Source organism: Triticum aestivum, chromosome 5A, assembly GCF_018294505.1.
Source record: "Triticum aestivum cultivar Chinese Spring chromosome 5A, IWGSC CS RefSeq v2.1, whole genome shotgun sequence".
Lineage (NCBI taxonomy): Eukaryota > Viridiplantae > Streptophyta > Magnoliopsida > Poales > Poaceae > Triticum > Triticum aestivum.
The window spans coordinates 555021755-555093843 of NC_057806.1; the positions used below are offsets into that span (position 1 = coordinate 555021755).

The window sequence follows — 72089 nt, forward strand, 5'->3', positions numbered from 1 at the left end:
ATTGTTGGTGATTGGTTGGGCACACACAACGACAGCACAAGTAGGAGGATGAATAACAGGGTGACAGTGACAAAGATGTCATGACAACTTCATGGGGCCATTTTAGACATGGTCAGGGTTAACATTATACCCGAGGGTTTCCCACATCATTTGTACGATAATATTGTTATTGGTGATACACACATGAATTGTGGTTGATAAATTATTGTTAGGGAAGTAGGGTGGTGTTGAAGAGCATATAGAAAGATATAATGTTAGAAATGTATGACACAACTTGTGGAAGAACATGAGTGTTCGAGAGAACATGGGGAAAAAATTGCATCCATCTACAACATAATTCGTGTAAGTCATGCGTATTGGAATGTCTTGTTCTAGTCCATGTAATATTTATAAATATCTTGACTGAGTGTTCTACCTTGCACAACTGACCAAATATCATAATAGAAGTATGACATCGATCATTGAACCAATCAATCATCAGGGCATCCTAGAAGTTACTTGCCCTAAGAAGTCTACATAACCACTTTGTACCATTATGGTTGGGTACAAGCCCAATCTTTGAAGGAGATCACCAACTAATCACGAGAGCATTGCCTAAAACTGGCCTTAAACGCGAGAATGTATTGATCCACATGATGTGATGGTTCCAAAGGGCAATTGTGTTCCATCCAAGACAACAGTTGTGCGGTTGGTACCCAAAGACAACTAACTGCCACGTCTCAGCGTAATATATAAACTTGGCCTACATGTTCCTTTTAAAGAAGAAGGGAACCACCAAACGAGGAAGGCATCGCCACACGTGACAACACTGATCCTGACCTTTATGATCGGGATGACTGTGTCGATCAGGTGATTTAAGTTTTTCCACGACGAGGTGTCATTTGGCAACCAGGCAATAAGGTTCTCAGTATTTCTGAGGACAATCGCCGCACCAATCAGTCCAAGGAGTGAACAACGTTTCGGTGAAATGCCATGACAACTTCAGCAGACTATTCCAGACATTCGGGCAGACGAGTTGGATGGAAGTCTGGTCCAATTACCCATTTACCATGTGTTTGTGGATGTCATCTTATGCCTGGGTAAATGGGCAAGGGTGACCAGTGAGCCCTAAATTAGCACGGCCATTTAGCCCCAGGAACACTTTCCATATTTGTTGTGGTGCACGATATAATTATACTTCTATGTCAGTTTATCTTTTTAAAAATTGACTATGTGACTATTCTCGATTAATCTCGGGGATTTTCCAAATTTTGCTTGATTGGAATGGAAACTACAGTTGTTCCGTTGTTGCTAAGTTATCGTGCAAAGTGTTACGATGCTGGTGATGTGGGCATGCCCACTAGCAACGGGTATGGGTGACATTTTTGTGCCTGTCATGGGCCAGGGCCAGGGCCATGGACTTGTCTTATCTGTGCGGGCACAAGCATAAGACCCGGTGCATTATTGCTGATCCACGCGTAAACTGTAGCTGATAAATTGTTTTTAGGGAGTCGAAAGAGAATGAAAGGGTTAAAATGCTAGAAATATAGCTTGTTCCAATTCCAACTGCATATCAAGAGTGTTAGCAAAGTAGATGAAAAATTATGACAAGATGGAGATTGTGGGGTGAATGAAAAAAAAATCTGAAACAAAGGGAAAATTCATCGAAACTCCTAAAAATACTGGTGTTTGTGTAAAAAAAAGTCAGAAACTGCATGTGGCACTAAAATAGCTTCAAGTAAAATTTACCCTGTGATTTACATTCTTTACCCAGAAACTGTTTAAGAAATAATGTTAATTCTAGCTCTAGCTGTTCTAATTTGTAGCTGTGAGACAAGAAACAATTCTGGAGTACACAAACTTGAGAACCCCTGCATAGTATTCAAATTTCCCCATACTAGAAAACCATAACTGATTAATCAGAACAAGAATAATAAGAAATACCATGTTGACAAGAAAAATCAAGTGACTGCACAGATGCATGTACAAGTATATATTATTATGCAACTAAGTATAAGCTTCTCATGTTCAACCGATCATGCTATAAGAGAAAATGCAGGAGTGAGAAAACAAATTATGGAACTAAACAAGCAAGAATGAAATTACTGTACAACACATGAAAAGGAAACAAATATAATTCATCAAACGTTGCCATGAAAATAGAAGTAAGAAACTAGTGTTCTCAAATGATTTGTAGTGTGGTGCAGGAGTATTACAGTAGGATGAGCATGGCCGTGTCATCGTGTACCAGGCACAAGGGACAAAACAGTGTTTGTCCAGCCCCTTTCCTCCAAATTACTGAGGCATTTATCTTGCATTCTCTGGCACTAGAACATATAGAGTATGCCGACTTCACTGAATCAAAATTATATGGATAGGGGCGGAAGAGGTGGGATTCACCGTGTTTCTAGGGTTGTCACTGAACATTATAGGGATAAGATGTCATATAGAGAATCTGCTAGAATGAGTTTTCCTCCCATTTTGACGGTTTTTAGGCATAGGGATCCATATAGGGATTATGCTAGAGATGTTCTGATCCTCGTAGTTAATTTACAAGTATAGTCAGTACTCCCATCGAGTGACCGTTTGTTTGCCGGGTAGGTACATGAATAATCCCTCCCTCCACACAATTACACATGTTGGAAACATTACCAGTTTTTGAGAACTCACCTAGCATCTAAAGCTTAGTTTGTACCACGAATCTGAGGAAAAATAGACCATTTATCTAGCTTCAGACGTAAGTAAGATGACCCTTCCTCTGGAACTGTAAAATGCAAGAAAAAGAGTGTGAGATTGGTGAGGGTAATAATGGCATAGCTTCACGTAAGAAAAGGCAGGGGGTGATCCTCCTTTTCTATAAAAAAATATGCAAGAAAGGATTGTAAATGTACTTGTATGGACAGCTTACATGGATTGAACATGAATGGCTCCACTGAAAATCATGATAGAAAATTCGAATCTGGGTAAAGCAAAGCCTTTCTCGGTCATTACAAGGCAGAGCAGCCCCAGTGGGTGGATGACCCGGAAGGACGAGCGGGACTACAAAGCCTGCATTCCTTATAAGGCGGGAAGTTTGCCAAACAGCGGGAGATCCATTGGCATAAGCATAGGGATATATTCTCGGTCAGATCACGTTATCGTTGTGCACACCACCAAACCGCAGAACCGTCGGTGTTGTAGTAGCTCTGCCACTAGGCCTCGGCATTTCGTCGAACAGCTTCTGGGCAATACCACCAGCCCGCCGCCGCTGCTGGTCAGAACTGATACGAGGCTGCTGCTCACCCGAGGATAGTGACATATTCTCAGTTGGATCAAGTCATCCTTCCGCAGAGTACCAAACCGCAGAACACTAGCCTGTTTGGTTGGGGGGAAGTAAAACTGGGGAATGGGAATTGAGACGGCATGAGACTGAAAATCCCTTGTATGGTTCAGGGGCAGAGGAGTTTAGGAGGGAAGGGGATGGGGAATTGAGGGGGCCAACTCCCCCGTATCTCTTCCCTGGGGGAGGCCTGGTAATTCATCTGGGGAAAGGGAATTGACGAATGAGAAAAACTGTTGCGTTCGTTTTGCACGTCCCACACGAAAAAATCCATGAAAATCATCGTCAATCCTTGTTAAATAAGCCTTCAACAGCTTATAGACCTGCCGGTATAAGAGGAGACGCCAACAAGTTCTGGTTCCTTGCAGCTTTTCCCATCATTGATCCAGATGTATTCCACTGTCTATTTTCATTTTTCTCCCTTCACCTGACACATATCAATTTGTTTCATTTTGCTCACTCCCTTTGCTTGCAGATCGTGAACAAGAGACATCAAAAGGCCATGGGTGGCTAGCGATCCTTTGGTTTGTTCCCTTTTATCCTGTTTGTTGACATGAGGGAGCATATGATTTATTTATTTAAATATTAATTTCTTATCAAATTCCCACAAGCAATTCCCAACCAGCACCAAACGTGGGATTGGGACTAATAGTCCACTTCCCAAGTCCAATCCCTCTGCAAACTCCTTTTTATAAACTCCCATTCCCTTTTCCTCAAATTACCAAACTCTGCCACGAGGCATGGGCATTTCGTCGAACAGCTGCCGGGCAATACCACCTACCAGCCGCTGCTGGGTAGAGCTGACACGAGGCTGCTCCTCCCCCAGTCTCCGACCCGCGAGGACTGCCGCGTCATCTGCTGATGCCCGGAGGGAGTGGAGTGGAGGAGGTAGGGGGCCGGGCGACGGAGCGAGGCGAGGAACGGCTGCGAAGCCGTCGGAGGAGGGCGTGGGCGAGGAGCGAGCCTTTATTTTTCATGAGCCACGGGCCGGCATGAAATGTTACGTGGCCAGATTCTTTCCGGCCATTTATGGGCCGCTTCGTCTCTCGTCCTCGAACCGCTTCGTTCCCAGCCCATCACAAAAGTAAAGCAAGTGACCAGGCCAGCGGTGATTCCCACTGCCGGCAGGGGTGATAAAAAACCTCCTAAAAAAAAGCCTCCTCTAAAAAAACTGGAAAAGCTGATCTAGGATTAAGCTTTTAAATAGCGGCCGCTCTCCATACTGCGGCCACCATGTCAGTTATCATGATGCGGGCATAATAATATCAGTTGCCAGACCGCTATATCATCCTATATCTGCAATATTGCCTGCTATATAAATGCTATTATTGTATTGTGTAATCTATATTTGTGTAAATGTGCCTTGCTTATATGTTTCGAGGACCAAATATTGTTTCAGTTATAGTTTATATTCCTATATAAATGATGATTGCTCAAAGGAAATCTCATATTTTTGTCAACTGTCTAGAAATGTACACAATAATCTCTAATTTATGAGTGTTCATATGTGCAGACATAGCGCTTCACATGTGTACTCTAAAAAGAATAATCATCGAACTCCAGGGTACATCAAGTGTTCCAGTCCGATCATAATATCAGTTACCTTCTATTGTAATTCTAGCACATAGATTGCTTGTTCTGTAGGCGGTTCACCCTTGAGTGGTCGAACTCCTCCATGTCAAAATTGTTCTCCCCTGTCGTCCTGCATCAAAGTTGCCATAGCATGGTTGCAATTGAGGTCATAAGACCAGACCAACGCATTAAGTGTTGTAGATTTCAGTTATGGTCATATTGTCTTCGCTCCACGTAGATGTCAACATCTGTCATCTGGAGGTCATGGATTCACACTAAACAGTATGTGTTACCTGTGTAGGTCTTCAGATCATATTGTTTGGGCCCTTAAATTGGACAACACATATTACACTCATCATACATAAACAACTTACTGATCAATCATGAAAATATCATGACAAATGATGATAAATAGAATAGGAACAAACTGAATCTCACCAATCCCCTACATCTCCCATGCCTATGGGGGATTACTCGCACATGAGCGAAAGTTACCAAATAACTCAAAGATCAAACAAGGGAAAATCATCTCAATAATATCACAAAGATCCGCAATAAGATGAGTGATTAAACAAGTTTCGATCACAGAGTGAATACAAATAGAGTTACAAACCCTAATTTCACAACTTGGTGATGTTTGCGATGAATGAACTAAGGTTGGAGCGGAAGAGAAGGAATGGATCTTTGGGAGTCATTCTTTTGTGGACCTCTTCTCTCTCTATTCTGGTGGTTGTGGCGGCGACTTCCCTCTATATTGCTATGCCTCCCCTTCACGAAAATTGTTTGTGGACCTCTTCGCTCTCTGTTCTGGTGCCTATGGTGAATGTTCTCCAAAAAGGAAAGTTGCTCTATTTGACTTCATTTGCTACTATCTTGATTGGTTTCCCTTAAAATGAAGTTTTCTTCTTTCTTAAAGGAATAGTGTTAAAACAATTACAAGAATTAACGAAATCCTTTTGAAAACCCAATGAAAATACCCTTACAAAAGTGACAAAATATTGAGCCATCAACTCCTCCAAATTTAAATCTTGCTTGTCCTCGAGCAATTAAAAAAATATAAAGAAAGTATTCGCAAAAAAAACAATGAAGAATGAAAAGGAGATTGATAAATGAGTAAAGGGTTTACCTGCTCGCAAATGTGTAATATATATGTTTGTGATGTTTTCCATCATCGTAATTCATTTATGTCAATCGTGTGCAATGTAATGTAGACGATTCATAGTAGGTAAACGTGTGTGTTTTGCGTGTTCTCGCACATTGGTTGTACAATCAAATTGTGTGATTGGTATCGCACTCGTCTCTCTTCTGTAAATCGTTCCCGATGGATCAGTCGCCGCACATAGTTTAACAGTAGGATGTGCAATAACCGGGGCTTAATAGCATCATTTTGCACTACTGTCTTACACCAATTTAACAACATGGTGTAGGCTGAGAAGCCGCGGGGGGAGGGGGGGGTCACTGAGGCCGCCGTCGAGGCAACGGAGTTCAAGGCATTCAGGTTTCACCGATAGTTCAAACTTTATATAAGCTAAAATTATACACAGCAGTGCGGAAACAAAAGGGACTTCCTACAAGGCCTAGATGTGCCACGTGAAGTCAGTTCATGTTTATGACCGTTATGGAAATGAAAGGGCCATTGAGTTTAAAAGATGCTTCCTTGAGATATAAATTGGTTGTTGTCAAATTCGTCATCCTAATTTAGTATAAAAGCATGGATTCTGGACCTGCACCTTTTTTACATGTAAACACAAAAACATTGCAAGAAGCATAGACAAGAACACCACTACCTAATCACTTGTATCCAATGTCACCTTCATCGAAGTTTTTTTTTCTTCAGAGTCCTTTTTGTCAAGTAGTGTCTTAATTTCCACACACACACACACACACAAAGTAGTGTCTTAATATTTTTGTTTTCTATTTTGTAACTGAGGTGGTGTTTGGTTCTCTAGTCCTAGGACTTTTTCTAGTCCCAACTAAAAAGTTTCTAGTCCCTAAAAAGTCCCTCCCTGTTTGTTTCCAAAGATTAAAAAGTCCCTAGTCCTTTCCTAGAGGCTATTAAATGACCATGTTGCCCCTAGTATATAAAAAAATAACAATCAAAAACATCATGGGGTGGCGGACCAATGGGTGCATGGAGGGGCATTGTTGGAAAAGTCTCAAAAAGATTCTTCTTGAGAGTCTTCTTCATTTAGTCCCAAATGCCTAGTTTAGTCCCTAAAAAGTCCCTCCCGTTTGGTAAAAAAGTCTCTAAGAGGGATTTTTTCTAGTCCCTACACAAAAAAGTTCCTGGAAACAAACACCCCCTGAGACTGCTATCTGGAGTTCTAGAACCAGAATACAAAACACATTCCAACATAATGATTCCTGGGCAACAGGTGATACATTGCTTATTTCTGGAATATTACATCGCTATTTTGCTGAGCCATACATTTTACCAAAGTGTTCGATTGATCAACTTTTTTTCCTTCAAGACCATTTTATACATCTAAACCTGAAAATTATTACTTCATCGGCCCTCTATCTCAGTAAGAGTAAAACTGTTCGCGGAAGTCCGGATGTCATTTTTTATATTACTAACTTCAGCACTTTGTCGTGCAAAGTAGGCGGGGCGACTGGGGGCTGTAAGTGTGGTGATTCTATTCTCTAGGATGAACACAACAGATGACATAAGCGGCCTATCATCTGGGTTCTCCTGGACACACAAGAGTGCTACATGGACGCAAAGCAAAACTTCGACCGGTGAAGTATTTACGATACATGAGTCTAGCAGTTCATCGGTCTTCGCTTCCTTCCACATATTCCTTGACTGAAAAACCAAGAACATCATATTAGTATTCCTATTCATACTATGTTTAAAACTAAAAACGCTTTGGAAATTTAATCCATGTTTAGAAGTAAAACTTGACTTTAAGTCTTGTATGTACTCACATAAACTGTGAGGCTAGGGAATCCCATGGTTTGACTAATGGAGTTTCTCCTTATGCCAGTTACAACCTCCAGCAGTAACACACCAAAACTATAGACATCAGACTTGGTAGAGAAGACGCCTTCCATTGCATACTCAGGAGCCATGTAGCCACTATTTGAGCAATTCAATTGTAAGCGGTATCTAATAAAAGTTCAATCTAAAAGATCAATATGATTTTTCTTCCAATGGATACTCACTATGTTCCAACAACACGTTGGGTATTTGCATTTTGCTGGTTATCACCAAAGATTCTAGCCATACCAAAATCTGCTATCTTGGGTTTAAAATTGGCATCTAGCAAAATATTTCCAACTTTGAGATCTCTATGAATTATGGTGAACCTTGAATCTTCATGAAGATACATTAGTCCCCTTGCAACCCCTTTGATTATACTAAATCGTGTCTCCCAGTCCAAAAACAATTTTCTTGAGTCATCTAAAAAAACAAATGTAAGCAAATAAATGTTTTGACTTGTCTTAGGAAATCGGTTTGTTATTAGAATACGTACCAAAAAGGGTAGCATCTAAGCTCTTATTAGGAAGATACTCATATATTAGGAGCTTTTCATCTCCTCACCGCAACATCCAAGAAGTCGAACCAAGTTTCTGTGTTGCAATTTGGCAATCAGAATCACTTCGTTTCTAAATTCATTTGTTCCTTGTTGAGAATCTCTACTTAGCCTCTTGATTGCAACTTCTTGACCACCTACCATTCCTTAGAGAATATAATGTGAATATTAGATTTGACTGGCGATATGAAATAGGTAGCTCTTCTTATTAGAACGAATATTAGGAAACTATCTATTCAATGAGTCACCTTGTATACTTTACCAAAGCCTCCTTGTCCAAACATGCATGTTTCAGAGAAATTGTCGGTTGCCAGCACAATTTCTTCTAACCTTACAAATGGAAATTCCTGATCATGGGGAGGGTTTTCTTCTCCCAATTCATTAGAGGTATTCACACCATCCAAACTTATCTTATTTCGATTTCTCCATTTTTTGTTCTTGCCTGCTCCCACAATGTGTTAATAGTCACTTCCCTTCTAATAAGCACATCACATACATAACAAAGAAAAAAGTTATATTTGAAACCTGACTATTAATGTCGGTATACCATTCCCCAATTTATGAACTCATGGAAGCAAATGAAATAACCCCCGATGTGTCCCTACCACCATGTGGCAGAGTGTACATTCAGCTAAGCTAACCCCTTCAACACCAAGTATCTCCGAGCAGCGATTGCAATGATATGGAAAGAAACAAGACAGCAACCCCTATGATCGACGTGACCCATTCTGTGTGTATGCGCGCGCGCACACACACACACACAAAGTGCAAGGGCTCTGGCGGACATGGTGTACGAACGATCGATTGCAATAGGGCGAGAGAAGTATGTGGTTTCTCTAACATGAGGACTCCATCTTATTTGGTACTAGATCGTACGTTATCATTGCATCACTCCTCAGAGTAGTTAAACTATGCTATAAGCCATCTAAGAAGTTATTTGTTCTCGTTTTATATACTCAGGGGATTTATAAGATTCTGTAGTCTAAGGGTATATTATTATTATTATTATTTTTGCGGGGAAGGGTATATTATTATTATGGTAGTACATGATGCAGTCCAAGTTTTGGTGGTGAGACTTACACTCCCATAAGGTGGTCAAATATAACGTTTTACTTTCCCCGCAAAAAATATATAACGGTTTACTTAGCAGGGTCAAGGAAACGTACCTTTGAATTTTAACCATGCAAGGAAGACGCAGATGAGTACCAGAACACTAGAGCTTAAAATTGGCAATACAATCCTCACTGTTTTTCTCTTTGTTCTTCTACCTATGCAAGAAATACATACACAGTAAAAAAAACATTTTCGTTGCTTTATGTATAAAGCAGGGCAAAAGCCTATTTTGAGAGCAATAAGTATTTCTAAGTCATGTAACAACCATCTTAACTTAAAGATCAGATTGTGGAACTACAAAAGGGACGAGAAGATCATGATCATACAACTACTAATATATTAACTGACTGTCACAAAAATGGATGATGGAACTAGAAGCATGTTATTGAAAAGAAAGAAAGTTGTAGAATGATAGACAAATAACAAAGCTAGATCTGATACCAGTTGCTGCATCCATGCGTGCATGCCGGAGATAAAGTGTCTCACCGCCAAGCTCCCCTATCTTTCCTATGTCAACCAACTCCCCATTCCACACCAAGCATCTGGTCACGTCTCCTCCAGACCTGCCAGTGCTCAGGTTGCTGAACGTGTATGCCACGCACGAGCAATTGCGGCTGCACTCTGCACTCTGCTGTGCACTCCTCGAACGTACTCATGTCCCCGCCCACGGAAGAAAACATGTCAGGTGACTTCATCCCCGGCAAGGCTAAGAATCCGTCACTGCATCGCGGCGCCTTCTTCCTTTGGCACCCTGCCGGGAATCTGCCTGCAGTCCACTCCTCCGTGTTAGTCGGCTCAAAGCCGTCGAGACACTTGCATGCTGGCACGGCAGGCGTGGTGGATGTCTCATCGCAGTATCCATTTGGGCCACAATAATTGTAGCGGTTGCATTCAGCAGACGGCCACTTCCAAAGGACAGCCCACGCTGATGACTTGTTGCTCCAACTCTGGAGCTGATACTCGCCATAGTAGGTGAGCACTAACCTGGTGCGTGGGGCGCCGTCGGAGAGGCTATAGGTGATGTACATCTCATCGTCCTTGTCGACGAAGGCCACATAGATGATAAAATCGCTGACGTTAGTTGCCCTTGCGCCCCCAAGTTGTTGGCTTTGGCTCATCACTAGGTACCCTGTCCATGGGGCGCTGCGAGACACCGAGTGCTCCCCGTCCCATAGGAATACTTGTAGGGATCTGTTCGGGTCACTGCCATAGGAGAAGCGCCCCAACGAAGGGTCGTTAGGGCCTTTCCAGGATACCAGATGCTCAGCGGTGCCATGTGTGCTATTTTTTATCCGTAGCTTCATGCCAGGGAGGAATGTGTCAGTGTGGTGGCCGAAGCTCTGCCACAACATGGTGCCATTTGACAACCGAATAACGAGGTTGCCAGTGTTCAGAAGCACTGCCGTTGAGGTAGATGAGCCCACGGCGGTGGCCACGTTGGTCGTTGTCCAAAGGACACAGCGGCCACCATTACCATCGAAGAGAACCAGATTAGAGTTGTTGGTGAGGGAGAACGTTGGTGGAGAGGAAGTGGTGTTGGTGGCTGGGGTTTCTCGATTGGCGACCCACACGACTGTGAGCTCGGGGATGCCGGTGTACCATATGCATAGGTACAGGCTGGTCGGAGTGGAGTTGGAGGGGCTGAAGAAGCCCAAGGCGAATCCACCATCATCGGAGAGGATGAAGTTACCTGGGGACAGCGCCCTGCCAGGGACAAGCCGATCGTCGGAAGCACTCAACGGTAGGAAGATAAGGATTGTGACCGCCGTGAAGCTGGTGAGAGTGAGAGCCGGCCAATCCATTGATCGATCAGGCCAAGATCTTAGTACTAATGAAGGTGGCTAACTGGGAGTAAGTAGATAGTTGTACCAGTCCTTGGTCTACAAGCAAGCGATGCTTTGACGAACCGAGCATCGACGAATGTTTGATCGCGGAATCAGATGATTTTCTAACGCAGTGTTCTTGGAATTCTGGTAGATTGACTTCCAATTTTCCAAGTGGTCAAGAGTTGACATGTCAGCTGTCCACCTCTGAGTTGGGATGCGACCTTCACTGCTGACTGGTCAGAAACTCAGAATAGTGACTGAAACATTAAGCTATAAACGGACGGATAGCTATTGCGTATCGACACTTCAACAGTCACCTTCACTCCTGACTGTTCTTTGCAATTGTAGCAGGTAACGTGTCAGCCTGTACTGCGTCATGCCACCAATTGTATAACAATCTCTTTTGAAAAATCCTCGCAGATGTTATCACAGTGAGATCAGTCGTGAAACATTACAAAAACGAATGAACGTTGTGGAATGTCTGATTTACAAACAAATCCCAGAGAAATCCTTCTCCCTCATCCGCATTCATTCCTCTTCCACATCGTCTCCCGTCAATGTGCTTTCAGCTTGGGGGATTCAAATCTGGGTAAGGCAAAGCCTTCCCGGTCATCACAAGGCAGAGCAGCCCAGAAGTCCTGGTTGCTGATGGTTCCGGCAAACAGACAGCACACATTTCTCCTCTTGTTGATTGATAACTGAAACTGATTGATAACTTTTTTTTTTCGAAAAGGGGGGCTTCCCCGGCCTCTGCATCAGCATGATGCATACGGCCATCTTATTAAGCATAAAATAGTCCACAAAGTCTCCAAGTCTCAAGGTTGTCAACAAGAAAAGTAAGAAAAGGCTCACACAGAGCCCGAAGGCTAGATACACAAGCTAGCCAAAGCACTTATACATCACAGCCGTTTGGCTCCAAAATAGACAGGTAAACTAATTGCCTATCCTGTTACACGACCGCCATCCAAACCGGCTGAATATATCCCGAGCTACCATCTCCCATCGGATAGCAGCAGTAACCAAAAGCTCCCTGGCCTCCGTCGGAGTGAGTAGCGACCAGGAACGGATAAGAGCCGTTGCTCGGAAGATAACCTGCAAAACATGGATATTTGTTGATCTGTTAAAGACGAAGTCATTTCTGCAATTCCAAAGCGCCCACAAAAAAGCGCAAACCCCCAAGCGAATATGTTTTGCTAACCCGGGCTCTACCCTAGTTAGCCATGTCCCAAACAACATGTTAACCGACCTTGGTGGGGTAATATTGAAAGCGACTTGAATAGTCGTCCAAAGAATTCTAGCTAGTGGGCAGTCAAAGAAAAGATGTTTAATGGTTTCACCCTGATCACAGAAACTACACCTAGTAGGTCCTGTCCAATTACGCTTAATAAGATTATCCTTTGTTAAGATCACCTGTTTATGTAGAAACCACATAAACACCTTGATCTTTAAAGGAACTCTGACGTCCCACAACTGATTGATAACTACAGGCACTACCATTTCTGAATGTCCGTTCTGCAGATTCCTTCTTTTCTCTTCGCCACTGAATCGTCCCTTGCTGTGTGGTACTACTCTGCTTGACCGTTAATCTGCGGATACTGATAAGTACACATTCACCGTGATGCAACCGAAGGGGAGGAATTCCCAACCTCTCACGTCAAGTGATGCACCATATATATATTATCTCGCTTCCTCGCCAACCTTGCAGGGAAGATAACAGCAACAAAAAGATCTGCTCCAGATGCAGCCAGCTGCCTTTTGATCGTCCTAGCAATCACGACCGTATCCAAGGTTACCTCACCTTCCTATGCCGGAAAAATATCCAACAGGAGCTGTGCCGCGCCTGAGAGGGTGGCGCGCCTCTCCTTCAAACTGGCATGACAAGAAGATCTGCCCCGGATAACAGAGTGGCCACAACAAGAAGATCTGCCCCGGATGCGGCCAGCTGCCTTTTGATCGTCCTACCAATCACCAACATATCCATGGCCACCATCTTCCTATGCCGGAGATACATCCAACGGGAGCTGCGCCGCGCCTGAGAGGGCGGCGCTGCTCTCCTTCAAAGTTCAAACTGGCATAACAAGTGACCCTGCTAAACGCCTGGGCTCCTGGAGAGACCATGACTGCTGCCAGTGGAGCGGTATTACGTGTGACAACCAGACATGCCACGTAGTTAAGCTCAATCTCCGCAATGTCTTCATCGAAGACGATGAGAATTTTATTTGTTTTTTAAAGGATATGAGAATTTTATTTGGTGTGTGTCTCTTGGGGAATCCGCACTCTTTTATTATTGAATAAAGGGGTACATCCACTAAAAAAAATAAAAGGCCCATCTTCAGTCAAAAGAATAAGATTGCTACCGTGAAAACATTCAGTTTGATTTTCCATCCTCTCTTGAGCCAGACACGAGCTATACACTGTAGCGATCGATTTTTTGGTTTTCAGCCGGGGTTTTAAAATACTGAAGATTTTTAGAAATTTTGAGATGTGAACAACTTTTTACAGTTTTGATCTTTTTCTGAAAAACATGAACATTTCTAAAATTCCAAAAGATTTAAAAAAATTAAACATTCTTCACAAAAAAATGAAATTTCTGAAGTTTTTTTTAAAAAGAAAACAAGGAAAAATGTAAAAGGCCAGACAGGAACCTTCCAGAAGGTTCCCAAAACCAGGATTGCTATAGCAGGTACTAGCTAGCTAATGGGCCAGCCCAACTCACCTTGGCTTGACGCCTCCTGTGAATCGCGAGCAATTTGATGTAGTGAGCGTCAAATAGGGTTCGCCCCTCCCTCCCTCCCTCCACACAATCAAGAGAAAGATGATTACATATGTTGGAAACTTGAGCAGATTTTGAGAACTCACTTAGCATTAAAGCTTAGTTTATACTACTTTATAGAAACAGTCTAAGGGAAAACAGGCCATCTGTCCAGCTTCAAACGTACGTGAGATGACCCTTCCTCTGCGATTGTTTGCAAGAAAAAATGAGTGTGATAAAGGGAAAACAATTGCATGCCTTCATGGAAGAAAGGGCTAGAATGGTTCAACTGAAAATGAAGATAGAAGATTCAAGGCAGCGCAACCCAAGTCCTGATTGCTCATGGTTCCGACAATACACAACACACATTTCTTCCTCTTGTTCATTGATCACTGAAACTGATTGATAGCTACAGGCACTAATATTTCTGAATGTCCGTTGTGCAGATTAAATCTTTCCTTTTCACGACATAATCGTCCCCTTCGTGTTACTACTCTTACTTGACCCTTCGTTCGGCGGATACTATATGGACGCATTCACTGCGATGCGACTGAAGGAGAGGAATTTCCAACCTCTCGCGTCAAGCAATTCACCGTATATATTCCCTGGGCTTCCGTTTTAGCCTTGCACAGAAATAACACAATAGCCACAGCAACACGATCTGCCTCGGGTGCAGCCAGCTGCCTTCTAATCGTCCTAGCAGCCACCACCATGTCCATGGCCACCTCCTCTTCCTATGTCGGAGAAACATCCAACAGGAGCTGCATCGCGGCTGAGAGGGCGGCGCTGCTCTCCTTCAAAACCGGCATGACAAGTGACCCTGCAAAACGACTGGACTCCTGGAGAGGCCATGACTGCTGCCAGTGGAGCAGGGTCACTTGCGACAACAAGACAGGCCACGTCGTCAAGCTCAGCCTCCGCAATGCCATCATCAAAGACGACAAGAATTTTGTTTGGTGCATGCCTCATGGGGAATCCGGCGGATTGGAGGGGAAGATAAGTTCTTCTTTGCTTGCTTTACAACACTTGAAGCATCTTGATCTAAGTGGAAACAACCTCGGGGGGGTAGGTGTGACCATACCAAAATTCTTAGGCTCCATCAAGAGCTTGACATATCTGAACCTTGCTTGCATGAATTTCGATGAGGGAGTGCCACCTCAGCTTGGTAACCTCTCTAGGTTGCTCCACCTTAACCTTGAGGCCACTGTTTTCTCTGATACTCTTTTGCATTCTGATGACATATCATGGTTATCTCGCCTTGGTTTACTAAGATCCCTTGACATGAGTGGAGTGAACCTCAGCACTATTCCTGATTGGGTTCGGGTGGTCACCCTTCTTCCTTCTCTGGAAGTCCTTCAACTCAGTCAATGTGGACTCAGTTTACAACATGAACCCAGACTGCATTCAAATCTGAGTTCAGTTCAGGTGCTTGATCTATATAGCAACAGAATTGATACGTTGAGTCCAACCTACTGGTTCTGGGATGTCCTCATCATCAAGGAACTTGACCTTTCAAGTAACAAAATAGTTGGCCAACTTCCAGATGCAATCGGAAACATGCCATCTCTTCAGACACTGAGGCTAGGTGACAATTACCTCTCAGGTGTAAAATCCGAACTGTTCAAAAACTCGTGCAACCTCAGCTGGCTAGAGCTATGGTCAAATGAGATCGACCAGGATATGTCAGATTTTATGGAGGGGTTTCCGGCGTGTACAAAGAGTAAATTGCGGTCCTTAGATCTGTCTGCTACCAACCTTACTGGCAGGATTCCAAGCAGTATTAAACAGTGGGAAAATTTAACTGATCTTCAACTCTCTGATAATAGGCTTGTGGGGTCAATACCTTTGGGAATTGGCAAGATGACTAATCTACGGTCATTGATTCTAAACAACAACCAGTTGAATGGTTCTGTATCAGAGGAACATTTTGCAAGTCTAGTGTACTTGATGGAACTGAGTTTATCTCACAACCCTGTACACATCACTATCAGCTCAAACTGGATCCCCACATTTAACCTGGAAGTGGCTAATTTTGCAAGTACCAAAATGGGACCTCATTTTCCATTGTGGCTTGAAGGACAGAAGGATATTTTCGAACTTGACATTTCAGCTGCAGGCATAGTTGATCTTGTCCCTGATTGGTTTTGGACTGTATTCTCCAATGTCAGCTATGTAAATATCTCTTGTAATCAAATAAGTGGTCGGCTGCCAGCAACACTGGAATTTATGACTTCTGCACAAATGCTTGACCTCAACTCAAATGGCTTCACAGGTTTGCTGCCACTGCTACCAGAATCGATATCTCCAGGAATTCTTTATCGGGACCACTTCCCCAGGACTTTGGAGCTCCAATGCTTAGAGAGCTTGTATTGTTCGCAAACCATATCAATGGAACAATTCCAATATATGTATGTCAACTGCAGTATATGCAAGTGTTGGATCTTTCAGAAAACCTTCTAGTAGGACAACTTCCGCAATGTTCAAAAGGTAGAGATGATAAGGAAGAACTGAACACAACAGTAGATCCCGGAAACAGGCAATTGTCGGCTCTGATCTTGCACAGCAACAACCTATCTGGCAAATTCCCTGAATTCTTGCAATACAGTCCAGTTTTGACATTACTTGATCTTTCCCACAACAAGTTCGAAGGAGAGCTACCAACGTGGACATCAGGGAAATTGCCATATTTGTCTTTTTTGTTGTTACGGCATAATATGTTCTCTGGTTCTATTCCACTTGAGCTAACAGAGCAAGTACATCTCCAGTTCTTGGACCTTGCAAATAATAGAATAGCAGGAGCTATACCTCGTGGTTTGGCCAAATTAAAAGCAATGGCTCAATATAGCAAAACAAGATCTGATAACCCCTTGGAGAGCAAGTTCGGAAGTACAGGAGTAGACAACCACATTGAAGCAATAAAATATGATGACAGCCAACAAATAGTAATGAAAGGTCAACAACTTTATTACACCAGTGCAATTGTATATATGGTTGGCCTTGATTTCTCCTGCAATAATCTACTTGGAGAGATTCCAGAAGAAATAGCATCCCTTTTTGGACTGAAGCTTCTGAATATTTCCCATAATCAGTTCAGTGGAAAGATTCCAGACAAGATTGGCCTGCTGCGAGGATTGGAATCTCTTGATCTCTCATTCAACGAGCTTTACGGTGAAATTCCATGGAGTTTGACAGAGATAACAACACTGAGCCACTTAAATCTGTCCTATAACAATCTTTCTGGAAGAATACCCTCGGGAAGTCAGCTACAGACACTGTCTAATTCAGAATCCATGTACATCGGCAACAACTATCTATGTGGACCTCCTCTATCCATGAGCTGCTCACGACCCGGGGTGACTGAAGATCACCATGAAGGTAACAATGCAAAGAAGAGAGATTTGTATCTTGGACTGGCTGTAGGGTTTGTCACGGGACTTTGGATGGTCTTTGTCATCTTGTTATTCGTGAAGACCTGGAGGGTTGCCTACTTCCAACTGTTAGATAATCTCTACAGGGCAAGATGCAAATGTCTGTGGCCAAAATATGCACAAACTGCTGATGCTTCACCGAAGACCGGAGACTAAAGAGAGACCAGCTTGGGCTTTCTGATTCTCCTCCTATCTCCTGCTCCTGATCCATGCTTATATTTTGTGAGTTTTCCCGCATTTAGCTTGTACTCCAGTCCAGGGTTAAGTATTTGATGGACTGTTGCTGCTTGCTGCTTGTCGTCATAAAGCAAGACAAAATATGATGAACCGGGACAAGATCCAGAGTATATATAGATATCAAACGACTTGCCTTTGTAACAGAAAGAACTTGCATTCATGTAAGAGAGCAAGTCTGCCAAATTGTGAGCGATCCATTGGTGTGGTATATATAAGCATAGCGATGCATTGTCGGTTGATTTGATCAGTCATCCTTCCTGTTGCCATAGATAGTTCTGCTTCTGGACGAAGCCTGGGCATTTCGTCGAACAGCTGTCGGGTATATATACCAGTACCAGTACCACCAGCCGACCGCTGCTGGTCAGAGCTGACAGCCTCCCCCAATCTCTGTGTTGCTGGAGGCCGCGCCAGGGCTACTGCAGCGTCCGGACTCCGGAGGAAGCACGAGAGGGGAAGTGGAGGTGATGTGGAGTGCGGAGCCGCCGGAGGAGGGGATGGGGGCGAGGAGCGACGCTTTTTTTCCACGGGCCATGGCGATGTGATAACGAAGCTGAAGAGGTGCCGCGAGTTGGACCGGCCTAGGCGCGCAGAAAACAATAGCTTCCTTTTTTGTTTTCTTCATTTTTTTTCACGTTTTTTGTTTTTCTTTATTTTTTACTTTTGTTTATTTATACGTCTAAATATTCTACATAAATATATTACGAAAATGACTTTACACAAAACATTTGAAAAATATTGACCGAGAATTTTAAAAAATGTTAAACGTGTATAGATAATAATGTTTATCACGTATACGAAAATCTTATACAAAATGTTAAGCAAGTTGGAAAATGTTAAATGTTTGAAAAAGTATTTGAAAAATGTTAAAGTGTACAGAAAAAAATGTTGGCCACATATTAAAAAATGATGAAACAATTTGATCATGTATATAAAAAGTGTTAATCAAATATTTTAAAAAAAACATTGAACAAGCATTTGAAAAATGTTAAATGTGTTTAAAAAAATGTTGACCGTGTGTTCAAAAAATGTTAATATTGCATCTTAAAAATGTTAATCAAACATTTCAAAATTGTTAAATGTAAATAGATTTTTTATCATGTATTAGAAAAATAATAATCTTGTACTTGAAAAATGTTAATCAAGCATTTCAAAAACTTTAAAGTGTGTATTGGAGAAATGTTGACCATATATTCAAAAATTGTTAATCTTATATTTGAAAATGTTGATCAAGCATTTGAAAAATGCTTAGAATGTGTATACAAAAAAAGTTGACTGTGTATTAAAAATGTTATATTTGATTGGGAAAATGTTGAAATGTTGTTGACATATACAAAAAATGTAGAATAAAAACCAAAAGAAATGAATAAAATAAAAAAGAAAAAGAAACAAAGTAAACCAAAGAAAGAAATGCAAAAAAGGATGAAAAAACAAAAGGAATAGGACAAAAAGAAAAACAACCTGAATAAAACAGAATAAATGGAGAAAGAAAATTAAAAAAAAGTAAGAATGGAGAAAGAAACGATTAAAAACTAAGAAAACAGAAAAATCCCAAAAAACTAACATAGCTTGCAAAAACGTCTTACATTGTAGGACGGAGGGAGTAGTTTTTGTAACTGAGACTATTCTGCAAACGAATAACAGAATATAGAACATACTCAAAGATAATGACTACTAAGCAACACACGATACATACATATTTCCTTCTTTTGAAAATGACATTGCTAACTTGTTTAGCCATACATTTAACAATAGTGTTTGATTTATCTAATGTATTATTTCCGTCGAGAGCATTTCGATATAGCTAAAACTACAGATATGTTTCATCGTCCCTCTATCTCAGTAAGAGTAAAACTGTTCACGGGTCTAAGAATGTCAGTTCTGATCTGATTCGTTGCAGCACTTTGTCTCGCAAAGTAGGCGGGGAGATTGGGGGATGTAAGTGGGGTGCTCCCGTTCTCTAGGACAAACACAACAGATGACATGAGCGGCCTATCATAGGGGTTCTCCTGGACACACAAGAGTGCTACATGGATGCAAAGCAAAATTTCATCTGGTGAAGTATGTAAGATAGATGAGTCCTGCAGCTCATTGGTCCTTTCTTCCTGTAACACCCCGGATATGGTTTACCCAATATGTAATCCAACTCTTGCCGTTTCCGGCCTTAAGTTATTTTATTTTCTCGGGTTCGGGTTTTGTCTCCGTGTGTTGTTATCGTTGTCATGCTTCTAATATCATGTCATCATGTGCATTGCATGTGCATACGTGTTCATCTCATGCATCCGAGCATTTTCCCCGTTGTCCGTTTTGCATTCCGGCGCTTCGTTCTTCTTCGGTGGTCATTTCTACCTTTCTTTCGTGTGTGAGGATTAAACATTTTCGGATTGGACCGAGACTTGCCAAGCGGCCTTGGTTTACTACCGGTAGACCGCCTGTCAAGTTTCGTATCATTTGGACTTCGTTTGATACTCCAACGATTAACCGAGGGACCGAGAAGGCCTCGTGTGTGTTGCAGCCCAACACCCCTCCAAGTTGGCCCAAAACCCATCTAAACCTTCTCCATCATCTAGAGCGTTCGATCACGATCGCGTGGCCGAAAACCGCACCTCATTTAGACACTCCTAACTCCCTCTATGCCTATATATACCTCCCCCATTCCAAATCTCGGATCCCCTCCTCGAAACCTTAAAAAAATATCTCCTCCGCCGCGCCGGACATTGTCCGTCTGGCCGGACACGTCCGTCGCCGTCCCCTCGCCCTCTCCCATCGCGCCACGTGGCAGCCGCCGGCCGCCCCCACGCCGAGGCCCGGAGAGCCCACGGCGGGCCCTCCCGGCCCGTTCCTCCGCCGCCGAGGCGCCTCGCCTCCCGCCGCCTCCTTCCCCGAGGCCGGCGACCCGGACCACCGCGCCGCCATCCCCAGTGGCTCCGCCGCCGCCCGGCTTGCCGCACCAGGCCACGGCCGCAAGCCCTCGCCGGAGCCACTTCCGGCGACCACCGTCGCCGCTCCACCCGCCTCGCACCGCCGCCTTCTACTCCGGCGCCGGCCCGCGCCGACCTCCACCTCGCCCGCTTACTCCGGCCGTGCCCCGTCGCCGGTGAACAGTGTCGGCCATCCTCGTAAATCGTGCATCGGATCTTAGATCTAGATCCAAAAACATGGGTTGACTTTCTCCCGAAACCCTAGTTCATATGCCCATGTTCATCGTGCCGTAACTTTGCATCCATAACTCCGTTTTGCGCATATAGCATATCAAAATGTGCGCCTCAGAGAGTACATCATTTCATTCCATTGCATCATTTTCATTTGAGTTCATCTTGATACCCGAAATGCTGTTAGAAGAGTGCTACTTGAGATAATTGTCAGATCTGCTGCTCCATTTAGATATTTGTCATTTTTGCCATGATTATTGTGTGCATGATATGCCCCTGAGTTCTACATATGTTTTGTTAAGGGTTTTGCCATCTTTCCAGAGGTGCAACCCATGTATTTTTGTGATGTGTGTGGTGACTAGCACAAGCTTGCAAAGTGAGGCATTTGTTAATGCCGATTTCAGGGACTTAGCAGTTTCCACTAAGTCCTTGACTTGTTTATCTCATATGGCCATATGTTCATGTTGTTTCCTAGTGATCCGTGCCTCTTTTGAGGATGATCAGTAAGGATGTTTTATTAATCTTGTAGTGATCTATCCATCCCTGTATTTGTTTGCAATTATGGAGCACCCTAGCTTGAGTCAATCGAGCTCTACTTTTGTTATTTCGTGAATCTGGACAGATTGTCTACTTGTTAGCGATTTTGCCGAGGATGTTGTAGTTGATCCATGCATGCTATGTTATTGTTCTTGCCATGTCTAGCTTGCATTTTGTGTATTCTTGATGGATGTATGCTTAGTTTGTCATGACATGCTCTGTAGTGAGTGCATCGAGTTTGTAAACATGCCTACTTGATATCTGTTTCAGCATGCTCCAGTTTTCACTAAGTCTGTGATTTGATTATGTTTTTGCCATGTTCACATGCTTGCAATTGTATTTTCTGATCCCTTTTGGCTCAAGGTCACTAAGGGACTTTTGTTAAGCTCTTTGAGTAGCTTCATGCCATGCTTTACTTTACCATGTTCAGGTCCTGTAGCATATAGTTTTCATGCTCCAAAGAGTGCTATCTGATCTGAAATTCCAGACAAGTGTTAATTTCACTAAGTCTGAAATTTGTTTACCATATGCATTTTTGCCATGCTTGTTTGAACCTGTTAATGGATGAATTGGTCGTAGCTCAGTGCTAGACTTTTGTTAAGCTCCATGAATGCATCCCTGCCATGTATTTTGTCGCCATGTTTGGGTGCTGTAGCTTGTTCATCTCATTGCATTTAGATGGCTACTTGCTGTAAATCGCAGACCGGTGTCATTTTTGAATTGCTTGCCATTTCCAAACCGTAACTCCGATTCCGGCGTTCTTTATATCTTTTTCAAGCGTTTTCATCTCATCTTTCCAGTGGAACACTTGGATTTCTAAGTTGAGGTCAGGTTCATGCATTCCTTGTCTCATCTTGCATATGCATCCCGCATCACATCCCGCATAGCATACCATGTTTGCATCATATTGTTTGATCCTTGCACGTGGTTAATTGTGTCCTTGTTGCTTGTTTGTCTTGTTTGGATAGAGCCGGGAGACGAGTTCGCTAACGAGGAGCCCGTTGAGTTTGCTTTCGAGGATCCAGTCAACTCTGACAACTTTGCAGGCAAGATGATCATACCCTCGAAATCACTACTATCTTTGCTTTGCTAGATGCTCGCTCTTTTGCTATGCCAATGCTACGATGCCTACCACTTGCTCTCAAGCCTCCCATATTTCCATGTCAAACCTCTAACCCACCATGTCCTAGCAAACCGTTGATTGGCTATGTTACCGCTTCGCTCAGCCCCTCTTATAGCGTTGCTAGTTGCAGGTGAAGATTGGAGACCGTTCCTTGTTGGAACATTATTTACTTGTTGAGATATCATTATATTGTCATGTTATATTAATGCATCTATATACTTGGTAAAGGGTGGAAGGCTCGGCCTCTCGCCTAGTGTTTTGTTCCACTCTTGCCGCCCTAGTTTCCGTCATATCGGTGTTATGTTCCCGGATTTTGCGTTCCTTACGCGGTTGGGTTATAATGGGAACCCCTTGATAGTTCGCCTTGATTAAAGCTTTTCCAGCAATGCCCAACCTTGGTTTTACCATTTGCCACCTAGCCTCTTTTTCCCTTGGGTTTCCGGAGCCCGCGGGTCATCTTATTTAACCCCCCCCCCTCCCCCGGGCCAGTGCTCCTCTGAGTGTTGGTCCGACCGAGTAGACTGCGGGGCCACCTCGGGGCAACTTGGGGGTTGGTTTTACTCGTAGGATGTCTCATCTGAGTGTGCCCTGAGAACGAGATATGTGCAGCTCCTATCAGGATTTGTTGGCACATTCGGGCGGCGTTGCTGGTCTTGTTTTAACCTGTCGAAGTGTCTTGAAGAACTGAGGTACCGAGTCTGATCGGAACGTCTCGGGAGGAGGTCTATTCCTTCGTTGACCGTGAGAGCTTGTCATGGGCTAAGTTGGGACTCCCCTGCAGGGATTTGAACTTTCGAAAGTCGTGCCCGTGGTTATGGGCAGATGGGAATTTGTTAATGTCCGGTTGTAGATAACTTGAACCTTAACTTAATTAAAATGAATCAACAGTGTGAGTTACCATGATGGTCTCTTCTCGGCGGAGTCTGGGAAGTGAACACGGTGTTGGAGTAATGCTTGCGCAAGTTTCCCTCTAGTTTCTCGCTCGCGCTTTGCCTCCTCTTCTCGCTCTCTTTTGTGAACAGGATAGCCACCATTTTTGCTAGTCGCTTGCTGCAGCTCCACATATTTTTACCTTGCCTTACCTATAAGCTTAAATAGTCTTGATCGCGTGGGTGCGAGATTGCTGAGTCCCTGTGGCTCACAGATTACTATTAAACCAGATGCAGGGCCTGATGATCCCGCTCCAGGTGACGCGCTTGAGCTCAAGTGGGAGTTCGACGAGGACTCTCAATGATACTACGTCTCTTTCCCTGATGATCAGTAGTGGTGCCCAGTTGGGGTGATCGGGACCGTGTCGCATGTTGGGTTATCTTTTATTTTGGCGCCGTAGTCGGGCCATGAGTGTTTGAATGATGTAATGTTATTTATGTACTTGATTGACGTGGCGAGTGTAAGCCAACTATGTTATCTCCCCTTTTATTATCTATATATTACATGGGATGTTATGAAGATTGCCTAACTTGCGACATATGCCTTCAATGCGATTATGCCTCTAAATCGTGCCTCGACACGTGGGAGATATAGTCGCATCGAGGGTGTTACAAGTTGGTATCAGAGTCGACCCTCGTGGTTACACGGATGGTTGCGGACAGGTGCGTGGTCATGTTGTTCATGACGTTTGTGACCCGTCGTGGCACTCGACATGGCACATGTACCGGACTGGAAGCACAGACGTTTGTGCCAAGAGGGAACGTTCCTGTGGCCCGACGAGGACGTCGGTTCCTCTGAGTGGGGGTGTATGTGATAGCTTGGCTTATTAGGGATGGTAGACTACTCATATCAATAAGGATTCCTTCTTTTCCGGGAGCCCATTCGGACAGAACTCCAAAGTTAAGCGTGCTCACCTTGGAGTAGTGTCAGGATGGGTGACCGACCGGAAAGTTGCTCCCGGGTGCGCACGAGTGAGGACAACGTGCGCAGAAAAGACTAGTATTGATCTGTGGGGCCAGTCTAGATCCCGTCAGGAGTAACGACCACCGGCGAGTGTGTCCGGGGCGTTTCACTTCCTTCCACATATTCCATGACTGAAACAACCAAAAACATCATATCAGTATCAATTTTCAATATCCAACAAAAACTCCTTGTATTTGATCCACTTTTCGTAACGACATTTGACAGAATTCATGTGTACTCACATATACTACGAGGCTAGAGAATCCCATGGTTTGACTAATGGAGTTTCTCCTTATACCAGTTACAACCTCCAATAGTAACACGCCGAAACTATAGACGTCGGACTTGGTAGAGAAGACACCTTCCATTGCATACTCAGGAGCCATGTAACCACGGTTTGATCATTTTAATTACAAGAGGTGTCTAATGGGAGTTAAACTTGGTGAAAAAACAATATGGGTTTTTAAAAGGATACTCACTATGTTCCAACAACGTGTTGGGTATTCGCATTTTCCAAGTTATCGCCAAAGATCCTCGCCATACCAAAATCTGCTATCTTGGGTTTAAAATCTGCATCTAACAAAACATTTGCAGCTTTGAGGTCTCTATGAATTATGGTGAACCTTGAGTCTTCGTGAAGATACCGAAGTCCCTTTGCAACCCCTTTGATTATACGAAAGCGTGTCGCCCAATCCAACAACAGTTTTCTCGACTCATCTAAAAATAGAAACAAATGTAAGAAACAAGTTCAAGTTGTCATAGAAATCATGGTTTGTTATTAGAATACGCACCAAAAAGGGTAGCATATAAGCTCTTGTTTGGCAGATACTCGTATATCAGGAGCTTTTCATCTCCCTCACTGCAGCATCCAAGAAGTCGAACCAAGTTTCTATGTTGCAATTTGGCAATTAGAATTACTTCATTCCTAAATTCTTTTGTTCCTTGTTGAGAATCTCTACTTAGCCTCTTGATTGCAACTTCTTGACCACCTAACATTCCCTACAGAAATATAGTGAAAATCTTATACTTGACTGTGTAGTATGAAAAAATTAGCTCTCTTCATTAGAATTAATCCTAGGAAAGAACATATTTAATGAGTTACCTTGTATACTTTACCAAGCCTCCCCGTCCAATCATGCATGTTTTAGAGAAATTGTGGGTTGCAAAGGCAATTTCTTCTAATCTTACAAATGGGAATTCTTGATCATGGGAAGAGTTTTCTTCTTCAAATTCATCGGAGATACTCATACCCTCCAATCTTATATTCTTTTGTGTTGTCCCTTTCTTGTTCTTGCCTGCTCCCATAATGTTAAAAGTGACTTCATCTCTAATGAGAACATCACAAAATAAGAAATAATAAAATTATATTTGACCCCTACAACTATTGATGTTTGTATATTATTCCCTAATTTATGAACTCATCGAACTAGAGGAAATAACCCACGAGGCACATCTACCACCCAGCCACTAGATGTTGCTCTGTTTCTCAGCCCCACGATAACCAGTATCTCTATTGTTGCGATTGCATGAATATGAAAAGCGGCAAGAAGGGAATGTGGTTTGTCCAACATGTGGAATCCACCTTATCCATCACTAGATTACATGTTATCGTTACACCACCACAAATAGTAGCTAAATCATGCTCTAAACTGTCTACAAAATTATTTTATCTCGTTTCCATTCATGTGCTTTAGAGGATTTTGTAATCTAAGGGTATATTGCGGTAAGTAGACGTTGTAGTCCAAGTTTAGACGGTGACACATACTCTCTCATAAAGTGGCCAATATAACCTTCTACTAAACAGAGTTAACTAAACGTACCTTTGAATTTTAACCATGCAAGGGAGATACATATGAGCATCAGAACACTAGAGCTTACAACTGGCAACACAATTCTCACTGCATTGCTCTTTGTTCTTTTACCTGTGCAACAAATAGATATACAAGAAAAAATGGTTTTGTTATTTCTCAGTTGAATAAGAAATAACTATTTCTAAGTCATCACTAACAACCATCAAACTAACATCATATTTGTGCAACTACAAGAGGGACGAGAAAATCTTGATCCGGCAGCTATTATATTGACCGAGAAATAACTATTTCTATCGAGTGATGGTCACAAATGAATGATAGAACTAGAAACATGGTATTAAAAACAAAACAAGTTGTAAAAAGAGAGAAATGGCAAGACCAATATGATAAAGAGGGAGCAATTGAGATCTAATACCTTTTGTTGTATCCATGCCTGCACGTCGAAGATAGAGTGTCTCGCCGCTGAGCGCCCCCCCCCCCCCCCCCCCCCCCCCACCTTTCCTGTGTCTATTCTCCCCAGACCACACAAAGAACCTCGTCACGTGTCCTCCAAACCTGCTGCTGCTCAGGTTGGCGAACGCGTATGCCACACAGGAGCAATTGCGGCTACACTCTGCCGCATACTCCTCATACTTACTCCTACCTCCACCAATAAACAAAAACCTGTCAGGTGACTTCATCCCCGGCAAGGGCACGAAGCCGTCACTGCACCCTTGCAGTGCCTCCTTCCGTTGGCACCCCGCCGAGAATCTGCCGCTGGTCCACTCCTCCGTGCTACTTGGCTCAAAGCCATCTAGGCACTTGCATGTTGGCATGGTGGGTGTCGTGGCCGTCTTGTCGCAGTAACCATTGGGGCCACAGTAACTGTAACGGTTGCATTCAACAGTTGGAAACTTCCAAATGACAACCCATGCTGATGACCTACTGCTCCAGCTTTGGATCTGAAACTCGCCATAGTAGGTTAGCACAAACCTGGTGCACGGGGCGCCGTCGGAGAGACTATAAGTGACGTATGCCTCATCCTCATTGTCGACATAGGCTAGGTAGATGATATGATCGCTGATATTTGTGTCCCCAATTAGTTGTTGTTGGGCTAGATACCCTGTCCAGGGAGCGGCACGAGATACCGGGTGCTCGCCGTCCCACAGGAATACTTGGAGCGACCTGTTTGTGTCGCTGCCATAGGAGAAGCGCCCCTGCGAGGGGTCGCTGGGGCCTTTCCATGATACCAGCCGCTTGGTGGTGGTACGCGTCCTGTAGTTTATGCCGAGCTTCATGCTGGGAAGGAAGGTGTCTGTGCGGTGGTCGAAGCTCTGCCATAGCATGGTGCCATTTGACGATCGGATGACGAAGTTACCGGTGTTTAGAAGCACCGCCGTCGGGGTAGATGAGACCAGACCATTGGTCAGGTTGGCTCTTGTCCAAACGACACGGCTTCCACCACCACCATCAGAAAGAACCAGATTAGAGTTGTTGGTGAGGGAGAGCTTCGGTATTGAGGAAGTTGTGTTGGTGGCCGGGGTATTTCGGTTGGCGACCCACACAACGGTGAGCTCAGGGATGTCGTTGTACCATACGCCTAGGTACAAGCTGGCCGGAGAAGAATTGGAGGGGTTGAAGAAGCCCAAGGCGAATCCACCATCATCGGAGACGATGGTGTTACCAGGGGACAGCGCCCTGCCGGGGACAAGCCGGTCTTGGGAAGCGCTCAACAGCAGGAAGAGAAGGATCATGACCGTGGTGCAGCTGGCGAGAGCCAGCCAATCCATCGACCGATCAGGCTTAGATCCTCGACCTTGTTTTTTCTGGACTGTGACTGCAAAGCCGTTGCTGCTTTTCGTCATGAATATAGCAAGATAAAATCAGCAGAGCGGCCTGCATTCCTTTATAAAACGGGAAGTTTGCCAAATTGTGATAGAGCCACTGGTACGGTAAGCATAGTGATGCATTCCGCAAACTACCAAACCGCAGAGCCCGCGGTCGTGCCCTCAGCATTATGTCGAACACCTGCTGGGTAACACCACGAGCCCGGCGCTGCTGGTCAGCCTGACGCGACGCTGTTCCTCCCATGGTCTCCGTGCCGCTGGACGCCCCGCGAGGAGTGCAGCCCGGAGGAAGCACGAGCGGGGAGTGGAGGCAGGGGGCGACGGTGCGAGGCGAGGAAGCAGTAGTGGAACGGCTGCGAAGCCGCCAGAAGAGAGAGGGCGTGGTGTTGATACTAGATTTTGGCATGGTTGAAAATATAATTGAGAATGCCTCAAATGAAAAAATGCTCAAAGTTAGAAAGTTTCGTTTCATCAAAAAAATAAACTTTTATATTTGGCCTATAGCCATCCGATCTCATTTCCAAGGCCGAAGTTGTGTTCGAAGTATTGAGATTTTGTATTTAGAACGCTATTCGGCTGATTACGTCTCCAAGATGGCCACATATGAGAAAACTTTTTACACGAATTATCTTCGTCTCGTCGAAATGATCGATTTTGATATAAAAATCATTTCAAACCGAGTTCTTATGCAAAAGTTACAACCATCCGAATACACCCCTATCACGAGCCAAAAGTGGCGCGCCCCACCAGACACCATGTCTGATGGGTAGCGCGAATAATATTCTGTTTTGCGCGAATGATTTGGCCCTCAAGATGACCTCTGATCAAAAAAACGTTCAACATGAAAGTTGTTCGTCTCGTTGAAACGGTCAAGATTGCTTTTGGGCTCGTTTCCATCTGAGGTCGTTTACCACCTCAAAAATTACCCATAAGGTCCAGCCAGTTTAAACCGAATAGTTTTGAAAAGTTCGGACAAAATCAATCCGAATTTGACTAGGGTTTTGGACGTGAATCCAAGCCTTTTTCTTGCACGGGAAGTCTAGCCGTCTCTTATATACCTAAGGGGTGACGGCCGATTGAACAACACACAATCGATCAAATCATCTACCATTTTTTATCTTTTATCTTTTCTCCTTAACCCTAGTTCTTCTTCTTCCTCGTTCTTCATCTGTTTTTCTTGTTGCAGGATGGTGAACCTCGAGGCCCTAGGGGCGATCAGGTCGACCTAGGCCAGCCCATAGCCGCCACGTGCCCTGACGGGGTCCTTCCCGGGCGTGTGGGATTTCGGGTCCTCAAAAGCACCCGCCGGATTGCTTGTGTACCGCGCTTCCGGACGGGTCTCCTTCGACGTGAGCTGCGGTGCATCACCCCCGACGTCGAGGGTATACGGTGACGTGTTCGCGTGCGAACACACTTTTTGGCGACTCCTCTGGGGACGAAGCTTTGAATGGTCTCCGGCCCGTTCTTGCTACGAAGAGATTGTCATCTAGGATTTGCAATCTATAAAGGTAAGATGAATACCCAATTCACCTATGTAGATGCAAATAATGCATATGTTGTTGCTAAATCATTTAATGAGCATAATGTATCGACTAGCCCTAGCTTTATCAATCATGCATCTAATTATGTGCAAGAACCGATGCAACAAAATCTCCATGCTTCTACCTCATATAATTTTAGCAACATGGAACATATGTATACGAACTCCCATGCATCGGCAGCCCCGTAAATCCATATGCCGATGAACAACATGATGAGTTTCGTTAATCAAGTTGAAACACTTCACCTAGGAACTTCTGATATTATGCAACAAAGTGTTTCACATTTTTATTCATCGGCAACTAGCTTGGAATATGTTAATCAAAACATGCTGGTGGATACGGGAATTGGCCATGCTACTACTAGTTATCCGGCCAGTTACCCTCAGTCATCATATGCTACACCTCATGCTACTATTTTTTGGCACCATATGCAACTATGGGTATTCATAATTCGGCTTTGCACCTTCACGCTAATAACCGAATAAGTGAAAATTCTATAGGATCACATGTGTCGTCACCTAGTATCGTAGCATATAATTTCCCCCTGCAAAATTACAGAATTTTGGTGACATCTCGTTACCAAAAGAGTCTAAAAGTGTCGGGGGGCAGTTCTATCCAGATTGGGTCATTAAGAAAAATCTTACGTCTTTTTGGGACGAATGCAATGTTGTTCTACATGAATTAATAAAAGAGAGAAATCCTATTAATTCTGCTGCAATTCAAGCTAGATTGTGTCAAAAAGAGAAAGCATTGGGTGTAGATAGAATTATCAAAAAAGGTGGTGATTCGGATAACAAAGTTAATTCGGCTATTGAAAAGACCGAATCAAATATTACATATGCCGAATTTATTCTAGAAAAACAGGATGACAAGGTGTTGGGGAGCTATTCGAAAGAGGAACAACATATCGTTCAAGTAACGCAACCATCATGCTCTCCCAACGTGTTTGAAAATGTATGTCTAGCAAGTGATTTACCTATCTTCCGATTTGGTCGCAACTTTATTGTTGATGCTTTTATAAGAGAAATTCTCATAAGTAATTTTGAAAGACCAATGAAGAAGGGAAATTTACTTGTTAGCAATAAAAATATTATAGAACATATCGGTCAATCTATTGTACCATTTATAAAGACCAATAGTGACTTATTATTGCAGCCAAAGTTTTCCCCATTGCTTTATCAAAATTTCATATCTAATTGGGTAGCTTTCCTTGTTAAATACTTGGCTTGCACTTGGTCTCAATTGAGACATGTGTATTCTGACTATTTTCGTTTCAGAAATTTAAAGCCAAGATCAAATTCTTTTGAGAAATCCGATGCTAATATAATATCTTATCCAAATACATCGAAGATAGGGTGCAAAGCACAATGCATAGCCGAATGGGGAGATTCTAAATCTGAATCATTCATTTGCTTACCTCCAAAGCCATTCGCACACCAAGATCGGCTAGAAAACAAAACATATACCTTCGATTCAAACATGTGTGATCAAATCTTTGATTTGTTGTTGAAAAATAATTATATTAGAATTCTTGATCACCATGTCAAGCCATCTATCTGATACGTCTCCGTCGTATCTACTTTTCCAAACACTTTTGCCCTTATTTTGGACTCTAACTTGCATGATTTGAATGGAACTAATCCGGACTGACGTTGTTTTCACCAGAATTGCTATGATGCTATTTATGTGCAGAAACAAAAATTTTCAGAATGACCTGAAACTTCACGGAACACCTATTCGGAAAATATAAAATATCCTTGCAAAAGATGAAGACCAGGGGGTCCACCACCTGTCCACGAGGGTGGGGGCGCGCCCCCCTACCTCGTGGGCCCCCTGGAGCTCCTCCGACCTCAACCCCAACTCTATATATTTGGTTTCGGGGAGAAAAAAATCAAAGAGAAGGATTCATCGTGTTTTACTATACGGAGCCGCTGCCAAGCCCTAAAACCTCTCGGGAGGGCTGATCTGGAGTCCGTTCGGGGCTTCGGAGAGGAGAATCCGTCGCCATCGTCATCATCAACCATCCTTCATCACCAATTTCATGATGCTCACCGCCGTGCGTGAGTAATTCCATCGTAGGCTTGCTGGATGATGATGGGTTGGATGAGATCTATCATGTAATCGAGTTAGTTTTGTTAGGGTTTGATCCCTAGTATCCACTATGTTCTGAAATTGATGTTGCTATGACTTTGCTATGATTAATGATTATCACTAAGGCCCGAGTGCCATGATTTCAGATCTGAACCTATTATGTTTTCATCAATATATGTGAGTTCTCGATCCTATCTTGCAAGTCTATAGTCACCTATTACGTGTTATGATCCGTTAAACCCGAAGTGATAATAATCGGGATACTTACCGGTGATGACCATAGTTTGAGGAGTTCATATATTCACTATGTGCTAATGCTTTGTTCCGGTACTCTATTAAAAAGAGGCATTAATATCCCTTAGTTTCCATTAGGACCCCGCTGCCACGGGAGGGTAGGACAAAAGATGTCATGCAAATTCTTTTCCATAAGCACGTATGACTATATTCGGAATACATGCCTACATTACATTGATGAATTGAAGCTAGTTCTGTGTCACCCTAGGTTATGACTGTTACATGATGAACCGCATCCGGCATAATTCTCCATCACTGATCCATTGCCTACGAGCTTTCCATATATTGTTCTTCGCTTATTTACTTTTCCGTTGCTATTGCTATCATCATTACAAAATACAAAAAACACTACTTTTGCTACTATTATCTTTTGCTACCGTTACCACTACTATCATATTACTTTGCTACTAAACACCTTGCTGCAGATATTAAGTTTTCAGGTGTGGTTGAATTGACAACTCATCTGCTAATACTTGAGAATATTCTTTGGCTCCCCTTATGTCGAATCAATAAATTTGGGTTGAATACTCTACCCTCAAAAACTGTTGCGATCCCCTATTCTTGTGCGTTGACATGGCGCAGGAAGAAGCGTTTTTCAAGATCAGTAAGACGGAGACTTTGCTTGCTGATCGTATAAGTCCACGTTGCACTTGTGTACACGGATTTGCTGTTTGTCTTGTACAACGATAATGTATTTATTTTTTTGGTATTCTAATGTAATTACTGTGGAGTCACTCTCACTCCTGTTTTTTGGCATATTACTGGGACCTTGGAGATAAAGAACACACTCTTTAACATTCTGTAGGAATCATTTGCAATGGACAAGAGGAATCATTGTACTCAACAATCAATCTTTTTTTTTCCTGTTAGTGAGGAGCATAGCATGGACTTACTATAGCAGGTACCATTAACCTCCATACTCCATCGTTGCAATTAGTGTTCTTGTGAAGCTTAACGTAGAATATATGTTTGAGGTACAAATTTGTTGGTTCAAGTACCTTCAGAAATTTCTTAGGACTATTTGTCTTAATGTTTTCTATTGACATCCGACATTCATGTGTGCCTTTTATTGGTTGGATAACCAATTAGCTAAGGAGCAGTCTCTCTTTTTACCAGGCTCTGAACAATGCAAATAGTATTATTGGCTAACACTTATTGGAAAGGTATGTAACATACTTTAATTCTTTAGTTAAAAATACTTTAATTTTGATTTTGACATTGTGCTGACATAAACTTTAATTTTCATTTAACACTGTGCTAACATAAAAATAACTTGCTTAATTACTATGACCTATGTTGTTGGATTCAAATGTGTATTTTTCACATTGATAACTTCATAGTTGAACAACTTGATATGGCTGGTGCAACCAAAAGGAATCCATCGATCTCTGTTCGCCATCAAACACATACAGGTACTCTCCTCTCATTTGTCCCGATTTAATCTCCACTATGCCTTGTTGTCTGCCTTCATAATATTATTGGACAAAATCTCTCATGCACTACTGCTCTGAACTAGAATTTGCTCTGATGCTTCATGATTTGAATCTGATTTAGACTGAAGATATTTAAAATCAGATCATCCGCCCTCATGTATCAGATCATCCGCCCTCATATATGCTTAAACAAATTTAGCATATAGAAAAATCAGAGATCCTGGTCGTAACCTGATTTTTCGTGGCTTAGGTCTTGTTGCTTTTTTGTAGAGATACTCCTTGGATTAGGGAATGGTGCTTTCAATTATTATTTATTTCAGTACTACACTGCATCACTATCTGGGTAGAAAAAGTTGTGGATGTGTTTGAACAAGATTGTGGCAGCTGTTCCTGACCTTATGATGTGCTCTGTGCTCTTCCTTTGAAACAAAAACTTATATATTCATCCTTATCACTCATTTTTTGGTGTGGCATAAAGAACAAAAATTCCTTCTCCTGATCGGCTAGCCCCAAAACTCAACACCCTGCAACGTACAGTGGGACTAAATGCTTTGATCTCCCATATGTGATAATTTTTAGTATGAACTATGCTTAGCATGATTAGATGGATAATAGAAGAAATACAGACAGTGGCATGTTTTTGTAGAAGGTTATAGCCTGTGCAGCCGCACGGGTTGATGACTAGTACAAGAGTAATCACAATCATTTCATCGACCTTCTACCTCCGTAAGTGTAAAACTGTTCACAGAGTTCTGAATATCAACTTCGATTTTCTCTATTTCTGCACTCCTACGTGCAAAGTAGGCAGGGCGATTTGGAGATGGAAGTGTGGTGCTTCCATTCTTCAAGACAAAGACGACCATTGACATGAGTGGCCTATCATCCGGGTTTTTTGGACACACATGAGCCCCACATGGACACAAAGCAGAACTTCTTCTGATGAACAAGTATCCATGATAGATGAATCTGCAAGTTCTTCTGCATTTCCTTCCTTCCACATATTCCATGACTGAGCCAATAAAAACATGAAATGAAAGCTCTTTTCATTTAATTGTCAAAACCAAAAATCCACCTAAACTTGATATCCTTATAAATAGAAACTCAGGAGAAATATTTTGTGTACTCACATATATACCAAGGCTAGGAAAACTCATGGTTTGAGTACAGAAGTTTCTCCTTAAACCAGGTATGACCTCTAGTAGTAGCACGCTGAAGCTGTAGACGTCAGACTTAGTAGAGAAGACACCTTCCATTGCATACTCAGGGGCCATGTAGCCACTAGGCCATGTCATTTACAAAGCGTTAGCAAATAGAGTTGAATGTTGTCACGGTTAAAATCAGCTATTGATTCATGAGTTACTCGCTATGTTCCGACAACGCGTTGGGCATTTGCATTTTGCTGGTTTTCAGCAAAGATTCTCGCCATGCCGAAATCTGCTATCTTGGGTTTCATATCTGCGTCTAACAAAACATTTGCGGCTTTGAGATCCCTGTGGATTATGGTCAACCTTGAGTCCTCATGAAGATAGAAAAGTCCCCTTGCAATCCCTTTGATTATACTAAATCGTGTTGGCCAATCCAACAACAATTTTCTTGAGTGGTCTGTAAAAATAAAAATGTAAGCAAAATTGATTTTGCAAAAAAAAACTGTGATTTATAAGAATATGTACCAAAAAGGGTAGCATCCAAGCTCTTGTTAGGCAGATACTCATATATAAGAAGCTTTTCGTCTCCATCACTACAACATCCAAGAAGTCGAACCAAATTTCTATGTTGCAATTTTGCAATTAGAATTACTTCATTCCTGCATTCTACCGTGCCTTGTTGAGATTCTCTACTTAGCCTCTTGACAGCAACTTCTTGACCACCTAACGTTCCCTATAGAAATACAATGTAAATCTCAGATTTGAGTTTGGGAAATGAACAAATCAATTATCCTGAAGTAGAAGGAATAGCAAGAAAACGTATAAGTTACCTTGTAAACTTTTCCGAAGCCTCCTTGCCCAATCATGCATGTTTCGGAGAAAATGTTGGTTGCAAGGAAAATTTCTTCTAATTTTACAAAAGGAAATTCTTGATCACACGGAGGGTTTTCATCAGAGATATGCATGACATCCGTTCTTATATTCTTGTGCTTTCTCCATTTTATATTCTTGCCTGCTCCCACATTGTTATAGTCATTTCCTCTCTAACAAGTATATATAACAGAAATAAGAAAGAAAAGGTTATAGTGACCCCCTGGAAACTTTTGCACATCTGTCACCACGGCAAAGGTAAAATGGCGATGGCAGACCATATAATATGGGAATCACTTGACATAAAAATGAGATCCATGTGTTTGAAAAAACACCATGGAGGACCCCTTGCCCACTCCACAGCACCATGGGCAGTTGCTCTGTTTTTTCAAAACACTTGGACACCGAGTATTTGTAGAACTGTGATTCACTGAGGATGGGAAGTTCAAACCACTATGATCGATGTGCCTCATCCTAAGTTGGGTTCTCTATCTAGTAGATTGCCTATTATTGTTACATCACTCCCCACAGTGATTATACCGTGCACGGAACCACCTAGCCCCATACGGTAGTAGACGAACGCCAAATTTACATGGTAAAATGGACATCCTCACAAGATGGTAAAGTATGGATTTTTCCTAAGAAGATCAACAAAACATACCTTTGAATTTTAACCATAGAAGGAATATGCATATGAGCACCAGAACACTGCCTCCTAAAATTGGCAACACAATCCTCACCGGAACCGGATTGCTCTTTGTCCTTTTACCTTCTTTAGTGCACATACAATGAAAGAACAAATGACTGATGAAACTACATATATACGGAGTATTAGCTAATATGAAACCAGTATTAGTAGAAAGAAGGGTGAATTGAGCTTCAGTACCAGCTGTTGTATCCATGCCTGCAAGTCGAAGATAGAGTGTGTCGTTGCCGAATTCTGCGCCTACCTTTCCCGTGTCAATCAACTCCCCGACCCACACCAAGCACCTCGAAACGACGTATCTCCTGGAACTGCCGCTGCTCAGATTGGCATAAGCATATCCCACACATGAACAATTGAGGGTGCACTCCACCGCGCACTCCTCAAGCGTGCTCCTATCCCCGCCGACGAGCACGAACCTATCCGGCGACTTCATCCCTGGCAAGGCCAAGAATCCATTGTCGCAGCCGCGTAGCGCCTCCTTCCGTCGACACCCTGCTGAGAACCTGGCAGCAGCCCACTCGTCTTTGTGCGCCGGCTCAAAGCCATCGAGGCACTCAGAGCAACTCCAATGGGGCGACCCATTTCATCCGCCCGCGTCCGTTTGGGTTGACGCGGACAAAAGTGGCAGCCCAACGCGCCGACCTAAACTCAAATCGTGTCCGTCCGGCGTCCGCGCCGACCCATTTCCGGCCCAAAATTGCGCCTGGAATGCGTCGGCACGGACGCGAAACGGACGCGCCGCGCGTCTTCTCGCCGTCCGCCGCGTCCCCACCTGGCGGCCACCCAACCGCCACCGGTCGTCTTATTTATGACGACCACCGACAGCGGGCCCACGCGTCAGCCAATGTGCGCGTCCTTTTTTAACCACGCGTGCGGCGGGGTCGGCCTCATCCACTTCTCCCGTCCACATCTGGCCCCCACCACTTTCTTTGCTTCCTCGCCGGCGACCGCAAACCCTAGCGCGTGCCATGGGCCTCTTCGGCAAAAGCAATGGCAAGGGGAAGGGCACCCCCGACGCCTCGTCATCCCGTGCTCCCCCTCCCCCTCCCCCTCCACCGCCGGCGCGTTTCCGCCCTGGACGCCGACGCCTGCACATCCCGGTGCACCAAGCGCGGTGGCACTGGGAGTACAGGCAGCCCCTCCCCTACCCCGACGTGATGCTGCCGCACCATTGGCATTTGGATCCAAACCGGATCCCGGTGCCGGCGGTTCCGCGGACCCAGCGGGCGCACGACGACGAGGTGCGCCGGTGTCGCGCGCTGCTCACACCGGAGCAGCGTCGATTGCCCGAGTACGCCGCCGACTCTCCTAACTGGGAGGCTTGGTTCGCCCTCGAACACGAGGAGCAACGACGCTCGGGTGTCGACGCCGTCCCGCCGCCGTTCCCACTGCCGCCCTCGCAGGTAGAGCCGGAGGACATGGAGGCGGAGGCGGAGTACCAAGCCGCCCTCGAAGAGGCCCTGCAACATGCGCTGGAGGCTAGCCGCATCGAGGAGGACGCGCACTGGGATGGGCTGGAGCAAGCCCTTGCCCTGTCGGCGGCGGGGGACTCCGTCCACACCCCGCTCTTCGTGTTGCCGCCTCCGCCGTCGCCGCCCGTACAACCCAAGCCGGAGCCGGAGCCGGAGCCGGAGCGTAAGCGCTCCTCACCTCCACCCACTTGGCCGGAGGAGGCCTACTCGTGGACGGGCCAGTACCACGAGTGGGTGAGCGCGCCTCCCGTTTACTTCGCCGCGACGCCGGAGGAAGAGGCGGCCCACCTCGAGCGATGGAAGGAGCACTGGCTCCGCCAGGAGCAGGGCGACGGCGAGGAGCAGATACGCTACGAGGCCATGCTCCAACACGACGCGGAGGCGCTCCGGCTCGAGGAGGAGGAGGAGGAGGAGCGCGCGCGGCATGCCGCAATGCCGCCGCCCCAGCAGACGCCGGAGGAGGCTGCCCTGGCAGCGTACCAGGCGGCGTTCGGGTGGGCTGGCCCTGCTCCGGTCTTCATCGACCTCACCGACGACGGCGACATCGAGGGCAAGGGCAAGGGCAAGGCCGACGACGTCTAGGGCAGCATGCGGGGCGGCAGCAGGCGGGCGCAGACTTTTTTTAATGTTTTTATTTAATGTTTATTAGATGTAGGTGGACTTTGGCCGGCGTTTGACCGGCCACTTTTATGTTTAATTATGTTTATTTCATGTAACTTGTTTTTTTCAAGTCGTCACATTTAGGTCGGCCTTCCCGTTGGACGATCAAGCTGACCCATTTTAAAATGCGGACGCCGGCGTCCGCCTGACCGATCTAAACGGACAAAAAGCAAACAAAGCACGCGTCCGTTTGGGTCGCCCCGTTGAAGTTGCTCTTATAAGTCGGGTCAGGCGCCGCTCTCTCATCACAGTAGCCATAGGGACCGCAAAAGCCATAGCGGTTGCATACAGGAGACGGCCACTCACCGAGGACGTCCCAGGCTGACGACTTGCTGCTCCAGCTTTGGAGCTGGTACTCGCCGGAGTATGTTAGCACATACCTAGTAGGCGGGGCGCCGTCGGACAGACTATAGGTGAGGTAGACCCTGTGTTTTGATTTTCGGCCAAAAAAAGTGGATTTCGGCCGAATTTCGGCCATCTCAGCCTAGGCGAAAAGTATATTTAGGCCGAAATTGCTTAAATTTGGCAAAATTTGGTTAAATTTAAGTTAAATTGCAGTCAAAATTTGGTCAAATTTCAGCTGAAATTTTTGAAAATGGCCGAAATTCGGCCATCTCGGCCTAGGGCGAAAAAAAGCTCAAACCGAAAATCAAAACACAGGGTAGACCTCGTCATCGTTGTTGATGACAGCCAGATAGAGGATGATAGCAGTGGTGTTCAGGGCCTCCACCTGCTGGTACCTGCGCTGGCTCGTCACCAGATACCCTGTCCATGGCGGGGTGCGGGCCACCGGGCGCTCCCCGTCCCAGAGGAAAATCTGGAGCAGTGTGTCTAGATCCCCGCCATAGGAGAAGCGCCCTGGCGAGGGGTCGGTGGGACCCGTCCAGGACACTAGACGCTCGTCGTGGACACGTGTCCTGTACCTGAACCGGATCTTCATACCAGAAAGAAGTGTGTCGGTCATGTGGTCGAAGCTTTGCCACAGCATGGTGCCGTTGGAAGAACCGCCGCCGGGGGTGGCGAGCCTGGGTCGGTAGCCACATTGGTCGTCGTCCAGAGGACACGGCTGCCACGATCACCATCGGACAGAACAAGATTGGAAGTGTTGGTGAGGGAAAGCATTGGTGAAGAGGAAGTGATGTTCCTTTTTGAGACTGGAGTTTCCCGGTTGGCGACCCACACGACGGTGAGCTCAGGTATGTCGTTGTACCATATGCCGACGTACAGCTTGGCCATAGCAGTGGAGTTGGAGGGGTCAAAGAAGCCCAAGGCGAAGGAACCATCGTCCGAGATGATGGTTGCGCCAGGCGAGAGCGGCTTGCCGGGGACAAGCCGGTCATCACACGCGCACAACGGCAGGAAGCTCAGAAGGATCAGCGCTCCGGCGCCGATGCGGCAGGTGAAAGCAGCTGGCCAACCCATAGGTGATGGTCGGTGCTAAGCTTCTGACAGATGCTTATAATTGGGAGCACTTGCATCAAGCCTCGGTGGTTTACATTAAAAAAATGCTTTGACGAATGAGACCTACTCGTTTTCGGAATAATGGCAAATTGCTTCAGAGCAGTTGAGACTTGAGACAACTTGAGAGTGTATCGGGAGTTGACATTTTGGTTGTCCGCGTCGGAGTTGGGATGCCACAGTCAGTGCTGACTAGTGACTTAAACATTAAGCTATACATGAAGTAGTTAGTCAGACCAGACCAGGTACAAATGTAGGAGTTAAGGGTAACGTGTGCTACCGTTGTAAATGCCACTATGCGTAGTTTGGTGTTTATCTACCTCATGACCTCATCTTGTCACAGCTTAATTACAGGGTTAACAGCAAAGCAACATGATCATGATCACAAGTTCAGAACAGCTGGGATGCAGGGTCTTCATTCAGAGATGCTTTTTTTTTACGGTTAACGGCAGGAGCTCTGCTTTTCATTATAGGCGAGGGAAAACTGTACAGACTGAAATCAGTCAGAACAAAGGATAGAGAAAAAAGAAAAGAGAGGAAAAAACTACTCCCCGCAAAAAGCCTGGCCAATAGTCAGGAGGTCATCTCTAATCAAGCTAACTAAGCCGGAGAGAGCCAGGGTCGTACTTTCAAAAATCCTGCGATTGCGTTCTTTCCAGATGTGCCAGGCAACCAAAACTGGCAGGACAGACTTGTGGATGGCATGTTTCTTGGAGAGAAAACATGAGGTCTTCTTCTACCATCCAAGGGCAGTTGTGGTCGTGCGAGCAGCAGCCGCTGTCCCTGGGTGGGAAGAGCTGAAGGCGAACCATACTTGCTTGCTGAATGGGCACTCGAGCAGAAGATGTGTCAATGTTTCCATGGATTGATCACAGAGTGCACAAGTTGCATTGTGCGGCCATCCACGCGAACAGAGTCTGTCCGCGGTCCACAGCCGATTTTGGACGAGCAACCACATGAAGAATTGAACCTTTCCATCCGTTTTAAGCTTCCAGACTTTGTGCAAACTTGGGTTGTGGATGTGAGCGATGAAGTGTGTGTCATAGGCAGAGGCCGCGGTGTAATTGTTAGAGGATGTAAGCGTCCAGCGGATAGAATCGGCATGTTCAGAGATGCTTTTACTCTAGCCTGTATCATATTCAGAGTTTTGTTTTAGACAAGTATCATATTCAGAGATGTGTGCAAGTACTATAGTCACGGCCCACAGGCAGGCACTAGCATAACTGTGACTGATGAATTTCTGTGGAGAGTTGAAAAAGGCTGCAGAAATATAACTTTTTTCCAACTGCAAACCCTTAGCAAAAGTAGATGAAAAATTAAGACGACTTCTGCTATCTGGAAAAAAAAAGCCAGAAATGTTAGCAGGAGGAAGCTCATCCAATTGACAAGAGGGTTGCTGTCCTTTGTTTTTTCAAGTAGTACGTATATCCTAACATATAGTCCTCTGTATCAAAAGGGAGTATAAAAAAAGTCTTACATTTTGATATAGAGGGAGTAGTTTTTTTGTAACTGAGACTATATGTTATGCAAATGAAAAATTGAATGGAGAACATACGAAAAGATAGTAATGACTACTAAGCAACACATGATACATCCCTGTTTTCCTTTTTTGGAAAATGACATCGCTAACTATTGAGCCATACATTTAACGATAGTGTTCGATTTATCTAATGTATTGTTTCCTTGGAGAGCATTTCAATACAGCTAAAACAAAAGATTTATTTCATCGTCCCTCTATCTCAGTAAGAGTAAAGCTGTTCACGGATGTCGGAATGTCAGTTCTGATCTGATTTGTTGCAGCACTTTGTCTCGCAAAGTAGGCCGGGAGATTGGGGGATGTAAGTGGGGTGCTCCCCGTCCCGTTCTCTAGGACAAACACAACAGATGACATGAGCGGCCTATCATCGGGGTTCTCCTGAACACACAAGAGTGCTACATGGATGCAAAGCAGAATTTCATCTGGTGAAGTATCTAAGATAGATGAGTCCGTCAGCTCATTGGTCCTATCTTCCTTCCACATATTCCATGACTGAAACAACCAAAACATCATATCAGTACTATTTTCCAATATCCAACAAAAAATGCTTCCACTTTTCGTAACGAAATTTGACAAAATTCATGTGTACTCACATATACTGTGAGGCTAGGGAATCCCATGGTTTCACTAATGGAGTTTCTCCTTATACCAGTTACAACCTCCAGTAGTAACACGCCAAAACTGTAGACGTCAGACTTGGTAGAGAAGACACCCTCCATTGCATACTCAGGAGCCATGTAACCACTGTTTGATCATTTTAATTACAAGAGGTGTCTAATGGGAGTTAAATTTACTGAAAAAACAATATGGGTTTTTTAAATGGATACTCACTATGTTCCAACAAGGTGTTGGGTATTCGCATTTTCCAAGTTATCGCCAAAGATCCTCGCCATACCAAAATCCGCTATCTTGGGTTTAAAATCTGCATCTAACAAAACATTTGCAGCTTTGAGGTCTCTATGAATTATGGTGAACCTTGAGTCTTCATGAAGATATCGAAGTCCCTTTGCAATCCCTTTGATTATACGAAACCGTGTCAACCAATCCAACAGCAATTTTCTCGAGTCATCTAAAACAGAAACAAATGTAAGAAACAAATTCAAGTTGTCATAAAAATCATGGTTTGTTATTAGAATACACACCAAAAAGGGTAGCATCTAAGCTCTTATTTGGCAGATACTCGTATATCAGGAGCTTTTCATCTCCCTCACTGCAGCATCCAAGAAGTCGAACCAAGTTTCTGTGTTGCAATTTGGCAATTAGAATTACTTCATTCCTAAATTCTTTTGTTCCTTGTTGAGAATCTCTACTTAGCCTCTTGATTGCAACTTCTTGACCACCTAACATTCCCTACAGGAATATAGTGAAAATCTTATACTTGACTTTGTAGTATGAAAAAATTAGCTCTCTTCATTAGAATTAATCCTAGGAAAGAACATATTTAATGAGTTACCTTGTATACTTTACCAAAGCCTCCCCGTCCAATCATGCATGTTTCAGAGAAATTGTGGGTTGCAAAGGCAATTTCTTCTAATCTTACAAATGGAAATTCTTGATCATGGGGAGAGTTTTCTTCTTCAAATTCATCAGAGATACTCATACCCTCCAGCCTTATATTCTTTTGCATTGTCCCTTTCTTGTTCTTGCCTGCTCCCATAATGTTAAAAGTGACTACATCTCTAATGAGAACATCACAAAAATAAGAAATAATAAAGTTATATTTGACCCCTACCACTATTGATGTTTGTATATTATTCCCTAATTTATGAACTCATGGAACTAGAGGAAATAACCCACGAGGCACATCTACCACCCAGCCACCCACTCCCCTAGAAAAACACAGACACAACCCTCAGTCCATAGATGTTGCTCTGTTTCTCAGCCCCACGATAACCAGTATCTCAGTTATTACGATTGCATGAATATGAAGCGGCACAAAGCGAATGTGGTTTGTCTAACATGTGGAATCCACATTATCCATCACTACACCACCACAAATAGTAGCTAAATCATGCTATAAACCATCTACAAAATTATTTGATCTAGTTTCCATTCATGTGTTAGAGGATTTTGTAATCTAAGGGTATATTGCGGTAGTAGACGATGTAGTCCAAGTTTAGGCGGTGACACATACTCTCTCAAAAAGCGGCCAATATAACCTTCTACTAAACAGAGTTAACTAAACGTACCTTTGAATTTTAACCATGCAAGGGAGATGCATATGAGTACTAGAACACCAGAGCCTACAACTGGAAGCACAATCCTCACTGCATTGCTCTTTATTCTTTTACCTGTGCAACAAATTCATATACAAGAAAAAATGGTTTTATTATTTCTCAGTTGAATGAGAAATAACCCTTTCTAAGTCATGGCGAACAACCATCAAACTTTAGCATGATATTTGTGCAACTACCAGAGGGATGAAAAAATCTTGATCCAGTGGCTGTTGTATTGACCAAGAAATAACTATTTCTAGTGACTAAGTGATGGTCCCAAATGAGTGATAGAACTAGAAACATGTTATTGAAAACAAAACAACTGGTAGAAAGAGGGATAAATGACAAAACCAATATGATAAAGAGGGAGAAACTGAGATCTAGTACCTTTGGTTGCAGCCATGCCTGCACGTCGAAGATAGAGTGTCTCGCCGGTTCGCTCCCCAACCTTTCCCGTATCTATTAACTCTCCAGACCACACCAAGCACCTCGGCACGTGTCCTCCGAACCTGCTGCTGCTCAGGTTGGCGAACGCATATGCCACACAGGAGCAATTGCGGCTACACTCCGCCGCACAGTCCTCATACTTACTCCTCCCTCGAGCAATAAACAAAGACCCATCAGGCGACTTCATCCCCGGCAAGGCCACGAAGCCGTCACTGCACCCTTGCAGTGCCTCCTTCCGTCGGCACCCGGCCGAGTATCTGCCGCTAGTCCACTCCTCCATGCTACTCGGCTCAAAGCCATCGAGGCACCTGCATGTTGGCACGGTGGGTGCCTCGGCCGTCTCGTCACAGTAGCCATACGGGCCGCAGTAACTGTAATGGTTGCATTCAGCGGATGGAAACTTCCAGAGGACAACCCATGTTGATGACTTACTGCTCCAGCTTTGGATCTGAAACTCACCATAGTAGGTTAGCACCATCCTGGTGCGTGGGGCGCCGTCGGAGAGGCTATAAGTGACGTATGCCTCATTGTCATTGTTGACATAGGCCAGGTAGATGATAAGATCACTGCTATTTGTGGCCCCAAGTAGTTGTTGCCGTAGGCTCATCACTAGATACCCTGTCCAGGGGGCAGCACGAGATACCGGGTGCTCGCCGTCCCACAAGAATGTCTGGAACGACCTGTTCGTGTCGCTGCCATAGGAGAAGCGCCCCCACGAGGGGTCGCTGGGGCCTCTCCATGATAGCAGGCGCTTGGTGGTGGTACGCGTCCTGTAGTTTATGCCGATCTTCATGCTGGGAAGGAACGTGTCTGTGCGTTGGTCGAAGCTCTGCCACAGGATGGTGCCGTTTGACGATCGGATGACGAAGTTACCGGTGTTTAGAAGCACCGCCGTCGGGGTAGACGAGACCAGACCATTGGTCAGGTTGGCTGTTGTCCAAACGACACGGCTTCCGCCACCACCATCAGAGAGAACCAGATTAGAGCTATTGGTGAGGGAGAGCTTCGGTGTTGAGGAAGTTGTGTTGGTGGCCGGGGTATTTTGGTTGGCGACCCACACAACGGTGAGCTCGGGGATGTTGTTGTACCATACGCCTAGGTACAAGCTGGCCGGAGAAGAATTGGAAGGGTTGAAGAAGCCCAAGGCGAATCCACCATCATCGGAGACGATGGTGTTACCAGGGGACAGCGCCCTGCCGGGGACAAGCCGGTCTTGGGAAGCGCTCAACGGCAGGAAGAGGAGAAGGATCATGACCGTGGTACAGCTGGTGAGAGACGACCAATCCATCGACTGATCAGGCCTAGATCTTAGTACTAGTTATGGTCCAACTAACTAGTTACGATAACTGGGAGCAATTAAGTACTTCCCACAAAACAAAACAAAAACTAGGAGTAAGTACATAATTATACCAGTCCTTGGTCCAGAAGCAAGCGATGCTTTGACGAACGCAGGTGATTGTATAATGCAATGTTCTTGAAATTCTAGCAGCTGAGACTTCACAAATCAGCTGTCAGCGTCGGAGTTGGGATGCCACCGTCATTGCTTACTTGTCAGACTTAGGACTGAAATATTAAGCTATATAGACGGATAGCTTTTGTATATCAACACTTTATTCTGGTCGGACTGCTTCTTGTGCAAATGCAGCAGTGACTGTATGTATATACAAAGTGATCTTCGCGATATTTTTACTAAGGCGAAGTGTCAGCCTTACTCTGTCAAGCGCCTAATTGTATAGCAATCTCCTTTTAAAAATCCTTGCAAGTTCACCCCCTTTTTTTGAAGACAAGATCAACTGTCAATCTGTTTGTCAATCAGACATTGTGTCCATTTGTTGACATGTGAATCCATCTTGTCCACTACTAGAACAGCGTTAATTTCTTGACAAATTGCTGACAGGATCCAGCACTCACGTCAGGTTGATAATGAAAGCGGATGACTGGAAAATGCAAAGCTTGAATTCTGGTTCGACTTGAGAGAGTCTTGGAGTTGACATTTGAGCTGTCCACATACGGTACTTAAAAGCTTAAAATGGCAATGTCGCTGGTGGAACCACAACACATGGCATGGATCCAAACAGTGTCTTTTGAAACAAGATTTAGTAATTATTTTCTTTTCAAACCATGGACGAGAACAGCATGTGATCAATACGGAGAAATTGGACGCACTTCGTGGGCCGCGATATTATTTTGAACTGTACTTGAAAGAACGGAGTCTATCTGCCAACCTCGTACATATCACTCAAAAATTGGATTCCCACATGTAACATGCATGTATGAGGCTCATTTTGCAAGTACCAAAATGGGACCTCATTTTCCTTTGTGGCTCGAAGGACAGAAGGATATTAGTGAAGTTGACATTACAGATGCAGGCATAGTTGATCTTCTCCCTGATTGGTTTTGGACTGTATTCTCCAATGCTAGATGTATAAATATCTCTTGTAATCAAATAAGGGGCCGGCTACCAGCAACACTGTTATTTATGACTTCTGAACAAATGCTTGAACTCAACTTAAATGGCTTTACAGGTTTGCTGCTACTGCTACCAGAATCGTTGGTGTTCTTAGATATTCCAGGAATTCTCTAGCAGGACCACTTCCCCAAGACTTTGGGACTCCAATGCTGAGAGAGCTTGTATTCTTCGCAAATCATATTAATGTAACAATTCCAGTATATATATGTCAGCTGCAGTATATGAGAGTGTCGGATCTTCCAGAGTGTCGGCCAACTTCCCAGATCTTTCAGAAAATCATATCAATGGAAGCAGGCTGTTGTCGGCTCTGATCTTGCACGACAACAACCTTTCTGGCAAATTCCCTGAATTCTTGCAATACAATCCGATTTTCATGTCACTTCGAAGAAACTGCCATCCCTTCAAACTAAAAATGCCATCAAAATCGTTCGCAAATGCCACCTCTTTCTGGCGACCGTTCGCCAACTAAGGGGGTCCACATTTTAATCGCCTTGCAATGAAAAATAAAAAAATCAATCACCAATCACTGCATACGTGCATAATAATTGCACATATATAATTTGACTTTCTTTGTTTTGAAAAAAGTGAATGGAAATCTTATCAACAAAGCTAGATACTATATATATAATAGATAGTGTGATGTGTATAGTGGTATATCTTTTGCTAATAAAGCTAACCAGAAGAATACTAGCGCTAACTATATAGCTAACGACCACCGGGGAAAGTCACCATCTGATCCCCCTCCTCTCCTCTCGCGCGACCGCGTCGTCCCCGCGGGCGACAGGCCGCGCTCCGGCGCCCCCCCTCCTCTAGAGCCCCCCCTTCCCTCCCTCCCTCCCTCCCCGCCGCCGTCGCCGGCACCCGCGGCCAGGCCTGGCCCCTGGGTTGCTGGCGGCGGCGGCCTCCTGCCCTTCCCCTCTCGGTGCTCCCCGGCGCGGGGCGGTGTGCGCCGGGGGGTGCTCTTCGGCGGCGGCGGTCCGACGTGGCGGCGGAGATCCTGGCGCGGCGTGGGTGGACGACTGGGCGACGGCGTCGCCGTTGGCGGCGGGGCGGCGCGGCGGCGCGGCCTGAACCAGCCCGCTCGGCCCAGATCTGGGCCCTTCGGGCCCCCATCTGGGTTTGGGCGGGCCGGCGGCGGGACGGGCCGGCGGCGTGGCCTCCAGGAGGCAGGAGAGCGGCGTTGACGGCTGGGAGCGGGTGGCGCAGGTGCCGGCTTGCTGCAACATGGCCGGCGGGGCTTTGCGGGTCCGTTGTGGACCTGGTCGGGCCAGGGGTGGCCCGGTGTGCCCTGCTGCCACGTCCGGTCGGCGACCACGACGTCGCCGGGGGCTCGGGCCTCCCGCACGTCGGCGGGGGAGGTGGTTCCCTCCCGCTTGGCTTCGGTGTGGTTCCTCCCGTCGCTTGGCGCTTCTTTCCGGCCTCCTTGGCCTCGTGGTGGTGTTCGCAGCGGGGCGGCGTGGATGTGTCCAAGACCGTGGTGGCGCGTGCTTGCGGGTGGCTTGATGGTTGGATGGCCCCGGTTCGAGTGGGTAGCGGTGCTTGGGGATGTGGGAGAAATCTTTGCCGGTTCTTCCGGCTCCGACGCAGTGACACCTGAGGGTGCCATCATTCCTTCTTGAAGGGCGTCGGCGCTACCCATCACCCGCTCCCCTCCGTATGCCGGGGGAAACCCTAGGACTCGTCCGGGCAGCAGCGTCGTTGGCGTCGCATTCCTTCTTGAAGGTGCTGCTTGGTATGCGGCGGGCCGGTGCCATGGCGTGTGGTGGGACGAAGGTGGAGGGCGCAGCGGTGGCGGATCATTTGTGCTTGCCGAGCTGCCGTTGTTGGCTTTTATTTCTTCTTTTTCCCTTTTGGGCTTGTTGTGCCGTTCGCCCCGGCAGTTACTCTGTGATCGTGTGTCTGGTGCTTTATAATATAAAGCGGAGGAAAACCCTTTTTCGGTAACTATATAGCTAACCAAACTATAGATACTATATGTCGATTGTATGTTGACATGGACCGTTCGTCTTTCTTCTTCTTTCAGATCGAATAGCTAACGGCCTCACTAGATATTTCTCCATGATCGCTTTATTGCCTTTTGAGTTGGATGCAACTTCGACTTAACCGTGCGCTCTATATACTTTGCTGCCAGCTACCGTATAGGCGAAGTATCATGTGATGTGAAAATGGACAACCAGTGAAAATCTGGAAATTCCATCAGGGGCCATTAGATTGAGAACAAACGACACGGATTGGAGGTGGGATTGTAGCCATCCACTTAAACCCATATTAGCAGATAACCCCCTTCTTTTACCCACTATCATTAGGTCCTTCAACCACGATCAAGATCTTCTTGCCGTGATGGAGATTTGCCCTACAGCGGCCACGAAGCACCCTACGCCGGCCCTAAACCATCTCCCTACACCGGCCATCACTAGTAAAAAAGGGGGGCAAAGGTTCAGACCGGGTCAGCCCATTAGTCTCGGTTCAGTCCAGAACCGGGACCAATGGAGGCATTAGACCCGGTTCGTGAACCCAGGGGACCGGCCGGGCCACGTGGGCCATTGGTCCCGGTTCGTCTGGACCTTTCGTCCCGGTTGGTGGGACGAACCGGGACCAATGGGCCTCGCTCTTGGCCCACCACCATTGGTCCCGGTTGGTGGCATGAACCGGGACCAAAGGCTCCCCTTTGGTCCCGGTTCATGCCACCAACCGGGACCAATGGTGGTGCCTATATATACCCCCTCGCGTAAGAGCAGAGCATACTGCTCTATTTTTTCTGGCCGAGGGGGGCTTGTGGTGCTCTAGCTCACCTTCTATGCACACAAGGTGTTCGATGGAATGCCCGAGCCACACTACTTAAGCTTTTTCCTCTCCAAGCTCGACCTCCAAACTTCATTTTCCTTAATATTTATCTAAGCCAACTTCCCAGATCTTTCAGAAATCATATCAATGGAAGCAGGCTGTTGTCGGCTCTGATCTTGCACGACAACAACCTTTCTGGCAAATTCCCTGAATTCTTGCAATACAATCCGATTTTCAAATGTCTGTGGCCAAAATATCCTCAAGCGTAAGCTGCTGGTGCTTCACTGAAGAATGAAGACTAGCTTGGGCTTATCTTTTGCCCTGGATCCATGCTTGTATTTCGTGTGTTCTCTAGCATTTCGCTTGTACTCCAGGATCAAGTGCTCTCCTCGACCTTGTATTTGCTGGACCGTTGCTGCTTGAGCGGCCTAATGAGATGAACCGGACTACAGAACCTGCATCCCTTTGTAAGACTGAAAATTTGCCAGATTGTGAAGGAGCCATTGGTACCGTACGGTAAGCATAGTGATGCTTTCTGGGTCAGATCAAGTTGTCCTTCCGCAAACAAACTACCACCGCAGAGCCCTCGGTGTGCTATAGAAAGCTCTGGCTGGGCGCGAGGCCTCAGCATTTCGTCGAACAGCTGCTGGGCAATACCACAAGCCCGGCGCTGCTGGTCAGCCTGACGCGAGGCTGTTCCTGCCACGGCCTCCGCGTCGCTGGATGCCCCGCGAGGACTGCTGCGTCCTCTGGTGATGTCCGCGGGAGGAGAGGCTCTTTTTTTTCAGCCATGGGCCCATGGCGATGTGCTAACGAACGAAACCTACCCTCAGGTAGTACATCGGCCAGTGTCTCCAAAAAAAAGGTAGTACATTGGCCCATGAAGCAGATTCCTTCCGGTGATTTTTCCAAAAAAGTTCTGAATTTCAAAGAACGTTCACAGATTCAAAAAAGTGTTCGCCGGATTCAAGAACAGTTCTTGAATTCAAAAAATGTTTGAGATTTCAGAATAATGCACTTTTTGAATTTTAATGAACCATTCTTATATTTTGATGAAAAACAATTATGAGCGCATTTAAATAATGATGAACATCTTTTGCATACGAGGAAACAATTCTGCGTTCAATGAACATTTTTTGAACTTGATGATCAAAATTTGTATACCAATATTTGTTTTAGAAATATGGAAGAAAGTTTTTTCAATTTGATGAACATTTCTCGAAATTGATGAACAAATTTGAAAATTGATGAAAAAATTGAATTCTTATGAACAAAAAATTTAATTCAATGAACATTTCTTTACATTCATGAACATTTTTTGAATTGATGAACACAAAAGTGTTCACGAATTTGAAAAGAAAATTCGCAAAAAAGGTGAAAAAGTAAAGAAGGAAAACAGAAAAGAAAACAAAAAAAAGAAAAAATAACATGAAAATAAAAGAGGAAAAATGGTCGGGCCCAAAAGACCGCCCACCCTCGGCACGGAGTTGTGACCACTCATGCCTCTAAAGAGCGAGGCAAAGGGTAACACTAGGGCGGAGCTCCACCTTTTGTTCTTCCAGCTCGGACTCCTAAACTAGAAACTATATAATAGGCACGAGATGATCAGGTGTGTGCACTAAAGCTCGACATGATTCCTACCTAGCGAAGCACCTAGATGGACCGACCCAACCAGAGTGCTCTTCATTTTCAACGGAAAAAAACAGAGTGCTCTGCTTTCCAATTTTATACCGGCATTTTTCCTGTGTTTTTCTTTTTGGGGGTTTTTGTGCTTTTTCTTTTCCCTTTTTACTTTTTATTATATTTTATTTTCCCTTTCTTCTTCTTTATTCTATTTTATTTTTCTTTATTCTGAAATCACAGGTATATTTCCAAACTCGTGAATATTTTAAGGAATCTAAACACATTTTTCACATTTGTGACCAGTGTTTTAATTCCAAGAACTATTTTCAAATTCATAAATGGTTTTTGAAATCCGAAAACAATTTTATAATTTTGTGAACATTTTCTGAAATTGGAGAATAATGTATAAATTTGTAATACTTTTAAAAGCAAGAGATATTTTCAAATACATGAACATTTCTTGTAATTAAAGAACATTTTTTAATTCGTTGATATTTTGACAACAAATTTCAAATTTATAGCAGTCTTTTGGAATCCAAGAACTATTTTCAAATTCATAAACATTTTATACATGCAAGAACATTTTCTAAATCTAGAACATTTACTAAAATTCATGAATATTTTCTGAAATTCGTAAAGAATATTAAATATGCAACCATATTTTTAAATCTTGGAACAGTTTTCAAATTAGTGGAATTATTTTGAAAAAATGAAGGTTTTTTTAAAAATCGCAAACATTCTTGGAAATTCTAGAAAAAAATAAATTTGGGAACATTTTTTTAAATGACAGAACAATTTTCAAATCTGTGTACATTTTTTTTGGTATTCGAGAACACTTTCCAGATTCATAATATTCTTGAAGTTTTGGATCTCAAAAAAAAGAAAAATGCAAAAATAGAAAAGAAAAAACAAAAGCCAAAATAAGAAACTAAAAACGCCACCCACCTCGCATATGGGCCGACCCAAAAGCACGCGGGGGTGGGGGCGGATTGCGTGTTTCCTCGCTATTGAAAGCGTAGGTCATTGATTAGGAGCTCTCGTCTAGCATCCCTCGCCTTTTCTTTTTCTCTGAATTGCTCTGTGGCCTCTTCTCACGACATGAGGGTTGTAACTCGAACAGAGGAAAATGAACTGAGAACTATCACTATCTATATTGCTTATGTCGGTCAGAGATTTCCTACCCTATTATGTATCCATCTCATGCCCAATTCTCCCTTAATTATATTAGGGCATCTATAGCGGGTCCCCTAAAATTTGGCTCCTCAAACGTCTCTGAATGGGTCCGCTAAGTGTCCGACATGTTGTTTTAAGTCCTCATTTGTGCATGCATATGATTCATGTGTATGGAGACAGAGAGAGAGAGAAAATAAAAAATTAAGAAAGAGAAAAGGTGGTCCGGGTGGGCCGCATCCTACGCGACAGACTGATCGGGCCCTCATATCCTCCCCATATATAATTTGAATACGAGGGCAAAGTAAGAGGTCCAATTGAGTCACAGTTTCCTTATCTCTTGTCAAACAATGACCGAATTGTTCGTCCGGATGTATAGGAAGGATGTGAAGGATCCGATTGTAGATACTCTTACACCTTCTATTGGAGGTTTGGGTTAACCGGTCATGAACTGTCCGACCCTTGGCCATAAAACCCCGGTAGAATTTAGGGAAACAAAGTTCTCAATTCACCAATTTCTCCTCAAACTCATGTAATTCCAGACATATTTGGTTGGATTTCACAAGCGATTACCCGATTACCTACAAAGCCCTCACCGCATACGTAGTTCATTCTCTCGATGATGCGTGAAGGAGCAGAATGCTTGGATAACCGCACAATGTTCTGTACTTCAACCATACATGCAAATCTTACAATGCTTCTTCCTACCCGACTAGAACAATCAAGTTATCCCCTCAGAGAATCTTCAGTCGGGCTCCCCAATCCCCCCCCCCCCCAAGCCCAATCCGAATTGGGTGCCCCCCCCTTTCCTTCCCTCTCTCTCCCTCTTCCTTCTTCTCCTACTCCTACTAGGAAGGGGGGAACCTCCTGCTAGTGGGAGTAGGACTCCCCCCCTTGGGCGCGCCCTATGAGGGCCGGCCCTCCCCTCCTCCACTCCTTTATATACGGGGGAAGGGGGCACCCCATAGACACACAAGTTGATTGTTTAGCCTTGTGCGGTGCCCCCCTCCACAGATTTCCACCTCGATCATATCGTTGTAGTGCTTAGGCGAAGCCCTGCGTCGGTAATTTCATCATCACCATCATCACGCCGCCGTGCTGACGAAACTCTTCCTCGGCCTCAACTAGATCAAGAGTACGAGAGACATCACCAAGCTGAACGTGTGTAGATCGCGGAGGTGTCGTGCGTTCGGTACTTGATCAGTTGGATCGCGAAGACATTCGACTACATCAACCGTGTTTCATAACACTTCCGCTTTCGGTCTACGAGGGTACGTAGACATACTCTTACCCTCTCGTTGCTATCCATCACCTAGGTGGATCTTGCGTGTGCGTAGGATTTTTTTAAAAATTATTGCGTTCCCCAATAACATATCCAACCCAAAATTGGTGCGAATATGGGAAGGCTCGGGTGCGGCCACCACGTCAAACTGACCGCAGGGAGCACATGAATTAAGCATTGCCTCTTGTAGTGAATTATGGATTTGTTGCGTCAATTAATTATTGTAGAGTCCGGACAAATTGAGGGTGAAAATAAATAGTTGTTTGGTGCAAAGCAAAGTGAAAGTAAATAACATAAAAGGTAATAAGAAAACAGCAGCACGAGTAACAAGTGGAACTGACAAAGTAGTGAGGCATTCTCAGGTAGTCTGAATTCTCATTGGTATGTTTCTAACGAAACCCATGCAACCACATAATATAGTCTGGATACTTGAGCCATTCTTGACGATTATTGTTGAGCGAAGCTGAGTACAGAACACATTCTACTCTAGGTAGACTTCATGCCACGCACACCACTACCGTAGTCCCCCCTGTAGGCTAAAACAATGGTAATTAAAGGTCAGCCCATGGACGCGACCTCTCTAAGGGTTCTCCATAAATCCCCTATCAATTGCAAATGCTAGGAGCAAAGACTTTTACTGTCACCTCGAATTGCATTCACGTCCTAACCTTTTACAACGACAATGATACACTTTGTGGCCTTTCAGCGGTAATGTTGGGTGAGGCCCCTTCACAACATTCATGAAGTTTATTAAACTAAAGATTCAACAAAGGATTATGTCAGAGACAAAGGTTGATAGAAAACCCACTTCATGTACATGTCAATTCCTTGGTAGATCTCTCGTGGCTTGGTCTTCCAAGAAACAAAGTTTGGTATCTCTATCCACTGCCGAAGCGGAATACATTGCCACTGGATCATGTTGTGCTCAATTACTATGGATGACACAAACTCTCAAAGATTATGGGATACATGTGAAACATGTTTCATGACTATGTGACAATGAGAGTGCTATTAAGATTGCACACAATCCCGTGCAACATTCTCGAACTAAGCGTATTGAGGTTCGTCACCATTTCATTCGTGATCATGTTGCTAAAGGTGACATTGACCTTAAGCATGTTCGTACCAACAAACAATTGGTGGATATCTTCACTAAGCCTCTTGATGAAAAAAATATTTTGTCACTTGAGAAGTGAGTTGAATATCATTGATGTTTACAATGTGAACTAGACACTCGCTTGGATGCATGCAGGGGCAAGAGCTATGATGACTAGTCCTTGATATCTCTCTTATGATGATCATTTCATATCTTGGACATTTTGCTCCCTTGTGTGCATCTAACTGATAACCCACAAGTATAGGGGATCGCAACAGTTTTCGAGGATAGAGTATTCAACCCAAATTTATTGATTCGACACAAGGGGAGCCAAAGAATATTCTCAAGTATTAGCAGCTGAGTTGTCAATTCAACCACACCTGGCAAACTTAATATCTGCAGCAAAGTATTTAGTAGCAAAGTAATATGATAGTAGCGGTAACGGTAGCAAAAGTAACAGTAGCAGTTTTGTAGTAATTGTAACAGTGGCAACGGAAAAGTAATTAAGCAAAGATCAATATGTGAAAAGCTCGTAGGCAATGGATCAGTGATGGATAATTATGTCGGATGCGATTCCTCATGCAATAGTTATAACATAGGGTGACACGGAACTAGCTCCAGTTCATCAATGTAATGTAGGCATGTATTTCGAATATTGTTATACGTGCTTATGGAAAAGAACTTGTATGACATATTTTGTCCTACCCTCCCGTGGCAGCGGGGTCCTATTGGAAACTAAGGGATATTAAGGCCTCCTTTTAATAGAGTACCGTAATGTGAATATATGGAGTTGGAGTTGAGGTCGGTGGAGCGTCAAGGCACCCACAAGGCAGGGGGCGCGCCCAGGGGGTAGGAGTGCCCCCCACCCTCGTGGAGAGGGTGTGGGCCCCTGACGTTGATTCTTTCACTAGTATTTTTTATATATTCCAAAAATACTCACCGTTGGTTTTCAGGTCATTCCAAGAACTTTTATTTCTGCACAAAAATAACACCATGGCAATTCTGCCGAAAACAGCATCAGTCCGGGTTAGTTCCATTCAAATCATGCAAGTTAGAGTCCAAAACAAGGGCAAAAGTGTTTGGAAAGTAGATACGATGGAGACGTATCAACTCCCCCAAGCTTAAACATTTGCTTGTCCTCGAGCAATTCAGTTGATAAACTGAAAGTGATAAAGAAAAACTTTTAGAAACTCTGTTTGCTCTTATTGTTGCAAATATGTAAAGCCGGCATTAAAGTTTTCAGCAAAGATTATGAACTAATCATATTCACAATAACATTTAGGTCTCATGTTTACTCATATCAATGGCATAATCAACTAGCGAGCAATAATAATAAGTCTTGGATGACAACACTTTCTCAAAACAATCATAAGCTGATATAACAAGATGGTATCTCGCTAGCCCTTTCTGAGACCGCAAAACATAAATACATAGCATCCCTGAAGATCAAGGGCTTACTGGAAATTGTAATTCATGGTAAAAGAGATCCAGTCATAGTCATCCTCAATGTAAACTAATAATAATACATGCAAATGACAGCGGTGCTCTCCAACTGGTGCTTTTTAATAAGAGGATGATGACTCAATATAAAAGTAATGGATAGGCCCTTCGCAGAGGGAAGCAGGGATCTGTAGAGGTGTCAGAGCTCGATTTTGAAATAGAGATGAATAATATTTGAGCGGTATACTTTCATTGTCAACATAACAACTGAGAGATCTCGACATCTTCCATGATACACACATTATAGGCGGTTCCCAAGCAGAATGGTAAAGTTTGTACTCCCCCGCCACCAACAAGCACCAATCCATGGCTTGCCTGAAACAACGGGTGCCTCCAACTAATAACAATCCTGTGGAGTTTTGTTTGCAATTATTTTGATTTGGTTTGAGCATGGGACTGGGCATCTCGTTGACCAGCCATTTTCTCGTGAGTGAGGAGCGGAGTCCACTCCTCTTGAGAATAACCCGCCTAGCATAGAAGATACAGCCAGCCCTAGTTGATACATGAGCTATTCGAGCATACAAAACAGAATTTCATTTGAAGGTTTAGAGTTTGGCACATACAAATTTACTTGGAACGGCAGATAGATACCGCATATAGGAAGGTATTGTGGACTCATATGGAATAACTTTTTAGGTTTATGGAGTCGGATGCACAAGCAGTATTTCCGCTTAGTACAAGTGAAGGCTAGAAAGAGACTGGGAAGCGACCAGCTAGAGAGCGACAATAGTCATGAACATGCATTAAAATTTATCAACACCGAATGCAAGCATGAGTAGGATACAATTCACCATGAACATAAATATCATGGAGGCTATGTTGATTTTGTTTCAACTACATGCGTGAACATGTGCCAAGTCAAGACACTCGGATCATTCAAAGGAGGATACCACCCTATCATACCACATCACAACCATTTTAATAGCATGTTGGCATGCAAGATAAACCATTATAAACTCCTAGCAAATTAAGCATGGCATGAGCAACTATAATCTCTAATTGTCATTGCAAACATGTTTCATTCATAATAGGCTGAATCAGGAACGATGAACTAATCATATTTACAGAACAAGAGAGGTCGAGTTCATACCATCTTTTCTCATCTCAATTAGTTCATCATGTATCGTCATTATTGCCTTTCACTTGCACAATCGAACGGTGTGGATAAAAATAATAGTGCACATGCATTGGACTAAGCTGGAATCTGCAAGCATTCAATTCAAGGGAGAAGACAAGGTAATATGGGCTCTTTGTTAGATCAACAATAATGCATGTGAGAGCCACTCAGCATTTTCATCATGGTCTTCTCCTCTCGACCCCCAAAGAACAAGAAAAGAAATAAAACTATTTACACGGGAAAGCTCCCAACAAGCAAAAGAAGGACGAGAAATCTTTTTGGGTTTTCTTTTTAATTACTACTAGAAGCATGGAAAGTAAACTAGCTAAAAGTTACAACTAATTTTTTGTGTTTTTTTCTTAAGGTTTTTCAAACATACAAGAAAAAAGCTTAAAAAGAAAATAAACTAGCATGGGTGATACAATGAAAAAGTATGAGCACCGACAACTGGCATGAGTATGTGAACATGAATGTAATATCGGTGAGAAATACGTACTCCCCCAAGCTTAGGCTTTTGGCCTAAGTTGGTCTATGCCCATGGATCAAAGTTGTAGTTGGGGTGGTACTGAGATGCAGCGGCAATTGCTCATGAGCTGCAGCTTGGAGGCGAGCTGCCTCCGTCCTCCTCTCATACTCCTTCGCCTCCTCCCTGGTTATAACATATCTCCCTTTTGTCTGAAAGTCAAAGAAAGCAGGAGCAGGGAGAGCAACATGGACGGTGCGCCGTCTGTCAAAGATTAGTCGGTATTGGAGGAACTGATCGTTCCTCTCAACAAACTGATGATGAACCATAGCATTATAATCTAGATAAGCAGGGGGCAACTCCACATCATTTCCATGTATGGGTACCTCAAGAAAATTAGCAAAACGGGTTGCGTAAATTCCATCGAACAAATCTCCATTAATATTGTTATTATGCAACTGATAACCCACAAGTATAGGGGATCGCAACAGTTTTCGAGGGTAGAGTATTCAACCAAAATTTATTGATACGACACAAGGGGAGTCAAAGAATATTCTCAAGTATTAGCAGCTGAGTTGTCAATTCAACCACACCTGGAAACTTAATATCTGCAGCAAAGTATTTAGTAGCAAAGTAATATGATAGTAGTGGTAACGGTAGCAAAAGGTAATGATAACAAAAGTAATGTTTTACGTATTTTGTAGTGATTGTAACAATAGCAACGGAAAAGTAATAAGCGAAGAACAATATATGGAAAGCTCGTAGGCAATGTATCGGTGATAGAGAATTATGTCGGATGTGGTTCATCATGTAACAGTCATAACCTAGGGTGACACAGAAATAGCTCCAATTCATCAATGTAATGTAGGCATGTATTCCGAATATAGTCATACGTGCTTATGGAAAAGAACTTGCATGACATCTTTTGTCCTACCCTCCCGTGGCAGCGGGGTCCTAGCGGAAACTAAGGGATATTAAGGCCTCCTTTTAATAGAGTACCGAACCAAAGCATTAACACATGGTGAATACATGAACTCCTCAAACTACGGTCATCATCGGGAGTGGTCCCGATTATTGTCACTTCGGGGTTGCCGGATCATAACACATAGTATGTGACTATAGACTTGCAAGATAGGATCAAGAACTCACATATATTCATGAAAACATAATAGGTTCAGATCTAAAATCATGGCACTCGGGCCCTAGTGACAATCATTAAGCATAGCAAAGTCATATCAACATCAATCTTAGAACATAGTGGATACTAGGGATCAAACCCTAACAAAACTAACTCGATTACATGAAAAATCTCATCCAACCCATCACAGTCCAGCAAGCCTACGATGGAATTACTCACGCACGGCGGTGAGCATCATGTAATTGGTGATGGAGGATGGTTGATGATGACGACGTCGACGGATTCCCCTCTCCGGAGCCCCGAACGGACTCCAGATCAGCCCTCCCGAGAGGTTTTAGGGCTTGGCGGTGGCTCCGTATCGTAAAACACGATGAATCCTTCTCCCTGATTGTTTTCTCCCCAAAAGTGAATATATAGAGTTGGAGTTGAGGTCGGAGGAGCTCTAGGGGGGCCACGAGGTAGGGGCGCGCCCAGGGGGGCAGGCGCGCCCCCCACCCTCGTGGCTAGGGTGTGGGCCCCCTGGTCTTGATCTTTTGCCAGGATTTTTTATTATTTCCAAAAATAGTCTCTGTAAAGTTTCAGGTCATTCCGAGAACTTTTGTTTCTGCACATAAATAACACCATGGCAATTCTGCTGAAAACAACGTCAGTCCGGGTTAGTTCCATTCAAATCTTGCAAGTTAGAGTCCAAAACAAGGGCAAAAGTGTTTGGAAATGTAGATACGACGGAGACGTATCAGCAACCTACGTCCAACAATGGCCCCCAAGTTATATTGTCTATCTCCTAATACAGCACTCTTGAGAACACTAAGATCCGAAACACACATATGACATGCCTCATCCTTACCGTTTATGCATCTACCTATAAAAAGAGCAAAATAATGTATGGCAGGAAAATAAATGCTCCCTATGGTAGCTTGTGTTATTTCTCTAGATTCCCCCACAGTGATACTAGCAAGAAATTTTTTAAATTTAGATTTGCGAGGTTCACTAACACTACCCCACTGCGGGAGTTTACAAGCAGTATTAAAATCTTCTAAGTTCCTCGTATAAGATTTATCATAAAGATCAAATAGGACAGTGTGAGAATTGCGTGATGATGTAAATTTAAACCTTCTTACAAAGGAATCGGTTAGGTAGTGGTACTGGGGGCACTTATCAGACATGAAGCCCTCAAGTTCAGCGTTACGCACATATGCTTCAAATTCCTCCTTAATTCCTGCTTGGACCATGAAATTTTCTAACGGCCATTCATAAGGCCGCACTTGAGCTTCTCTTGGTAGTTCATAGTCCGGCTCACGTACTGCGGGCCTGGGTCCTTGTTTCTTTGAAGAACCACCTTGGTACATTTTCCTAAACATATTTCTTCCTCAGCAAAATTTCTGAAATTTTTAGTGAATCAAACTCAACAAGATTGATAGTAACTACTCCTACAAGTGCCTAGAGGCTATATCATGCATTAAAACTACTTTTGACCACATAAATTTGACATGCAAGGTCAAGAACAGGGTCACCTAAGCAGCAAAAATTTGCAATAAATAAAGAACTAGAACAAAAACTAATTGGACCATTGGATGAGTCACATACCGAAGAACAATCCCCCAAAGCAGTTTTATGAATGGAGCTTTGAGCTAGGAAATCGAAAATGGCAGCAAGATGAGCTAGAACTCGGGTTTGAGCTGGTGGGTGATTTTTTCCGGAGAAAGACGAAGTGTGTGGGTGCAAGAATAAGTAGAGGGGGCCCACGTGGGGCCCACGAGGCAGGGGGCGCACCCAGGGGGTAGGGCGCGCCCTCCACCCTCGTGGGCACATGGTGAGGCCCCCTGGTGTGTTCTCAGTGCCAATAATTCTTAAATATTAGAGAAAAAATCATATTAAATTTTCAGGGCATTTGGAGAACTTTTATTTTCGGGGTATTTTTTATTGCAAGGATAATTCAGAAAACAGACAGAAAATTCTATTTTTTGCTTTATTTAAGTAAAAAGAGGGTAGAGAGAGTTGTGCTTTCTAACTTCATCCGTCTCATGCTCATCAAAAGGAATCCACTAACAAGGTTGATCAAGTCTTGTTAACAAACTCATTTCGAATAACATGAAACCGGAGAAATTTTGAATAACACTAGGTTACCTCAACGGGGATATGCACATCCCCAACAATAAGAATATCATATTTCTTCTTGATAGTAGGAAGAGGAAATTCAAAACCTCCAATAGTAATCGTTGAAATTTTTCCAATAGAATTGATACTGTGGACTTCAGGTTGTTTCCTCGGAAAGTGTATCGTATGTTCATTACAATTAACATGAAAAGTGGCATTGCCTTTGTTGCAATTAATAACAGCCCCTGCAGTATTCAAAAAGGGTCTACCAAGAATAATTGGCATACTATCGTCCTCGGGAATATTAAGAATAACAAAGTTCGTTAAAATAGTAACGTTTGCAACCACAACAGGCACATCCTCACAAATACCGAAAGGTATAGCAGTTGATTTATCATCCATTTGCAAAGATATTTCAGTAGGTGTCAACTTATTCAAATCAAGTCTACGATATAAAGAGAGAGGCATAACACTAACACCGACTCCAAGATCACATAAAGCAGTTTTAACATAGTTTCTTTTAATGGATCATGGTATAGTTGGTACTCCGAGATCTCCTAGTTTATTTGGTATTCCACCCTTAAAATTGTAATTAGCAAGCATGGTGGAAATTTCAGCTTCCAGTATCTTTCTTTTATTAGTAATAATATCTTTCATGTACTTAGCATAAGGGTTCATTTTAAGCATATCAGTCAAATGCATACGCAAAAATATAGGTCTAATCATTTTAGCAAAGCGCTCAAAATCTTCATCATCCTTTTTCTTGGATGGTTTAGGAGGAAAAGGCATGGGTTTCTGAACCCATGGTTCTCTTTCTTTACCGTGCTTCGTAGCAACAAAGTCTCTCTTATCATAACGTTGATTCTTTGATTGTGGGTTATCAAGATCAACAGCAGGTTCAATCTCTACATCATTGTTATTGCTAGGTTAAGCATCAACATGAATATCATCATTAACATTATCACTAGGTTCGTGTTCACTACAAGATTGTGTTTCAGCATCAGAAATAGAAATATCATTGGGATTCTCAGGTGTGTCTACACCAGGTTTACTAGAAGCATGCAAAGTCCTGTCATTTTTCTTTTTAATTCCTTTTAGAAGAACTAGGTGCATCAACATTAGTTCTCTAAGAATCTTGCTCAATTCTCTTAGGATGGCCCTCAGGATACAAAGGTTCTTGAGTCATTTTACCCCCTCTAGCCATAGCTCTAACAACATTATCATTTTTCTTATTATTTAATTCATTGAGCAAATCATTCTGAGCCTTAAGTACTTGTTCTACTTGAGTGGTAACCATAGAAGCATGTTTACTAATAAGTTTAAGTTCACCTTTAACTCTAGACATATAATCACTCAAGTGTTCAATCATATAGCCATTGCGTTTCAATTGTCTACCAACATAAGCATTGAAGTTTTCTTGTTTAACAATAAAATTATCAAACTCATCCAAGCATTGGCTAGCAGACTTATAACGAGGAATATCACCTTCATCAAATCTATAGAGAGAATTTACCTTTACTACATGTGTCGGGTTATCAAGACCATGTATATCTTCAATATGTGGTAAATTCTTAACATCTTCAGCTTTAATACCTTTTTCTTTCATAGATTCCTTTGCCTCTTGCATATCTTCAGGACTGAGAAATAGAATACCCCTTTTCTTCGGAGTTGGCTTAGGAGTTGGTTCAGGAAGTGTCCAATTATTTTCATTAGTCAACATATTATTCAATAGCAATTCAGCTTGATCAACAGTTCTTTCCCTGAAAACACAACCAGCACAACTATCCAGGTAGTCTCTGGAAGCATCGTTAGTCCATTATAAAAGATATCAAGTATTTCATTTTTATTGAGAGGATGATCATGCAAAGCATTAAGTAATCGGAGAAGCCTCCCCCAAGCTTGTGGGAGACTCTCTTCTTCAATATTCACAAAATTATATATTTCCCTTAAGGCAGCTTGTTTCTTATGAGCGGGGAAATATTTAGCAGAGAAGTAATAAATCGTATCCTGGGGACTATGCACACAACCAGGATCAAGAGAATTAAACAGGATCAGGAGAATTAAACCATGTTTTAGCATCACCCTTTAATGAGAACGGAAATAACTTAAGGATAAAGTAATAGCGAGTTTTCTCATCATTAGTGAACAGGGTGGCTATATCATTTAATTTAGTAAGATGTGCCACAGCCGTTTTAGATTCATAGCCATAAAAAGGATCAGATTAAACCAAAGTAATTAACTTAGGGTCGATAGAGAAATCATAATCCTTATCGGAAATAAAGATAGGTGAAGTAGCAAAAGCAGGGTCATATTTCATTCTAGCATTCAAAGATTTTTTTTCTTTAAGCTTAACTAATAATTTCTTAAGATCATATCTATCATTGCAAGCTAAGAAGTCTCTAGCAGTTTCTTCATCCATAACATAACCCTTAGGCACAACAGGCAATTCATATCTAGGGGGAAAATCTTCATCATCACTTTCATCAATATTATCAGTTTCAATAATTTCATTCTCTCTAGCCCTAGCAAGTTGTTCATCAAGAAATTCACCTAGTGGCACATTATTATCAAGCATGGAAGTAGTTTCATCATAAGTATCATGCAAAGCAAAAGTGGCATCATCAATAGCATGCGACATATCAGAATGAATAGCAGAAGTAGGTGTCGCAAGTTTACTCAAAACAGAAGGTGAATCAAGTGCACAGCTAGATGGCGGTTCCTTACCTCCCCTCATAGTTGAGGGAAAAATCTGGGTTCCTTTATCTTTCAAGTTCTTCATAATGATCAGCAGATATAAATCCCAAGTGACTCAAAGAATAGAGCTATGCTCCCCGGCAACGGCGCCAGAAAATAGTCTTGATAACCCACAAGTATAGGGGATCACAACAGTTTTTGAGGGTAGAGTATTCAACCCAAATTTATTGATTCAACATAAGGGGAGCCAAAAAATATTCTCAAGTATTAGCAGTTGAGTTTTCAATTCAACCACACCTGGAAAACTTAATATCTGCAGCAAAGTATTTATTAGCAAAGTAATATGATAGTAGCGGTACCGGTAGCAAAAGTAACAATAGCAGTTTTGTAGTAATTGTAACAGTGGCAACAGAAAAAGTAACTAAGCAAAGATCTGTTGGGGAACGTTGCAGAAAACAAAAAAATTCCTACGTTTTCACCAAGATCCATCTATGAGTTCATCTAGCAACGAGTGATCGGAGAGTGCATCTACATACCCTTGTAGATCGCTAAGCGGAAGCGTTCAAGTGAATGGGGTTGATGGAGTCGTACTCGTCGTGATTCAAATCATCGATGATCCTAGTGCCGAACGGACGGCACCTCCGTGTTCAACACACGTACAGCCCGGTGACGTCTCCTACACCTTGATCCAGCAAGGGGAGAAGGAGAGGTTGGGGAAGACTCCATCCAGCAGTAGCACGACGGCGTGGTGGTGGTGGAGGAGCGTGGTACTCCAGCAGGGCTTCGCCAAGCACCAAAAGAGACGAGGAGGGAGAGGGGTAGGGCTGCGCCAAGAAGGAGATTGAATCGTATCTATGGCAGCCCAAAACCTCAAGTATATATAGGGGGAGGGGAGGGGCTGCGCCCCCACCTAGGTTTCCACCCCTAGGGGTGGCGGCCAACCCTAGATCCCATCTAGGGGGGCGCACCACTAGGTGGGCCTTAGGCCCATCTGAGCCTAGGGTTTGCCCCCTTCCACTCTCCCTGCGCCTTGGGCCTTGGTGGGGGGTGCACCAGCCTACCTGGGGCTGGTCCCCTCCCACACTTGGCCCATGCAGCCCTCCGGGGCTGGTGGCCCCACTTGGTGGACCCCCGGACCCCTCCGGTGGTCCCGGTACATTACCGATAAACCCGAAACTTTTTCGGTGACCAAAACAGGACTTCCCATATATAAATCTTTACCTCTGAACCATTCCGGAACTCCTCGTGATGTCCGGGATCTCATCCGGGACTCCGAACAACATTCGGTAACCACGTATATCTATTCCCTATAACCCTAGCGTCATCGAACCTTAAGTGTGTAGACCCTACGGGTTCGGGAACCATGTAGACATGACCGAGATAACTCTCCGGTCAATAACCAACAGCGGGATCTGGATACCCATGTTGGCTCCCACATGTTCCACGATGATCTCATCGGATGAACCACGATGTCAAGGACTTAATCAATCCCGTATACAATTCCCTTTGTCTATCGGTACGATACTTGCCCGAGATTCGATCGTCGGTATCCTGATACCTTGTTCAATCTCGTTACCGGCAAGTCTCTTTACTCGTTCCGTAACACATCATCCCGTGATCAACTCCTTGATCACATTGTGCACATTATGATGATGTCCTACCAAGTGGGCCCAGAGATACCTCCCCGTTTACACGGAGTGACAAATCCCAGTCTCGATTCGTGCCAACCCAACAGACACTTTCGAAGATACTTGTAGTGTGCCTTTATAGCCACCCAGTTACGTTGTGACGTTTGGCACACCCAAAGCACTCCTACGGTATCCGGGAGTTGCACAATCTCATGGTCTAAGGAAATGATACTTGACATTAGAAAAGCTTTAGCATGCGAACTACACGATCTTGTGCTATGCTTAGGATTGGGTCTTGTCCATCACATCATTCTTCTAATGATGTGATCCCGTTATCAATGACATCCAATGTCCATGGTCAGGAAACCGTAACCATCTATTGATCAACGAGCTAGTCAACTAGAGGCTTACTAGGGACATGGTGTTGTCTATGTATGCACACATGTATCTGAGTTTCCTATCAATACAATTCTAGCATGGATAATAAACGATTATCATGAACAAGGAAATGTAATAATAACCAATTTATTATTGCCTCTAGGGCATATTTCCAACAAGATCAATATGTGAAAAGCTCGTAGGCAATGGATCAATGATGGATAATTATGTCGGATGCGACTCCTCATGCAATAGTTATAACATAGTGTGACACAGAACTAGCTCCAGTTCATCAATATAATGTAGGCATGTATTCCGAATATTGTTATACGCGCTTATGGAAAAGAACTTGCATGACATCTTTTGTCCTACCTCCCGTGGCAGCGGGGTCCTATTGGAAACTAAGGGATATTGAGACCTCCTTTTAATAGAGTACCAGACCAAAGCATTAACACTTAGTGAATACATGAATTCCTCAAACTACGGTCATCACCGGTAAGTATCCTGATTATTGTCACTTCGGGGTTAATGGATCATAACACATAATAGGTGACTATAGACTTGCAAGATAGGATCAAAAACCCACATATATTCATGAAAACATAATAGGTTCAGATCTAAAATCATGGCACTTGGGCCCTAGTGACGAGCATTAAGCATAGCAAAGTCATATCAACATCAATCTCGGAACATAGTGGATACTAGGGATCAAACCCTAACAAAACTAACTCGGATTACATGATAAATCTCATCCAACCCATCACCGTCCAGCAAGCCTATGATGGAATTACTCACGCACGGCGGTGAGCATCATGAAATTGGTGATGGAGGAAGGTTGATGATGACGATGGCGACGGATTCCCCTCTCTAGAGCCCTGAACGGGCTCCAGATCAGCCCTCCCGAGAGAGATTAGGGCTTGGCGGCGGCTCCGTATCATAAAACGCGATGAATCCTTCTCTCTGATTTTTTTTCTCCCCGAACGTGAATATATGAAGTTGGAGTTGAGGTCGGTGGAGCGTCAGGGGGCCCACGAGGCAGGGGGCGCGCCCAGGGGGGTAGGCGCACCCCCCACCCTCGTGGACAGGGTGTGGGCCCCCTAACATTGAATCTTTCGCCAATATTTTTTATATATTCCAAAAATATTCTCTGTTGATTTTCAGGTCATTCCGAGAACTTTTATTTCTGCACAAAAATAACACCATGGCAATTCTGCTGAAAACAGCGTCAGTCCGGGTTAGTTCCATTCAAATCATTTCAAGTTAGAGTCCAAAACAAGGCCAAAAGTGTTTGGAAAAGTAGATACGATGGAGACGTATCACTAAGCCTTGTAGGTGCTTGGATATGTACTACTTCATAAAGCTTGCTCTCAGCATCCATATCCAGAGACCAAAGGAGATTGAGCCAAGTATCTATACCTTTGATGTGTTCAAGGATTAAGACAACTCAAATATATCATTTGACACCATATGACTCTATGTTTCACTCTTGTCAAAATGGATACATATGTCTTCCATGCAAAACTAACCCATGTAGGAAGATGAGCTACAAATTAAAGGATTGTTCCAACTTCCACTCTATGACCATTCACCTCAAGTTCAACTACATGAAGGACATCCACGACAAAACCAGTGTAAGTTCTCACATCTTAGAGAAGTTTTACTCAAAGACACGAGTCAAAGCAACTCAATAAGATGTGAATACATTAAAATGCTTAAATGAGAAATGGAAACCCCATTTTGAGCTTAACGATGAGTATGACTGATAACCCACAAGTATAGGGGATCACAACAGTTTTCGAGGGTAGAGTATTTAACCCAAATTTGTTGATTCGACACAAGGGGAGCCAAAGAATATTCTCAAGTATTAGCAGCTGAGTTGTCAATTCAACCACACCTGGAAACTTAATATTTGCAGCAAAGTGTTTAGTAGCAAAGTAATATGATAGTAGTGGTAAAGGTAGCAAAAGGTGGCAATAGTAAAAGTAATGTTTTTGGTATTTTGTAGTGATGATAGCAATAGCAACGGAAAAGTAAATAAGTGAAGAACAATATATGGAAAGCTCGTAGGCAATGGACCAGTGATGGAGAATTATGCCGGATGCGGTTCATCATGTAACAGTCATAACCTAGGGTGACACAGAACTAGCTCTAGTTCATTGATATAATGTAGGCATGTATTCCGAATATAGTCATATGTGCTTATGGAAAAGAACTTGCATGCCATCTTTTGTCCTACCCTCCCGTGGCAGCGGGGTCCTTACGGAAACTAAGGGATATTAAGGCCTCCTTTTAATAGAGTACCGGAACAAAGCATTAACACATAGTGAATACATGAACTCCTCAAACTACGGTCATCACCGGTAAGTATCCTGATTATTGTCACTTCGGGGTTAACGGATCGTAACACATAATAGGAGACTATAGACTTGCAAGATAGGATCTAGAACTCTCATATATTGATGAAAATATAATAGGTTCAGATCTGAAATCATGGCACTCGGGCCCTAGTGACAAGAATTAAGCATAGCAAAGTCATAGCAACATCAATCTCGGACCATAGTGGATACTAGGGATCAAACCCTAACAAAACTAACTCGATTACGTGATAGATCCCATCCAAGCCATCACCGTCTAGCAATCCTACGATGGAATTACTCACGCACGGCGGTGAGCATCATGAAATTGGTGATGGAGGATGGTTGATGATGACGATGGCGACGGATTCCCCTCTCCGGAGCCCCGAACGGACTCCAGATCAGCCCTCCCGAGAGGTTTTAGGGCTTGGCGGCGGCTCCGTATCGTAAAACGCGACGAATTCTTCTCTCTAATTTTTTCTCCCTGAAACACAATATATAGAGTTGGAGTTGGAGTTGGAGTCAGAGTCGGAGAGGCAACAGGGGGGGCACGAGGTAGGGGGCGTGCCCCCCACCCTCGTGGAGAGGTGGTGGGGCCCTTGGCCTTCATCTTTTGCAGGTTTTTTTCATATTTTCTGAAAAGTTGCTCCGTGAAGTTTCAGGTCATTCCGAGAACGTTTGTTTCTGCACATGAATAACACCATGGTAATTCTGCTGAAAACAGCGTCAGTCCGGGTTAGTTCCCTTCAAATCATGCAAGTTAGAGTCCAAAACAAGGGCAAAAGTGTTTGGAAAATTAGATACGTTGGAGACGTATAACAAGCCTACGATGGAATTACTCACGCACGGCGGTGAGCATCATGAAATTGGTGATGGAGGATGGTTGATGGTGACGATGGCGATAGATTCCCCTCTACGGAGCCCTGAACGGACTCCGGATCAGCCCTCACAAGAGGTTTTAGGGCTTGGCAGCGGCTCTGTATCGTAAAACGCGATGAATCCTTCTCTCTGATTTTTTTCTCCCCGAAAGCAAATATATAGAGTTGGAGTTGAGGTCGGAGGAGCTCCAGGGGGCCCACGAGGTAGGGGGGCCCCACCCTCGTGGCTAGGGTGTGGGCCCCCTGGTCTTCATCTTTTGCAAGGATTTTTTATTATTTCCAAAAAGACGTTCCATGAAGTTTTAGGTCATTCCGAGAATTTTTGTTTCTGCACATAAATAACACCATGGCAATTATGCTGAAAACAGCGTCAGTCCGGGTTAGTTCCATTCAAATCATGCAAGTTAGAGTCCAAAACAAGGGCAAAAGTGTTTGGAAAAGTAGATACGACGGAGACGTATCAACTCCCCCAAGCTTAAACCTTTACTTGTCCTCAAGCAATTCAGTTGATAAACTGAAAGTGATAAAGAATTTTTTTTTGTAAACTCTGTTTGATCTTGTTGTTGTAAATATGTAAAGCCAGCATTCAAGTTTTCAGCAAAGATTATGAACTAGCCATATTCACAATAACTCCCAGGTCTCATGTTTACTCATATCAATGGCATAATCAACTAGCGAGAAATAATAATAAATCTCGGATGACAACACTTTTTCTCAAAACAATCATAATATGATATAACAAGATGGTATCTCGCTAGCCCTTTCTGAGACCGCAAAACATAAATGCAAAGCACCTTTAAAGATCAAGGACTGACTAGACATTGTAATTCATGGTAAAAGAGATCCAGTCAAGTCATACTCAATGTAAACTAACAGTAATGAATGCAAATGATAGTGGTGCTCTCTAACTGGTGTTTTTTAATAAGAGGATGATGACTCAACATGAAAGTAAATAGATAGGCTCTTCGCAGAGGGAAGCAGGGATTTGTAGAGGTGCCAGAGCTCGGTTTTGAAATAGAGGTGAATAATATTTTGAGTGGTATACTTTCATTGTCAACATAACAACCAAGAGATGGCGATATCTTCCATGCTACACACATTATAGGCGGTTCCCAAACAGAATGATAATGTTTATACTCCCCCTCCACCAACAAGCATCAATCCATGGCTTGCTCAAAACAACGAGTGCCTCCAACTAACAAGAGTCCCGGGGGGGTTTTTGTTTGCAATTATTTTGATTTAGTTTGCATAAAGCATGGGACTGGACATCCCGGTGACCAGCCATTTTCTCGTGAGTGAGGAGCGGAGTCCACTCCTCTTGAGAATAACCCGCCTAACATGGAAGATACAGACAACCCTAGTTGATACATGAGCTATTCGAGCATACAAAACAGGATATTTATTTGAAGGTTTAGAGTTTGGCACATACAAATTTACTTGGAACAGCAGGTAGATACCGTATATAGGTAGGTATAGTGGACTCATGTGGAATAACTTTGGGGTTTAAGGAGTTCGGATGCACAAGCAGTATTCCCGCTTAGTATAGGTGAAGGCTAGCAAAAGACTGGGAAGCGACCAGCTAGAGAGCGACAACAGTCATGAACATGCATTAAAACTAATCAACACCGGATGCAAGCATGAGTAGGATATAATCCACCATGAACATAAATATCGTGAAGGCTATGTTGATTTTGTTTCAACTACATGTGTGAACATGTGCCAAGTCAAGTCACTTAAATAATTCAGAGGAGGATACCACCCTATCATACCACATCACAACCATTTTAATAGCATGTTGGCACGCAAGGTAAACCATTATAAGCTCCTAGATAATCAAGCATGGCACAAGAAACTATGATCTCTAGTTGTCACTGCAAACATGTTTATTCATAATAGGCTGAATCAGGAACAATGAACTAATCATATTTTACAAAAACAAGAGAGGTCGAGTTCATACCAGCTTTTCTCATCTCAATCAGTCCATCATATATCGTCATAATTGCCTTTCACTTGCACGACCGAACGATCTGGATAATAATAAGAGTGCACGCGCATTGGACTAAGCTGGAATCTGCAAGCATTCAATAAACAGGAGAAGACAAGGCAATATGGGCTCTTTTGTCATATCAACAATAATGCATATAAGAGCCACTTCAACAATTTAATTATGGTCTTCTCCTATCGACCCCCAAAGAAAAGAAAAGAAATAAAACTATTTACACGGGAAAGCTCCCAACAAGCAAAAGAAGAACATGAAATCTTTTTGGGTTTTCTTTTTAACTACTACTACAAGCATGGAAAGTAAAATAATTAAAGACTACAACTATTTTTTTGTTTTTCTTAAGGTTTATTAAACACACAAGAAGAAATCATAAAAAAGAAAATAAACTAGCATGGATGATACAATGAAAAAGTATGAGCACCGACATCTAGCAATGAGTGTGTGAACATGAATGTAATGTCGGTGGAAATACGTACTCCCCCAAGCTTAGGATTTTGGCCTAAGTTGGTCTATGGCCACGGCTGGCCTGGAGGATATTCATAGTAATAGTTGGGGTCGTACTGCGATGCAGCGGCTATCGCCTCCTGAGCTGCAGCGTGGCAGCTGCAGCATGGCGACGAGCGGCCTCCACCCTCCTCTCGTACTCATCTGCCTCCTCTCTGGTAACATATCTTCCTTTTGCCTGATAATCAAAGAAGGCAGGAGCAGGGAGAGTAATACGAACAGCACAACGTCTGTCAAAGATTAAGCGATACTGAAGAGGTGATTCATTCCTCTCGACAAACTGGTGGTGAACCATAGCCTCATAATCCAAATAAGCAGGAGGCAACTCAATATCATCTTCATTATGGCTATACCAAGAAAATTAGCTATGCGGGTTGCATAAATTCCACCAAAGGAATCTCCATTAAATCTATTAAGATGCAACCTACGTGCAACAATGGCTCCCAAATTATAAGATTTATCTCCTAACATAGCACTCCTAAGAATACTGAGGTCAGGGACACACATGTGACTGATACGTCCATTTTGCATCATGCTTTTATATCGATATTTATTGCATTATGGGCTGTTATTTCACATTATGTCACAATACTTATGGCTATTCTCTCTTATTTTACAAGGTTTACATAAGGAGGAAGAATGCCGGCAGCTGGAATTCTGGGCTGGAAAAGGAGCAAATATTAGAGACCTATTCTGCACAACTCCAAAAGTCCTGAAACTCCACGGAACACCTTATAATAAATAATGAAAAATCCTCGCCAAAGATGAAGACCAGGGGGCCCACACCCCGCTCACGAGGGTGGGGGCGCCCCCCAGGGCACGCCCCCTACCTCATGGGCCCCCTGGTGGATCTCTGATGACCATCTTCTCCTATATGAAGTCTTTCGTCGAGAAAAAAATAGGAGGCAACCTTTCGGGACGAAACTCCACCGCCACGAGG

General features: G+C 43.7%; 1 protein-coding gene and 4 pseudogenes across 1 annotated transcript in view; 1 reads left to right on the top strand and 4 right to left on the bottom strand.

Moving 5' to 3' along the window:
• Positions 1–60, bottom strand: part of LOC123107666 (putative G-type lectin S-receptor-like serine/threonine-protein kinase At1g61610) — a 4314-nt gene extending 4254 nt beyond the window's left edge. The window contains exon 1 of the mRNA XM_044529615.1: positions 1–60. This exon is cut by the window's left edge and continues 1942 nt beyond it. The gene's annotated coding sequence lies outside the window, so the exon portion shown is untranslated.
• A 7316-nt stretch (positions 61–7376) lies between these two features.
• LOC123104734 (G-type lectin S-receptor-like serine/threonine-protein kinase B120) lies at positions 7377–11321 on the bottom strand (annotated as a pseudogene).
• A 3295-nt stretch (positions 11322–14616) lies between these two features.
• LOC123101547 (receptor-like protein EIX1) lies at positions 14617–18123 on the top strand (annotated as a pseudogene).
• A 1459-nt stretch (positions 18124–19582) lies between these two features.
• On the bottom strand, positions 19583–28044 carry LOC123104733 (receptor-like serine/threonine-protein kinase SD1-8; annotated as a pseudogene).
• A 6779-nt stretch (positions 28045–34823) lies between these two features.
• LOC123101548 (G-type lectin S-receptor-like serine/threonine-protein kinase At1g11300) lies at positions 34824–45259 on the bottom strand (annotated as a pseudogene).
• Between the last annotated feature and the right edge of the window lie 26830 nt (positions 45260–72089).